At 42.2% G+C, this 72089-nt stretch overlaps 1 protein-coding gene across 2 annotated transcripts; it reads right to left on the bottom strand.

The window, feature by feature from the left end:
* Nucleotides 1-44399: 44399 nt before the first annotated feature.
* LOC137664543 (glycerol-3-phosphate acyltransferase 3) lies at nt 44400-67536 on the bottom strand. Of its 2 annotated transcripts, XM_068402664.1 has the most exons (12): nt 67365-67536; nt 57256-57328; nt 51696-51966; nt 51120-51194; nt 50557-50646; nt 50259-50352; nt 49729-49844; nt 48185-48240; nt 47616-47701; nt 46961-47089; nt 46399-46478; nt 44400-45557 (listed from the first exon to the last, which is right to left on the bottom strand). In XM_068402664.1, the coding sequence occupies exons 1-12, from the start codon at nt 67506-67508 to the stop codon at nt 45431-45433; spliced, it is 1341 nt and encodes a 446-aa protein (XP_068258765.1). In that variant the 5' UTR covers nt 67509-67536; the 3' UTR covers nt 44400-45430. The 2 variants fall into 2 exon arrangements, with proteins under 2 accessions (XP_068258765.1, XP_068258766.1); XM_068402665.1 differs by lacking the exon at nt 57256-57328 and having other exon boundaries at nt 67365-67441.
* Nucleotides 67537-72089: the final 4553 nt, after the last annotated feature.

The following is a 72089-nucleotide window of genomic DNA, read 5'->3' as shown; positions in this document are numbered from 1 at the left end:
CACCAGCAGCAGCACCATTTTAATAACACTGTCCCCACCACAGACTGAAATTCATTACAAATTGATTTTAAGTAGATAGTCTTTTTAGGACTGATGCTGTTTTCTTTCACTGCCAAGACAGGAATAGTCCATTCTAGGTCGTGAATAAAAGAAAAATGTATAGACTTCCGTCAAATTCTCTTTTTTTTCCCCTCTGGCTACAGATATGCTCAAGATCACACTTAATAATAAGAGATCTGAGGTATTTCCCTTTCATCCATGCACACTCTGTTTCCATTCATCAATGAGAACAAAGTCACAAGATTCCATTAGCCAAAGATATCAGCGCATTGATGAGGCTGTGGGAAGCTCTGTTCTTTATTGAAAGTCGGTGAGACTGGCATTTCTGGCTATGGAAAGAGATACATCGTATCCTCTGCATGCTTAAGCATCATTGAAAGTGGATAAAAAATACTATCAAACCAATTTTATTGTTGCAGAAAATAATATCACAGGGAGGAATCAATAAGCCTCACAAGATACATAAGGAGATGATAGAGAGAAAGCAGTCAACTGCAAGAGTTGGGGTTGTTCAGCCTGAGGAGGCTAAACTGGATGTGGGACCTAACAGTCATAAAATACATTGAAATTTTGCTGCAAACAGGAAAGGAACAACTTGTTCTCCACATTCACAGTGGATAAGCCAAGAAAGAATGCCCATAAACTGCGGGGAGAGTAAAAAAACGTTAGATATGAAAAAGCTTTCTAATGGGAAGGATGATGAAGCCCTCCAACAGATTGCCTGGACAGGCTGTGAAGCCTCCAGAAAGGGACATCTTTAAACTCTAACTGAACAGACGTCTGTCAGGAACGACAGAAGTATTGCTGAGCCTGCTTGGGGCAGAGGAATGCGCAAAACTGCTTTCAACAGTCCCTTCTGCCCTGCTTTTCTACAGTTTCTGTGGTTAGTTCAGGAATGCAGCTGGTGTAAAAATCATGGCAGTGAAGGAATTTGCAGGTGCACCCGTGTCCCAGTACTGTGCCTGTTTTGTGTAGAGGAATGACACTACGAATAAAGTCTAGAAAGGTCTAACAACATTAATACTTTATCTTAAAGTTGAGAGAACAGATTTCAAATTTGGATGTCAAATGCTCCCCCCTGGTTTATTTCAAATATTCTACTGAAACTGTATAGCTACTTAGCAAAGACAAGTTCTGCTTACAACCTATGCAGAAAAAGACAAGTGGGGAATGGATACACATCAGGATGGTTGGATATACCCTGGGACACAGGCAGCTAGGTGAAACCCCAGGTCTCTTTTCAGTAGGCCGTGTTCAGAGGAAGAGGACTGCAGAGGGTTGTTTCACCAGAGGGGGGTAACTTGGCTATTTAACCTGTTCTGTGCACAGTATTGCATGTTGCGATACATCTTCATCATGGACGGCTCTATAGGAGCTTCACTGTTTTTTCATTTGGAAATTTGCTTTGCATTCCAAGTCCCAAGGCTGCAGCAGAGCTGTTAGCTCTTGGAAGTGCCAGCAGGGCAAAGGTAAGATTAGTTTTGATTGACGTGCAGCCATTTATAGTTTTCTCACGCAATCACTGCACAACCACTTGCTCAAACGTACGCACGTATTTTCTGGATTGTAAATAGCTCAGTGAAAGGACTGCCTCTATCTCTAGCCTTGTATTTGTACAGCACCTAGCACAACACTGCTGAGAGCATAACTAGCTTCTCCATGATAATCTGTAATAGAAATGTGAAATACCAAGCTAAGTGAAGAAGCAAGCATTTAAAGGAAACCTATGTGACTGCCAGAAGCTGTAATTTCATCGTATATACATTTAGTGCTCTGTACATTTAACTACATTTAATAGTCAATGTTTCCCGAGGCAAATCACTGGCAAAAGAAGTTTGAGGACCCATACGAAGCCCTTTTTAGAGCTGAGTCAAAGAAACAAGTCGGGCAACAAAAGATCTCTACAGGAAACGTTTATTAAAACCTCTTTGGGGAGACTGAAGGGCCCATTTTACGAGGCTTCCAATTCAAGGCTCAGAAGAGAAGCAAATTTTCAAAATGCTAAGTAGGCAGAGCTGTCCATTTGACTATTCGGTTCAAGAAAGTTCAGAGGTTGCTCTTGTGACGCACTAGGCTGAGGCTATCATGGAAATCATGATAAATGTGTTTTCCAATGTACTGACCTGGATGTTAGCATATTTTTTTTGCTGAACATTATGGGGTACTTCGCCTACTACATAATTGATTTTCCAGTAAAGCTTAGACTCCTTTCTGATTCCAATAGAAATCTGCAAACCGTTTTCTTTATTATCATCATCCAGCACTGGGGAGAGGGGGAGCAGATCATGAAAATGCAGAAGCCTTACAGAGTACTAGTTTAGTAGCTCTGAGAACAACCTGTCGAAATCTTTGTGTGCATGTGCACATGCTCATATATTCACACAAACAAGGACATCTGCAAAGCCCTAAAAGTCTTTGAAAGCACAATAATACGTAAACAACTGGATGTGCCCCCAGCACTTATTCAAGTATTCAAAGACATTGGAATGAGACCTGGTAAAAACGCACAGCTGGTACTTCTTTTTTCTGTTCTATGTATGTTAGTTTTCCTCCTTCATCCTCTCACCTTCAGCACAAATATTTTTTCAATTTTCAGAATCCTTCTGCACAAAGCTATTTTGTCATTCCTCCCAAGGTTTTCTCCAAACTGAACCCAAACTATCAAAGCTTCCTAACAGTAAAAAAAAAAAAAAAAAAAAAATTAAAAAAAAAAATCAAGGAACCTTGGTATATTTATTTGCTTTTGAAACACATGAAAGACGTAATTTGGAAAAAGATCTCAGGGTGTGTGATAGAGAAACCTAGTGTGTACAATCCAACATATATAACAGATGCTACATACAATATGCAGTGTATCGCCTGCCTGTAATTATATCATCTACCATATGTAAAGTTTCCCATATAATATATACCATAACTTAGGTCACACTGACACAGAAACTTGATCTCTTCTACTTGATATATTCAGGCTGCAGAATTTCTTATTTCAAGATTGCTTTTGCCCAAGGCACTAATACGTTTATTAACCCTGCAGCCCTTTCAGGGCAGCTGTCTTCTCCAGGCATTCAGAGAGAACTTAAGACTGTCTGCCAAACCAAAGGAAAGGTGCTAGGTGTGACGTCAGCCTGCAAGTTGTTGGATTTCTTTGCAAAGCATCATTGAGAGCCAACTGGCTGCCTTCTGGTCTCACCTATACATTCCTCTACTCGCACAAGCCCACATTATAACTTCTTTGACAGCATGTAGATATGCAAGACTGCCCCTTTCTAGCAAAGGGACACAGTTCTGGACAAGGAAGTAGTCCTCAGTGCTCGATGAAGGCTTGCTTGCCACTGCCAGTAGTACACCGTTAGCATGATGGGAGCCCTATGGCTTACAGATGAAATCCAGCTGTTTTGCACTCTTATTCCTTCAAGATTGGGTCCAAGTACTACAGCACTTAAAATGCAGCCTGGAGGAAGTAAACAAACAGCCACTAACACTAAACTGTCATAGGGGTACACAGCAACAAATCAAAGCACGTTCCCATTTCATCAGCCTGCTCAACCCTCAGGCTGACCCACCTACGCTAACTGATGCTCTTTTCCAGGATAGTCCGAATTAAAACTACCCCCCCAATGTAAAAGCCCACAACCATTTCAACTCCTTTCTCCTTTATAATAATTTACTTTGCAATCATGCTTTCCTCCAAAAGATCACAACGTACATGGGAAAAAACAAGCACATGAATAGCAGTAATACATGGAGAAGGCGGGAAGAATAGACCAAGTGCATCTACGGGCTTGCCAGAGCCCCGTTTCTAAAAAAGGTTCATCATATTCCAGCAGTGATGGCTTTGACTGCTTTAATTCAGCAGTATGTGTCCAGGGGCTAAGGCCGCCTTGTCATTGATACACTTGACTGGCAGGCATGGATCTTCCCTGTCAAAATACCCAAGTGTTTAAATAATGACTAGTGCCACTTGAGTGGAAAAAACTAGGTGAGCTGTCAATACAATGGGTGTCAGAAGCACATTGTAACTCATCCTAATCACAGTAATTGTACACATGGACAGGCAGGGAAGAAAAGGAAATGAATGCCTATCTGCTGGCAACAATGCAACTTCATTTAACCTTAACAGACCAGGCATTGATATCATTTCTTCCTGGCACTCTCTGCGATCCTGATGTCAAAACAGCTTCTCATTTGCAATGTATGACAATTTCCTCACATCTGAAAAGACACTGCTGCAAGTCAATAGACTATAAATTGCACTTGGAAATGGGATCATCTTAACTAAAGCCTGCCTGCTTTCCCCAGGAGGCCCAAGCCCACTCCCCCCTCCTTTTAATAATTTGTATGTTTAGGTGTTCAGTCAATTTACTTTACACTTGTAATGTCTTATAGCCAAGACCATCAATCAGATTCGATGTGACAAAAATATCCTGCTACGATATTACAGGTTATTAAAGGGATGATGGGAGAAGGCTGCATGCATTTACTGGGCCCCTTTTTTCTCATCTCAGGAAACCTGTCACAGACCTAAGCTGGTGATTCATCTTCTCTTCACTATCAACAGGTAGCAGCCAAGAGTGGACTTTGATGAGCTGTTTTCACTACTCTTTTCTCCCCACCCTCTATCTTCCTCTAGCTGTCCCCCCACACACCACCCCCACATCACTTTTTTCCCTGCTTCTGGGAGAATGCATGGCCCAATTGCTGTTGTGAAGTCCAAATGGGTAATTATCTCACAGCTTCCAAAAAGCCAGTGAAGAGTCCAAGGGAAGTTCAGGGTCCATTGAAGGGCTTTCAGGAAGGGGCTCGTCAGAGCCTGGAGCACTGTATTTTTTCAGGGAGCCAGATTCACCCTGCAAAAATTGTGTGTAAAGCTCTAAAACAAATGTGATTAAATGCTACCATTCAGATACTCTTCTCAAAGAATTTAAAAGAAAAAATAAGCTAGGTTATAGATAATATTCTTACACATAACGAAATATATAAATAATTTTACTTATTAGGACTCACACCATTTCCTCTGAGCTTTACAGCCTAGGGCAAAGGGGGAAGGAGCGGAAGGGCAACAGCTCACTCCCTGATTTCCCAGGCTACTAACTGTCTGCACGGAGGGTGTCTATTTATGACACTGCACATCACCACCAGAGCCACATGTCAATCCCAAAATTGGAAAAGAAAGGGCTGAAATAAAGTAATAAGCACAAAGAACAATGTGAGGCCTACATGCTACTCTGGGATTTCTACAAGTGACAGCCTGGGTCAGCAAGGGTCTAAAAGGATGCAGCAGCCAGTGCACAGACACTGAAGAGGGATATGAGATCTCTCTTCCCATGTATAGTTCAGTGGGAGAGTGTCACCCTGACTGCTTGCAGTATTCCAGCAGTGTAACATTTTAAGCCAAGGGTCTTATTCCAATATTGTAACATTTCCTGTCTTCCTTTGGAATAAAGACAATACTATACACCTGACCCATAACACCAGCGCAGCATCTCCATGCTGGCAGATCTGACACACAGAGAATCTCTGGGAAAAACAGATGTTTATTTTCTGCACCACATCTGTCCAGTGGTCATGAATGGGGACAGTGTTGTTCTCACTATAAAATACATGACTGAACTGGTGAAGATCTGCTGAACAACAAGATATGCACAGCCCATCTGACCTGTGTACTGAAGTATGTTTATTATGTACATACAGAAATAACTAAGTTATGGATCGACTCAAACTCCCTCACCTTTCCTCATGCTTTGCCATAGTCTCTTCCTCTTTTAATACCTTCAGGCTCCCATCAACTGATCACACAGAAAAGCTCCATGCTACCAAGAAAGAACAACAGGCTGTATCCAGTGAGTGACCAAACTGAAGAAATCCAAGTGAGACACACTGGTACTAGTCCTCTAGTCTTGTTCAGGACCAAGTTTTTAGCAGGACACTGTTTAAAAGAACTCTGTCATGATGAGATACAATCTGGCTTAGTACCTAGGAAACACACCAGGCAATCAGAGACTACAGTCCTTTTGGGCCTTTCTGGGCACGGTGTCTATTAAACGGTTGCCAGTTTCTGTGAAGGAGCTGACATAGTGATGTCCACGATCCTTAAAATCCTGCATTCCTCTGTCATATAATCTTTAACAAGAAATTCAGGACTGCTTTTGGAACTTAATTATATCTTGTATGTAGTTCAGTTATTGTTCTCTATTTTAATTTAAGTCTCTTCCTTTTAAAATCAATTTATCTGGCTTTTCTTTAGCACTAGCTGCCCTGCAAAAGTGCAGGAATATTCAGGAAACATACACAGCATTAACTCCAAAGACTTTCACTGCACTTCCGACCACTGGTCAAAATGGCATCATTGGCTGGCTGCAAACATTTAATGAGGTGACATGACTGCACTCAGCTGAACCTGTGGCAGGAAATGGTGGATTGTCATGGGCTGGTCTGCTGGCTATTCATGTTTTCAAGAGACAGGTGCCTACCAATAGCAGTCACGCAGTGACATGTAAGAAAACCATGAAGGACGTTTACACCATCATTTCACCATGTTTAATCCTTTCAGTCTCAGATGGCTGTTTTACTATGTGCCCATCACTCAGATTCCTCCACAGACATTGTCCGTGTAAGAAACAGAGCACCGGACTAGACCGTGAGGAGGATATTCTTCCTATCCCCTGCTCTCCTGTCCTGTGTGAAGGTTGAAAACCTGCTAGTCAGCCTGCCCTGAAGTGCAGTTTCCCACCAATAAAAGGCAAGGAAACATTTCTCCTGGACTGTGCAGGGCTGGGAGGACTTTTACATGGTCTAATATGAACTAAGACGATGATCATGTCATTATACAGAAAAGTTAACAGTTACCTTCAAAGAGATGGAACAGTCACAGAGAGGCCATTAAGCAAGTAATGCATGAGTGTGCAAATTACATCTAAAGTTTTATGTGGAATGAGTGAGTAAGGAAAGACTGGAAAAAACCCATCAGTTGCTGGAAAGATCACAGGGCACTGCCAATGGCATAGGGAAGGAGGTGGTAGTGCACTCTTACCTTCAAGAAGGTGCTTGAGTTGCAGGACATCAGCTACATCCTATGTCGTGAGCTGGCCGTACAGGCAGCAGAGCCCCTGTGAGACTTCCACAGGCTGGCAGGTAGGGTGGGGGTCGCAGCACAGGGGTCCTCCAAACCAACAGCTCATGCTGGCTTTTTGCGTGTTATTGGTGACTGATGTCAGCAAGGTTTTATTTCCCAGATGGGAAAAAAAAATAAGAGCAGGACAGGCAACAAGGAAAGAAAAGTGTGTCTATAGCTAAAAAGCGGTGGAGCCACAGGCTCGTGTTCTTTCCTGGATGCCTGTTGGTGCCGATGCTGCTCAGCGTGAGCTCCCTCCTCTCCTCCTGAGGTTAGCTGCTGGCGTGCCAAGGCCCACGGGCCAGATCCAATATGTCCCAGCCACATTGTCAGGACTCAAAGTTCCTGGGAAGAGCTGTGAGAAAAACCACAGAGGGACAGGAAAGGTGAATACATCACAAACAGAGGCAGGACTGTTAAAAGACAGGATCCAAGAGGAAAAACAGCAACACAAAAAAAAGGTGTACAACACTGGAGGAAGAAAGCCCATTGAGACTGGCCAGGGAGGTGGGTGCAGCCAGGACGGGCCTTTCGAGGCCAAGCACTGACAGCAGCCTCCCTTGCCTGCCCAAGGCCCGCCTGGCCAGCAGTGCCCTTCAGGGGCATCTGCCAGCTGGTACGTTTAGCCTTGTGAGCCGATGAAGCGTTTGGGTGGCTACGTGGTGTGGAGGCCCTGCATCAGGGCCATCTTTCCTTCCTACCTGGCAAAGCCACCCCACTAATCCAACAGTGCTTTCATTAGATATATACTTTTTCTTCCATATTCACATCATCATCATTATCCAAAATGATGTTTGTTTTTGTGTTTTTCAAGAGTGCAATTTTAAGCATGGTTGGTTTTAGTATACTGTTTATTAAGAGAAAATGTCACAGCAATTTTGCTTTGCAAGCCATTAAGGAGGATATGCATAAGGCCCAGATCCTCAGCACAAATTAATACAGCCCTCAAACAACTCTGGGCTTTGCAGTTTGCTTTTCCTCAGCGCCAGTCTTTTCTGTAATTCAGGCAGCCCCACAAGAGGGCTGCAGGGCAACAGCCTCATCTGGAAGGCTGAGGAGGAAGGGGATAACATTAGTGAATGCATTTTTTTTTTTTTTTTGAGCAATGATGAATTTAAAACGAGCAAAATAGCATTTCCAAAATTACAGGCAATTTCACTAATTTACTATTATCTAGTGTAGCAGAATTTTGACAGCAATGGCCACGGTGTGAATTACAGTGAGGCGTGTTGTAAGATGCTGTGATCTTTGCATAGCCAGTCCATTTTTTTATATTGAACTTTGAACACACTGTAGCGTCTGTGCCTATGGAGAGATGGCCCAGGAAACAGATAGAATATTAAGTATCCAGTTATATGTCTCCCAAAGGAGGCTGCTGCTAATATTATACATTACAACAACATTGCCTGAATGGTTTATTAATGGTAGCAAAACAGAGTGAATACGACATACAATGATAATAACAATAAATGTTATTTATACGATGTCTACCCGTGACAGCGCTCTAGAGGCCTCAAAAAATACACTTAAAATGCTAGCATTGCAGTATTAAAATGTGCCCACAGCCTCAGCAAATAAAATGGCTTTGGTGTTTAAAATGTAATTTACTTATATGCAGTGCCCTTAGCAGCAAATTTACATTTCAAATGGACAGATAGACATTTCTAAAAATCACTGATGGTTGTGTTTACCCAAGTATTTGGAAGCCAACTTAAGCTGATATAAAAAAATTTTGAGCCCAAGACATCTCCAGGTTTCTTTTAGGACTCAGAGCAGATTACGTGGAAAGAGAGGCTCCTGAAGCAACCAGTTATGTTGAATTAAGTGTGCACACAATTATAACTGCAAGGTAAATATAAATGAACTTGGTTTTTAAACGTACCAAGAGTACAAGGCAGCCAAGATAAGCCAAAATGCCCCTGAAGTCTTTGAACCCCCTTTTAATATTGCTGGATAAACTGTGCTGCATATTTCACAGTCCTTCTTTACTTCCCATGCATTTCCAGCTTTGGAAACACCTTTCTCAGAGCTTATTACGTGTGTTGGGATTTACCTCCTCAAGCAGCCTGCTGCTCCCTGTGCAGATGAGGCTGTGCTGGAGCATGCAGTGGCCGCCTTCTGGCCTCTGAGCCCAGCCTGGCATTCCACAAAGGGTTGGAGCTGGTATGCTATCTCATACCTGCACCACCCCGGTTCTCCGTCCAGTGTCCAAAGCCTCTCCTCAACATCCTGGCTCTAATCTCATGCACATAAAACATGGCAGATTCTCAGGTACTGGCTTCAGTGTCAAAATGAGAAATGTTTAGAAGAGCAGCAAATGCCAAACTGCAAAGCCAAGAATTTCCATGGCTCACATCCCCTCCAGGATTACAGGGTCTTTCTTTTCAATATCTATAACTTCAAAAGCTACCAGCAAAGAATGAATGCTAGAGCTGCCAGAAAGCTCTGCAGACTACCCTGGGGAAAGCAGCTGGGCAGTAGGGGACAGAGACTTTAAATTAATGCATTTATTTATAGTTGGTGATGATAGCTGCGTTAACTGACAAATTCAAACCTGACTCCTCATTCTTAAGCACTGTATCTGATCAAATGGCCAAAATCCCATTTCACCATTGTGCCTGGTATGCAGTTACAGAGGTATCTTCTAGTTCTTTGTTTTACAAAGTGTTGCATAGCCCAGAGATACCTGACCACGTTTTAAAGGTGTATAATAAATAGTAACAAGACTTTGACCAATGCCCTATGTATCTGCTAAAAACCTTTCCATATGCACTTCTGACAGCATCACAGCATAGCTAAAAGGAGCATGAGCTCAGCTTTCTGCCTGAAGACTTCTCTCATTGAACATTCTGAATTAGGAACCAAAACATCCCACATTCCCTCGCCTCATCTTCCCACGCTCAATAAATTTAAAATGGAAAACACTGACTAGGTAAGGAGTGTGTGTGGCAAAACCCAGAGGCACACTGTACTCAGCAAATGCTATTTTACAAAAGTTCATGTAGATATATGTGTGTATGTGCGTGTGTATATACACACGCAAACATAGTTATCCCCATGCAGTTTCCTAAAACTGTTGTCATACCATAGAGAGCACACTTTGGTTCAGATTTACTGTACAAGAGGCACAACTGCAGAAAATACACTAGTTTGACCTTAATGTTACCATTGATAAATAAAGGTTATTAACATTTATATACTTTAAACATACTTAAGTGTATGGTTTTATATTTCTGGAAAAAATAAAAATCTGAGGTCACTTACAGGGAAAAGGTCTTAGACTCCATGGAATAGAATCTGGTAAACAGGCACAACCTGAGGGTAAAAAAAAAAAAAAAAAAAAAAAAAAAAATCAATCAGTAAAATTTCAGTGGATTGCAAGCAGCAGCAGCATTTTAAACTACCAGAAAACTTGGCCCCAAATTCTCCATAGAAGGTATATAAATAATTACAGTAAAACTGTTCTTAGTCCCAGGGCTTCTCTGTGACCACACAAGGACCTTCCACCATCCCTCTCCACATAATAAGCCCGGCCTTTTTCTTTAACTGTGAACAATGACAATTTCTCCATTATCAAAGAGCCCGGGGGAGAAAAATCATCTTGTCTTTGCATAAAACACCACTCGTTTTTATGCTTTATATAAAATAATAATGAATGTGGAAGGATCGCTAAGTTCCAAATCAATCACAGTCTTTTGATGTTATTATTAACTGCACATACTCCATTCTTGTGGTTTATGGTATCATCAGAACCCCTCAATTGATTTATACCCTGGTGATCTATTGTCTCTATTCATTATCCCATATTTAATTAATATATGCCTCAGAAGGAGTTGTCAAAAGACAAAGTTAATTATAGCAGAAAAAAAAAATCTAGTTGAAGTCACATGTCATATTTTAGTTTAGTGACAGCTCCCACAAAAGATCATTTTAGCTGCTTTTGTATTTTTTGTGCTTCTCTGTATAAATACTATTGTATTTTCCCTTCCAAGTAATACAGAATACTTGTCTCTACTATTTACAAGGCACTTTAGACCACAAGAAGGTTTCTTACACAATTCATCTTTTACTAAATATTTGCAATTTTTGAGCCACGCTTAAAAACCTGATCCTGAAGAATGGAGAAATTGGCAACAGATTATTAATCTTATTCATCAGGCTCAAATAGCACTCTTTATGAGGGGAAAGTGAGTATTATACAACCTGTAGGTAAATACATCAGAATTTTTATTCAAAATTATTCCAGCTGTGTGGGTAACCTTTCCTGAGACACTTTCACCGTGTTCAAACAAATGACTTTTTCTGGAGGAATGTTTGCAGAAACAGTACATTTTAAGTTCATGTTGGAAAATATTGATATAAAATGAACATTTTAAATCTTAAGTATAATATTCACTGTGGGAATTTGATTCAAAGCTTTACACTCATCCAATCAGAGGTGCGAGGCTCACATATCCAAAGAAAGCTAGCCTGATTGTCTTGACTTAGGATTATTTAAAATTGTATCTGTCAGAGCCCACTTACAAATAATACTGATTTTAAGACACATTTGCAGAATTTTAGTGAATTATTTTGATTTATGAATATATTGAGAAAGTTCTATCTGTTCCCAGGTATAACTTACTAAAAGAAATAAAAAATATTAGTCTTAGTAAGCTGGGAATGAATGCTGCTATGTACGTAGCACTTGCACTGTTTACATTACATATGCTGACACAAGGAAACTATTAAGCTGATACTTTTCATACTTGCTTAGGATTCTTTTCTCATATATCTGTGTTCATTTTGCTACTGACCTTTTACTCTAGGTCTAATAGTAAAATCTCACAGGGGTGACAAAGCTAGAAATATAAAACATGTCAAAAAATTATCTCAAACTATTCCACCCATTAAAAATGCCCTTATTCCATATGCTTATACCTTCCATTACACAGAATCTTACAGCATATAGCACCTGCCTAGATTCCTTTATAGAAATTGCCTTATGGGACTTCACCAGACAGTTGATGTCCCTTTACTATAAAGATTCCCAGATGGTTTAGAGTGATGATAGCTGTCACTCCCCAAATTTTCTCCACCACCAGCACTGCTGCTTAGAAATCTGTGATTATATAAATGCCATTCCAGGTTACAGGTCTGCAGACCTGTCACAGACCACTTACCACAACCTCATGGATCACAGACTACAATTTGGGAACCAGGGCTTTGAGACTCAACTTCTGGCTGTGCATGTTTATGTAGGGTCCACCAACTGTGTATGAGAGATATCTATGGAATAAATGGTATTGCTGCAAAGCATTCGAGGACACCCCTATTAAGATGCACAACTCTGCTCTTGGTTACAGCACCGTATATATAAAACCACTATAATGTATCTATTTTATTTCCTGAAATCTTTTGTGGGAAATTTTTGTCATCAGTAGATTCTTAAAACAAAGTGCAATTTCAGACTTCAGTTTTTCCCCATCAGATTTGACTACAATGTTTCTGGCTGCCGTTCTGCGATGCTGCCACTTTGGGTAACCCAATCCTTCCCTTGGAGTCCCCAGAGTTTCAAAACTCTTCTGAATGCTGTTTCTGATTGTGAACCTGTAACATTAGTTATCGTGCAGTGGAATGTGAAACTGAAAAATATCTGTCTCTGTGGGCAATAGTAACAATTAGCCCATCAAGCAGGAAAACACATCCTAGCATCCTCGTTGTCCTCTGCAAGATTAACAGTGCTTCATAAGCCACCTGGACACTAGCAGCATGTCCCAAACAGGGACATGGCAATCATAGTTGTTATGCTCTTCTCTAGAAAACAGTACTATTAACGAAGATCTGACATCCCTCAGCCGCTAAAGTTAACATTTTCCAAACTAGGTGGACAAAACTGGATTCCTTGGTCAACATTTTAATATTTGATGTTTTGATCTTGCAAAGCACATACTCATATTCCTTCTTGTGTGGCAGTATACTTCACCTCAAGAGGGCCGCTGCTCCACTTACAAAATTGATCACAGTTTTCAATGCTTTGCTAAATTTCCAAAAACTGATCTAAGGATACCACTGCAGGAGGTCTGTGTGGAACCCGCAGAGCCTCCATCCACCTCCCTTTTGTCACAGTATTCCTAAAGGCATTGTCCTGCACATCCCCCATCACTCACAAATCCCAAGGGAAGCAACTTCTGGAGGAACTACGAATGTCTAAGAGAGCTGCTCATCTTATTCTTTGTAAGTTATCCAGAAAATTGAGTGACATTATTTTGGTTCATTAACCACTTCTAAGCAGACTAACTTTTTACCTATTCATTTACTCTTTGTAGCTATCTAATACAGCTAACACAAGCAAGTTTTAGCAAGCAGTGAAAACATCTATGCCTCACTGCTTATTTAAATTTCTTGAATGTGTGACTTAAAAAATTTGAAATAATGAACACAAATAAAGAACATAAATATGGGTAAATAAATTATTATAGAAAATACTGTTTATATAACTAAAATAATAAAAATAGATATAAATAACAGGTTATTTATATACAAATAAAGAACATAAGAAACAAAGAACATACATAAAAATCAAGATACACCCTATAAGTATCAAAAAAAGGAGGTGCAACATGAACAAATCATTCCAAAGGGGAATATACTTCTGCAATATTTGACCCATTATGATTTCTAAGAGTGAGACTGACCATAGAACACCACAGTTTATAACAATTCAACCTATATAAAAATGTATCGACTTTCAAGTTTCTCTCTTTATTTTTACCCTCGTTCAATACTTTTCTCTTTAATATGCATTCATTCACCAGCTTGGGATTTTCTAATATAGCTGTTCAGGCTGGCTTGTTGGCATATATCAGTGAATAAAGCATTGTGCCCTTTAAATTATATCTCAGCTGGGACAGTATAGCAACCAGAATCAGAGAGCTTGTCTGTCAGGGTGGGAGCAAGCATCTCCCATCACCTTCGCAGAGGCACTCCCTGCTCCAGCAACTGTATATTTAAGGATAGAAGATGATTTTCTTGCGGTACTCATTTCAAGTAACACACGAATACACACTGGCACTCGGATATAGTGATAATGGATATGGGCTGAGGAAAAAAGGAAAACAAACCTGTACAGGATGAAGGGTATTGATATTCTTTCATCAATACAAGGACACTAAAAACACATTTAAAAAAGCTTCATCAGACAGCCTGTGTGCATTCCTGCCACAAATCACCACTGTCCTCATGAATTTACAGAGGAACCTAGTAAGTAAATACCTCTTCTTCACTTGTATAGTAGAAATGGAAGAAAAAAAAAAAAAGGTTGTGAAGTGTCTGCTTGGGAGTATATACAAACTAAATCAAAGGTATTGTTCAAAATTTACAGCAGGTCATCTCTTCTTTTTTCCTATTTCTTTTCAATATCGAATGAAGGGCTGACCAGCAAGGTCAAACTTTCCTTATTAATGAGGCATCGCTAGAGCTTTGTCTCATTAGGGCACTCAGAACTATGCATTTACTGCAATTTGCAGCACTTAATAGAGAAAGGTCAGAGCGGGTTACGTTCAATTTCCACTTGGCAGAGGGAGGAAAAATGGAAGCAATTCATTTGCACAAATTTGAATAATTCTTCTCAGTCTCCTTTTCTTTATCTATGTCTAGATAATTCCTGCATCTTAGCCCACTCACAATCATCCCAAACCTGCCAACAGCCGGCTTTCTATGAAGGCTGTAATGGAGCTGACAGATTCTATGAATCCAGGTGTCAAAATAAATCCATTCAGCTCCCCCCTCCCCTCTCTCACAACAGGGAATAGGAGCTGCCTCTAGTGAGCTCTTAAACTTATCATAAATGTATCAAGATTGCTGTGGGCCATGAAACAGCTGTAGACAATTAATCTTTCCACAATTCTTCGGCATAAGAATTGCTTTCCCCGCAAAGTAACATCTGCCATGCTGAGGTGATTATTCATGGGCAATGGGCGCCACCATAGTTTTATGCATAGAGCCATCAGTGGCAATGAAGCAAAATTTATAGTTTTCCCTGGTTCAGTAAAAATAACATTTCAGCTGCATTAAAATGTCATCCATCAGCATTGTCCCAGAGCACAGGGCCCCATCTCATCCAGAGAAATTAAAAAGTATTCATTTTAATGGTAACTTGCGAAGCTTGCAGTGACATTGCTTTTTTTTTCCCCCCCTCTTTTTTTGTAAGCAATATTGAGGAGGAGGAGGACTGAAGGAAAAGGTTATGTGGTGCAGCGAAGCTGAGGATTAAATGTGCTACTAGGGAGTAATGATATACCAATTACTGGGCTGCTGGTTCTTATTTATTCATAACCCCTGAATGCTTAATCAAAAATCCTTGAATCAAATTGAACAACTAAAGAAGGAAAGTTATTTCACAGAGATAATGTAATTCTTCAACTTTAAAAAAAAAAAAGAGAGACAGAGAGTGCCAAATGGATATAAAGGCAAGATGCAGCTCTTGCCAGAGTGGTAGAGTTAGTTTTCTAAAACATTAGCTTAAACGAGTAGGGAAATTTAAGCCGGAAATGTAGTGGTCGTAATTTACAAGCGAGTTTCTATTCTAACTCCTAGAATAAAGCTGATTAATGTCTGCTTTGGCAGCATGCTTGAGGGAGAGAATTGTGCAAAAACTTACTGTGAGAGTTTAAAGTGCTCTGTGTTGCTCATGTGTCACGGGTAGATTGTAGCCATCGAGCTGTTCAGGTAGCACCTTGCTCTGGCAAGCACCAAGTCAAGGACTGCTTAGGAACCAAGGTGTCAGTCACGTGAGCAAAGGTAACACACCCAGATTTAAGACTATTTAGATACTTACATGGATAAAAGACATTTTTCTTTGGTAAAGAAGTGACTGAAACAAAGAACAGACCACATCTGCACCTTTTGGAACTGGCCTTATACTGTACAGGCTCCACAGCCCAAAGGCAGTGGAGAGCCATGGTGGCTCCAGTTCGCACTTCTGAGCTACTACTAATGCTCCCAATTTATTTTAAGGTGAAAGAAACAGTGTTTAGAGTAGGACATTATGTACGGAAAAGGTTTCAAAATCTCCAAGAGTTGAATCTAAATATGTCTGCATTCAAATTTTCAGGAAAATTGAGCTGACTTAATTTCTAAAGCATGTTAGTTCAACAGTGGTAGCAATCTGCACACACACAGTCTTTTGGAATGAGAACTAGAAGGTATCTTATCTTAACCTTTAAGGACAGACTATTTACAAAGGCACATCGGCAGTGAGATACTACATGAAGCACAGCACCGAAGGAAGAGCTTTCCCACTAGAGCAGACTTGGCTCCAGGCAGCCTGGAGCGTGTGCAGAGCAAGTTTTGTCTTTACCTACTAGGTTTACCTCAAGGTGTCCATAGATTGATTTTACCAATCAATTTTAGGGTCGTACCTTTACCCACTCAGGTTTTTTTTTTTTTCCCCTGTAGCATTTCTGTGGGGACAAGCTTTCCCCGAGGGTTCAAATCCTCTGTGTTTTGTGTTTCTCTCTCTTATGATCCACCTCATTACAACATGAGTGACCAAAACAGAAATTCAGGCTTGGACCAGGACTCTGATCTCAAATCCTTCAGAAAGCTAAGTGATACCAAAATATACACTGTTGAGTCTGGAACAGCTCTAATTTCAATAAAACCACCATAGCAGGTAGATGGACTTTTACTACACTGCCTAATTCTGAAAGCACAGCTTGTTCAAAGAAAAATACCTCCTTCTCTCTTCTGAAAGTCTCTAAAAAAATGCCAAACACACAGTAAGAGAACAAGTTCCCAGTCTAGTGCCTTTATCTGAGAAGGCAATTAATTATGGTCTAAAAGAAAAACTACATTCCCTTAAGTGAGAGGCAGGGCTCTCAGGAGCTGAGTAGTGGTGAGTGACTTCAATGAGAAACAAGCAGGCTTGTGATAAATTGTTATCTAAAATGTTTGGGTTTAGCTTCATTCTTCTGTTTCCTATGCAGTAGGAGGATTGACTCAAGGCCCACATCCAGGATGAAGGAGGCTTGAGTTGATCTCTAATGGATCCTACATTTTTTTACTGTTTGCTGCAGAAAAGAAAAAACTTGTGATGCTATCAGACCTATCCCCAACATGGGAACAGACAAAATCATTTTGATGGTTTGCATAAATTCTTTCAAATCCCACTGCTGATTCATTGGAAAGGACAGGTTCAGCTCTTGGGTCCTGACTGACCTCACTTGAATTATGAGGGGCCTTGCCGGGAAGAAATATTACTGTTGGCAAGATCAGAAAACAGCAACAGTGCCTGCCAGGCCCTCTAGAGACTTCAGCGATCAGCTTAAGTGGCATGCTGAAGGACACGAGACTCAAGAGCAAAGAAAACACTGAAGGGGAATTGCAAGTAACAAACCCTGTATGGATTCAGAGAGAGAAGGTAACAGCTAGCGAGAAATTACCTAAGAAATAAATTTGACTTAAGGAGAAAATACAGATCAACTCATCAGTGTGGAGAGGAAAAGACATCTGATGTTTACTAGATTCCTGTGTTGAGTGAGAAAGATGCAGTTTAAGGAGGCAAAAGAAACCCTTATGAGAAGAAGGCAGAGAATGAAAACAGAGGGAAAAGCTCTGGGAAAGCTGGGGAGGCAAAGTATAAAATTAGAAAAAAAAAATCATGTGAAGGAGAACACAAAGATAAAAAAGTAGCAAAGAAAGTAGGCACATGATACAGTGAACTTCCAGCAGTCAAGGCTCCACTGTCTGCAACCTTACACTCAACTTGTGAAATTCCATCTAGGGAACACTGATCGAGATCCCTCCTGGTTTCCACAAGCCATCTGAACTTTCCTGGATTCAGCCTATGTGCAGAAATAGCAACCTTTGGGTCCTGCTGCAGCTGAGAAAGCACAATAATCCAGAGAAAGGACGCATTTTGCTTTTTCATAGGAATTTTACTTTCATCTGATCTTGGATTGCATTCCTTAATTTTCAAAAATATGGGGTTTGGCTTATGAATATGCAGCTCTTTATGAACAGAAAAAGTCCATATACTGTGGATGGCTAGCTTTAAAAAAATATGAAGAAAAAAAGAAAAAAATGCAAACTCTTCCTCTTCTATTTTTTCAGTCAGAGAGGCCAGGATAAAACAACCCAGAAACTTGAACAAACGAAAGTCTGCTAAATTTCATCTGCCTAACTCTGGGAATGAAAATAAAGCAACCTTTATTTTGTGTGCTATGGAGCTGCCTGGAGGCTTATATAAAATGACTTTAGTTACATGGTAAGAATTAGGTTTCACAAGCACTAAGAACGGACTCAAGATCCATTCAGTACTGCACCTATCTCTGACAGCTACAAGTAACAGACTCCCCAGGAAACTGCATATGATCAAGATGGAGCCTTTGTTCTCCTGAGTGTTATTCCCAGAACCCAGCAATGAATGTTTCAGGGATCTCCTGAGCCCCAACAGTGTAATTCTGCTTTTGATGAATTAACAGTTTCAAGCAGCTCTAGAGAGCTGCCCTTAACTCAATGCTATCCCTACCGCTTCCCACTACTACCCATCTCTGGAGAAGGGCATTAAGATAGATGCTGGCCAGTGCTACTGGCAATGGCCCAGGCAGAAGAGCATCATGTGAAGGGCTCGTGGAGAGGTTGGCCTTCCTTGGTAATAACCCACCTTGAGCTCTCCAGCTTTTCCCAGCAGCATTCAGAGTATTTGCCTTCCCAGGAGGCTGGGTCTCTTGTGCATTCAGATGAGAGACAGAACTCCTCCACATGACTCCTTTGAGTCTCAAGAGGGGAAATTGGCTGAGGTGTTCAAGTAGGTGAACCCTTTTCTGGAAGTTAGCAATACAAGCAAGATTTGGCTTTCAATTTAAAAATGTTTCAACTCAAATGGTGAGCCACAAGGCTTTTAAAATTTGGCTCTTTTTTAAGCTGTACAATTACCCTTCCCAAGAAATGTTAGGACAAGACAATTAACCATGTTATTGATTTTCTAAAATAGCAATCTTACTGTGACTTCATCAGGAAATCTGCTGATGCCGGGCCATAACAGCACTCACTGGCCACACCAAGCCATCTTTTCCAACTGGGAAGGTCTCTCTCACCTTGAAGATGCCTGAGTTTCACCCTGATATAGGCTGAATACTTCGAGGGATTTGTGAAGATCTTTTAACTATCATTTATTATCTAAGGCCCAGAAACCCCAACGGAAGCTCATGCTCATAATACAGATCTGCACAGAATTACCCAATATCCCTGTGCTAACTTGCTCTAACAGAATAAAAATGTGCAGGGAAGCACCAGTCTCATAAGCTGCAGCACATCCTAGCAGCCTGGGTATGTTCCCCGGGTCTCCAGGGAACCTGTACCTGAGTCACTCAGACAGGATGAAATTGAACCTCTGTGTCCTCCCATCTGAGGTCAATCATGCATTGGATTTAACTCACCAGGCTCCACAAAAATAGTACAACTATACTTCATTTTTGCTGGGCAAATGTACCAGTGTAATCAGGGACAGTGTGTCAGCTTCAGCCAGAGGAGTTACCCACGGGCAAAAAAAAATAGGGAAACCCTGGCAGTTAAGTACTGTTAGCCACTTGACAGGTGAGGTGATGAGGAGATTAGAGGCGATCTGCTTAAAGTCATGTGAGACTGCAAACAGCCTGGGAACAGTCCTCAGATCTTCAGTCACACTCACCCATCAAGCACTCCTTCATACTCATCTTTCTTCTTGGTACATGGCAAGATGCACTACCGTCCCGCAATTTCTCAGCAGCAACGCCTGTGTGCACTGAAAGAAGCAATTTAAGGAGAGCTGAGGGTCTTCTGCTAATTTAGCAAACCACTATTTTTCCGTCCTACCAAAGTCACTGCAAGGAGACAATTTGCAGTGAGAAGGAACAACACGTTTCTGCAACGTCAACTCTCAGCCAACAGCACCTATTCATTCACTTTCTAGCAATAACAAAAAATATGAGGTGTTTACATTTGGAGCCAAGGAGAGAGCAAATTAAATCTTTTCTCATATTCTTCCCATAGAGCTAAACACCTTTTTTTTTTAATAGGGTTATTTAATATCACTTTACTTCATTAGTGTTAAAGACATTATTTCATGTTAAATGTTGTGGGTCTTTTAAAATAGGAGACACAGGGAAAAAATAGAGGGTTGCTTTATCAAACACATTAAACTCTATCTCTATCTGACTTTAAAAAATTGTGAAGCACAAATTATCCGGAGCTTAGCACTCAGTGTCTCTTCCTTGGCCTATAAAGTCAACATTTATGGTGTTAAAGTTTAATCAATCCCATAAAATGTTACTCAGAAAGTGACCCTGGTGTTATGGCTGAAGTACATCTCTTACATTAAAAAGCACTTTTGTGGAAGCCAGAGCAGTGTTATTGAAAGAAAGAGCTAATAGGTATCTAGATGAGGTTATGAAAGGGAGGTGGAAGTAAAGGAGAGCGTTGGGAAAGGCAGTGGAAGGAGGAAAGTAAAAGGAGAGGGAGGAGAAAACCCCTTTTTTCCAAGTGGTTCACCACAGAGCTAAATGTAAATACATGAATGTTCAGGTTGGAAGGATAAAAAGCTCTTTTGACAGTTGCTCAAAGTTACTCAGAGTTCTTCATGAATTTCATAGTAAAGCTGGATGCAATTTTCACAGTCAACACAGGAAGATTACAGCAAACAAGACTGATGGTAACATCACTGTAGACATATGACAGGGCATGACTGATTCCTGCAAAGAATAGATTTTTGGATACTGTTAAGATGAGGTTAATTAAACTACAACTTCATCAGAACATTATATTTGCTGGCAAAAAAATAAAGCCAGAAGATCACTAACTATGGTCCATGAACATTCTTTTTGATCATTATCATCCTGACTATTGATTCATTTCCTAACATCCAGCTATCTTCCACTGCAACATGCAAGCACTAGATAGGATATACTAGGCCTTGCCACATATTCTACTTCATATATGTTTTGGGTTAGAACAGCCAGCATCCTTCAATATTTGTATCCCGGTACATGATACGTCTGTTTGGATATTGTCATCAGTGAAGATGAAAGCACATAAATACTTCTGAGGGAGGAAATATGGCTTAAAATCAGAACAATTAAACCTACCAAGAAGTTCAAAACTGCAGAGTGTGCCGCCAGATCTCTGTATTTCACCCAGCAGAATTTAGACTCCACCATTCACCAAAAGACTCATAAAAGTCTGCCAGATTTCAGGTCAAGATTATTAACTATGCTGAACCTTTGGTGCAAAATATCACGTCTTCCAGACCCATGTCTAAGCATATACAAACCACTAACATTATCAGAGGCATTCAGAAACTACTTAAGTTAGTACTTTACCAGAAACAGTCCCCTATGTTAGATGCTATGCAGGAAGAACTAAACAGAGACAGAGTCTGAGGACAACTCAAGTTTTAAGAAGCAGCTGAACAAAAACTATTTTAAGATGGAAAAAAATATTTATCTTTCAAAGGCCTCTCTCTCCAACTTACCTGCCAGTGATTAGCTGTGTATTCCCAAACTCTAAAGAAAACAACATGTTTGCTTACTACCTATGAGAAATTTCAAGTGACTTTTTTCTCAGGGCTATGGATGAGGAGAGCTTCATATTGTAGTGATTATTTCAAGTTAGTTATAGCATGAAGTAAGAATGTCATCTGCAGTATCATAACATAGTATGGTGCTAGAGTTTCAGCCTATTTTGACTCAGGTAGTTAGTACTTGCTATTTTATGAAAAGATTATCCAAGTCTGATCTGGAGTGGATTCCACTACTGCTGTTCCAGAGCATCTTTGACTGCAGTAAGGATTTCCTTGCAGTTCTGAAGAGGAAAACAGGAAAGCTCTCATCTTAAGGAGAGAAAAAAAATACTGTAAGAATCATCACAGCAAAATTCACACAGAAAACAACGCTGGACAGCTCCCTCAGCCTGCCGGGCCCTGCAAGACAGCCTCGTCAGCAGACAGCCTTCCTTCTGTGGCTCTTCTCCTCCAGAATATGTTACAGCATCCAAAAGGAAACATTCTCCAAACTAATTTGAGTACATCTCAAATAACCATATGTTCATTATCAAGTGAATAGTATACAAGGAAGCAGACACCTGCGATGACTCAAATAGAAGTATTGACTCTGAGGGCTTTGCAGATTCGACTGCACGTCAGAAACGAGCACAACCTAAAGAGTAAATTATGACAAGTTATTTACAGTTCCTACATGTTTGCAGTTCTGCACAAGCTAATTTGTAAAGGCTATTATATGCTAGAACTCAGATGAACAAACTTGAATGTACAAAGGCATCAGAAGGTATCATCCAGACTCATACCAAATTATATTAACGCGAATTTCACTTTGAACCTCTCAGTTCACACAATTTGGAATTCCTCCAAGTTTTTACAGTGTTCAGAGCTGAGCTTTGACTAGTTGAATCTTGAAATGTATGGCAATGCAAGAAATATTTTAATAAATGTAATCCTTTAATCAGAAGGGAAATCATAGTAAGAATTCAGTTGTTACTTCTAAGCAGCACTCACAACTCAAACACTGAGGCATTCTGTACAGTGCTTATACCTAACTGTGCCAAAACTTCTCTTTGACATACCTATTCTGACTGCAAGGCAAAGGTGTTGAACAAAATGATGAGAAAACCCACCTTATTAACTCAAAGACCTTGAATTGTTCAGGGGAATTTGCAAACATGTAGAAGTTGACATCAATGGAACACAACTTCTAAAGTCCTGAACTTGCTAATGGGTCCAGATGTCCAGAACAACCCAAGCTGCAAGCACAAAATACCCATTAACTTATTGTATCCATCTTCCAGTCTGATGAGGCAGTTTATATGCTTTTTTACCCCCCAGGCTATCTTTAAACAGCTTTAACCACAGGTTTTCCTCCCTGCTGAGAGACTACTGCAAAGCCACAGCTGCCACCACCAAAGTTTTCCTTCAACATTTTAAGTAAACATTTTGCCCTCCTTTTCATCTTTCTATTCTAAATTTTTATGTCCTATATACAACAAATAATTCTTTCCCCTTTTTTAATTTTTTTCCTGATGAAAAATATTTGTAGACCATGATTTCTTGCTCAAAATGGAGATATTTGTAAGGCAAACAATAAATCGTTCATCCTTCTGCCATGTCTCAGAATAACAAAAATCAAAGTGAAGTTCTATTCAAATAATTTCATATCAAAATAAAGCTCTTTATTATCATCTTGACTAGGAACATATTACTAGTGAACACACATATAATCTCCAATGGGAGGAAGGTCTAGTATTTAACAGAGATGCAATGAATTATGAATAAACAAACATAAGTACGCTTTCACTACAAAATTTAGATACAGATTGAATCTCCCCAGCATGGAGGGAAGGTTGCTATTTCAGTATTCTTCTGACCAGTCTATTCAAATTATGAGCTAAAAAGGGCTTCTTTTTTTTTTGTTCCCTTAAATAACTTATTAGTTAAAAGGATGTGAATTAACTGAGAATGAATGTTCAATTCATATAGTAGAATCGCCATCATCATTATTACAGGAAGCTCTAATCATTACGCAGCCACTAATATAAGACATTCTGCTAGCTTGCCTTTAATGAACATGACTCACATTTCACTTTAATGATTCCTACACCCGTGTCTCCTCTGCGCCTTCTCCTTCTACCCAACCATGGGGGAAGGGTGGCCTACATAGCTTTTTAAAGATGAAAGGCTACCTTTTAAGAAGGGAGTCACTTCCAGTACCTCTATTTTATAGGAGCTCACACTGCAAAACCTTGGAGAAATGTGAAGTCCAGAAAGTACTCAGAGCCATCTCCTTTCAAGGAGTCTCCAACTGGGCCACCCAAAATGGTGGCACATGGAGTGATCTCCTCAAGGGGGCTGAACAGTCTGCAGCATTTCCTGCAGAAGAGTCACCTTCTCATGTTGCTCAGTTAACTATTTTCTACAATAGAATGCAGCAGCTTAAGCAGAGCTCACAGGGAAGGGGCTTGCAGAGGTGGCAATAGAGACGCAAGTACATTGCATTAAGGACACGCAACCCAAAGAGCCTATGGGAATATTCCAAAAAGAAGCTCAGCACCTCACACCTTCCTTTCTCACCCAAATCTAGCCTCGCTGTAAAAATCAGGCATTGAGATACTGAAGCTTCAGATGGCTAAAACAGTCCACGTGGTCCACTTACCTCCACCTCTTAGGGTCTTCAATATCTTCACAGCATCGGCCATTTCTCAAAAAATCCATCTCGATCAATCAGGTCACAGTCAGAAATAACTCTGTGGCAACCATAAACCATTGCTTGAGAAGCATTACTAATAACAGACAGGGATAAGCACAAAGTTAGCTCTTCACATGTCCACTACATAAAGAAACCACCCAACTGCATTCATAGAATGAGGGATAAATAAAACTGCTATTTTGCACAGGACTTCCATTACATTCCTTAAACTTCTGTTGCCTGTAACTATGCAATTGAACTGCAGAATTAATTTCATTACAAAGCCCATCATTTAAACAGAATCCTACTCCTATTAACCTGACTGCTAGAGCCAATTCTATGCCATGCGTTATCACAGCCTTCCCAAAGGATAAGATTTTAATAGTTTGACACAGTCAGGTTCTGTTTTATGGGTGGTGATTACAAGTGTAAATAAATTACTTGTTACACACCAAGAAAATCTCTATTGCACTCCTCAGACAAATAGACTGAAACATTTTACAGCATTCCTGGGAAACAGATAAAGGAAAAGCAGAGACAGCTTTACAGAAGTTCCCTCACATCCATCCCATCCAGGTGTGATGTCTGGCACATAACCACAAAGCGCCCAGCCACTTGAGGCCAGGGCTGAACAATACTACAGCCACTTAAAACACCGGTGTTAGTCTTGGCGGGAACGATGTCATTACTAAAACTGGTTGAAAAGTTTAACATTACAGTTTGCTTCCCTTTATTTGGTAGTCTTTATTTTTTTCTTAACTTTTACACACACAAACTCCTTTCCTCCCATCATTAAATTTAGAGAGGCTAGAAAAGTTAAATCTCACTAACTTTCTAAAATACTTTAATTGTCCAGAACCTGTTTAATATCCAGTCTTACAGGCAGCACCGTATAGAAATGAGGTTTGGTCCACTCCTGACTTAGAGGCTCAAAAATATAACTGTCATTCAAACTCCACAGGGTGCTCCTAGCAATGGACAAGGATGGGGCACAGAGTGCAGTTCTCATGTCAAGAGACTTGACTGCAAGCAGGAGACACATAACATTTTAGAAAGAGCACAAGGAGCAAAAGGGGTCTCTGATCTTGCACTAAAGCAACAAGGAACCTCCTCCTAATTACCTGAGAAAGACAAAAGACTGCCCTTTCCCTACAGTCTTTGGCTACTGCTATACATTACATTTATGCCCATGCTTAGTTCCCCAGTTTCATTCATTATCTGTTTACACAGCACATCCCTTTATGCCCAGTGCTCTTAAGAGATGCAGGACTTCCTTCCATTTCAGTTTTGGAGGACCATAGCTATTATTTCATGCATTCAGCTCTTCTGCAGTCGTTTCCTATTACTCCTTAAAACTACACAACAACCTTTTCTCACTCTTTGGTCTACAACACACAAGAATTTGCGTGATCACAGCTGAACTATTCCTGGAAATACTAAACATCTCGTGCCCTAAAGTCTGTGGTGTAGTTCAGCAGCTCAATCCATCACCACTGAATTTGGCCTAACATGTTTGAATAGTTTTGGAACAGGAATGGAACAACGAAGTCAGCTAAAACAACATTTCTGGTGTGAAATGTTGACCAAAGCTTTTAGTGATCCCAGAACAAAATGGTTTCCTTTTTGGTTTTGATGATAACAAAATTAAGTTCCTCTCCCCAGTACTCACTCATTGTTCTCAGCCTGCTTCACATCTGTTACAACTGAGAATAGAAGCAGACTGCTGATTACCATCGGAAAGACTGTTTTTTAGGTTGACCGGCAGAAGGAAAAAGCAGTTAACCCAGAAGAAAATGTGGTACAAGTTCAGAAGCCTGGAAAACCATCCCAAGGCACCCAGGCATTGCCCACACAAAGTCCCTGAGTCTTTTGGGCCAAATTCAGACATTTCAGGTGATGCTGGATAGCGTCTTTCTCAAGTGGCTGCACAACAAGTGACTGTGAGCCCGTGAGTTAGACTCTGACCCCCACAGGCCTGTTCAAGTTTGCAATTATCCCAAAATGTATTCTTGTCAACAACACACAATTTTCAATACATCACTTGCTTTTCGAGTCAAATTAACACTTCACAGTCAGATTCTGCTTCCTAGACAGCTCTATCCTAACTGAGACTTCGGTGATTTTATTTCAAGAGAGAGCAAGAGCTTTCATTTGTGATTTTAGCTGCAGGGACAGATAGATAATGAACTGCATAGGTTTCTCCAAACAAAATATCACGTCCCCTGAATGCAGCTACCTGACAAAAGACATTAGACTACAGGAGCTGGGACTGTGCTTAAGCTCAGACATGTATTGTTAAATGTGACATGCTCAATTTATCATTAGTTATGAAGTGAAAACGGATGAATACACATTCAATTTAGTTCAGCTGCTTTCTTCATTTATCACACTCTTTCATCATCCATCATTCTTCCCCACCACCCTTTTGATTTGAACAAATAACACACTTTCATAAGTTTAATCTAATTAATCATAATTGTAAGGTAATGTTCCCTTAATGAAGCGTACATTGGGATTTATAAAGTTTGTTGCAATTTTAATAAAATCGGTTCCAGATAAAATCTACAAATGTTTTCAATGGAGCCAAAACTAGGCCTATCTCTCTCCTGCTCATTACTAAGGTTGATGATGATGTATCAGCACAAAGAGTTGATCAAGCATATTGTTCTTTTATAGAACCACTGTTTCAATAAATTGGAAAGCGTTCATCATTTTATGAGACAAGACATGCAGTTTAAAAAGTTAATTGAAGTAGAAACAAATTAGAAAACCAACCTAAAAGATTTTTCACACATATTATTGCTATGAAATATACAATACTCGCTATCTTCTGAGGGCATCTCGCATGCCAAAGACAGTATAAAGAAGAAGTCGCTCCCTAGCAGCAGAAGCGGTGTACATAGCTACTAAGTTTCGTTGCAGATGTCCAACTGCAGTTAACCCAGAAGAGAGCCATTTTCTAGTAACGTCAGTGAACATGTATCTTCACGCATCAGATCAAGTCAAGAAATTTCAGTTCTTCTCAGGACAACTCAGCTTCGTTCACTGAAAGTTTTCGAGTCATTATGACCCCAGATTTCATTTCCCCCCACCACTGCCTATGCTGGAAAAAATTGCTTACGTTGTCTTGCTGTAATTTTCAATGGTTCATAAAACATTTTGGAGCATCTTGGTGGAAAGTGCTGTGGAGATCAATATTACTTATTAATGAGCAATTTTATTTGATCATTATTAACATACATGGACTCTTCATACCCAGATTAACATAACCTCCATTTGCTAACACCATAGCATATTCATTTGTATCTGTTTCCACTCTTATATTAGCAATTATTTCCAAGTTGCAAAACCAGAAACAGCACATTAGAAAATTGACTTATTTTCCCACTGACAGCATTTCCCATCTCTGGGCCACTAATGACAGATGTCTGTCCTTTTCAATATCCAGCTGAAAGCTGTACTTCTTTGCTCCAGGGATTTTTGCCCCAGTCAGTACCCTGCTAATAAAGATTCCTGCGGAAGTATTGACAAGTTCATACTCCACCCATCCACGAACATTTATCCACAATGTAATGTCCGTATTTTCATTTTCAAGTGCAGTTTTACTAGCTTTACTTCAGCCTTTTTCCAAACTAGTGAGAAATTTCAGCAAGAGGAATAATTCTAACCATTATATGCTACTACCACCACCTCCGTCAAGGTGAAGGTTCACCTGGCAAGATGACGGGTGAACAACCCAGAATGCATCTATTCTAGCATCTTATTCTGATGCAAGTCATTATCAGATCCTTTCTCCTTTCATCAGGAAGGAGGAAAGACAATGTAGTTCTACAGCTTGTTCCCCTGGTTTATGTTGAGGAGTTGCAGAGCTTTTTCCTTCCACTTTGTGAAATGAATGTGTGATGGTTTCTGGCAGACTGTTAGACAAAATGTGATTGTGATTCTCCCTGTTGCACACAAGATTAAGGCTGCACAGCTGCCAGTGCTCCCTTTAGACCTGGCAAGTTATTTTACATACCACATAAACAGTGGAGGAAAATAGGGATTTGCTGATTACAAACAAAGACAAGGGCAACACTAACAGGAACTAACTTCATGTCTAACATGGACTTACTGTGGCCAATTGCCTCTTTTAACAGCCACTTATTTCTGTAACTCACCCCTTAAAACACAGGAGTACAGGGCTTAACAATCCACCAAGGACACAGAACACCTAAGCAGTAATGCCAGAAGAGGAACTAACACAACAACAGTAACAAGGCCTTGTAGCTGGAGCTTGCTGCAATAAATTCATTTGTAAAGGAGCAGGTACCCAAGAGAGATACCTGGATCAGCCTCTTTCTAGATAGAGGCTGGTACAGCGACATTATGTGAGAGAAACTCCAGACATTTAACATAGTTCTGCATTCTTCTGGAAAGAGAAAAATTGAGGTCTCAGCTGGCAAGGGAGAAGGATGCAATGGAAGTTCTTCTCTCCAGACAGGGGAATTTTCCACATCTTCCCAGCTGTAGTCCCCTTTCCCAGCTCTTCCCCTTACTCCCATTTTACCCACAACAATTACATGAGCCAGTCAGGTGGCCCTTTCTGTTCTTTGTCGTATGCCCCTTCCCTTTTTTTTTTTTTTTAATTTTTGACTCAGATTGAATATATCTTCTATGGCTAAGTTGCTACAGCAGCTAGTACGGCCAAAGCACTGCTACCAATTAAGTTAAGTACAAAGTATGAGATCAATTAATCATTCATTATCTTTCCAATGCAATAGCTGAAGCTCCAGGGTAGGCAGTCCAATAATCCCTACAACCCCCAAGGTGCTCATCGTCTCCTAAGCTGATCATTCATTATCCAGAGCATATCTCCATAGAAAATTCTTCATTTTTCAAGGCAATCAGTTTAGTAGAAATGACAAGTCTTTGGAGCTCTGGTCCACCTTAAACACATGAAGTTTAAGAGACGTGTAAACACATGTTTGATCTTAAACAGGTTTAAGGCCTCATCCTGCTTTCAGTGAAAGCAAAGAGAAAACTCTTACCAAGCACTTGGAATTCATGCTCATTTCACAATACTGACAAAAGCAGGTAACCCTACAAATGCACTGGTCTGCCCTAAGCACTACCTCTGTCCCAAGGCAGAAATATATAAGAATCCAATCCAAGAGATGCATATGCAGTGAAGAAAGCTGTCTTTGGTAAACTGAATGTAGGCACAAAGTGCCTTCAGGTTTCTGGTGTACAAAAGCTAGAAAGCACACGTGCAAAATATCCCAGCTCCTGCCTTCCTTGCTCTAAAATGACCTGCGACCCTGACACAGAACAAATAGCAAGATGGCAGCACAAATCACAAATCCCAGGATGCACACATGTAAGTTAATTCCCTGCTAGGAAACATTCAAACACAGTGATGCTAATTGTCTTGTGGTATGGTGCACCCATTCACTTTTTTAACGAAAAGGTACTTCACGATGAACCATCTCACCTTTACAGAGGAAGATTCTGCAGGAAAAAAGGTAATGCGATGCATTTCTGCTCCTTCAAATGAGAGGGAGAGACGAGGAGAGACGAGGAGAGACGAGGAGAGACGAGGAGAGACGAGGAGAGACGAGGAGAGACGAGGAGAGACGAGGAGAGACGAGGAGAGACGAGGAGAGACGAGGAGAGACGAGGAGAGACGACTATGGAAATGGCGAAGCCTGTGACCTTAACTTCTCAAAACAGGACCAACCAGAGTAATATAGAGCATTATTTAGAGAAAAGTCACTGCCAAAGACAATAACTTAGACGATGTAATGGGAGTGTTCAGTTCAAAGGAACATGCCAGTCAGCACAGACTTTGATCTATCACCATAAGATCACACAGCTGCCTCCTCCTACTTCCTTTTGCCCCCAAAACCTCTTTTCTTTCAGACTCCAACCTCCAAGGCCTCCCACATAACCTTGTGTCCCAGTCAAAGCACAGTTCCTAACACAGAAGCTGCTGCACAGGCCACCAAACAGTCAGAGGGCCTGAGACCCTTCATGCCAGGGTAAGGCAGGCAGGTGATGGTGTGTGTGTATGCGTAGTCCATAAGCACCACCTATGGTAAAAGATGATTTAACCAAAAAGTGAGGCAGCAAGCAAGGAAACGAGCATTTTCAGTGCTGGGTAGCATAGACAGCTCACAGATCTGCGTGGGCAGTAGGGCTTGGAGAAGGGGTTGTATACACTATCCAGAGATGGCTACTCACCCCAGCGGTATAGAGGAGAGCGTACACAGCCAACTAAGTTCCCTGGAGCCTATGCAGTTATTACCTAGCTGTGACTTTGCCACAGTTTTGGAAACTTTTCAGATGTAGGATGTCATTCAAAGTCCACTTAGAGATCAGTTTAAAGACCCTTGCCTCCAGTCCTTTCCCTCTCTCTGTGGGAGCTCCTTCCATACAGTTGGACTAAGGAGGTTTGTTCACATCTGGGAAGCATAAATGAGCAGGAATGACATTCCCCAAACTGCTAAAGAAATCAGGTCCTACTTTCCTAAATAAGACATCTCCCGTGCAAAAAAAAAAAAAAAAAAAAAAAAAAAAAATCTTTCTTCTTCCAAAGTGAAAAAATACAACAAAACCTCAGAATCTACTTTCTTTCTATCTTTTCATAATTTTTTGAAGGAAACAGATGAGTGGGAAGAAGATTTTTATGTGTATCAAACTGCTTCTCCTCCTGCTTTTCCTTGGAAATGAAAGGGGAAGAAAGGAGAAACCTTGACACCATTGAGTTCTAACACAGTATTTTTGCTAAGATCCTTCCAAATTTAATTCTTTCTTTCCTGCGAAGCACATAAGAAAAGGAACTTTGCAGTTTTTCTACAGCAGTTTCCATAAGATTTCCACCAGCTCTCCTGCAAAGAGGTAGCATTCCCCAAGCAAACTGTATCCCTCAGAACATATTCAAGCTAAGGGTCTAGAGGCACCTTCTCCATCTGAACAACAATACTGCCCATGTGTGCTCAAGACACAATTATTGCAGCAGTGCTGCTTCTCTTCCCGTACAGCAGGCAGCGAGTGGACAGGAGTTAGCCTACATACTTTGGCTTCACTGCCCAGCAGAGGCTGGACCTGCTGGACAGTTGCCCTCAGAGCTAGACTTGGCCCTTTACTCAGAGACGGTGGCCAAGACAACCTCACTCCCTATTATTTTTTCAATAATTTTCTCTTCTGGTTTTCCCACCCCTACAACTCACATACCACAAAGGACTTGAGGCTTCTCAGGGGTTGTGTCCTACTTATTATTGGCAACCATGTCCACTTCAGCGCACTCATTGAGTCAGGAGGCCTCATCCAGTGAAGCTGGTGGAATACCCTTCTATTTAAGAAGTGATTTGTTACAAAGAATGATCTCTTGCATTTGGTTGTTGTTTGTCCAGGGAGTTCCTTTGTCATTTACTTGTGTGGTGCAAGGTATTTACTGAGCTCCACATTCCTGGCAGCAGCACAGAAACTGCTTGGACTCAATTCATTAGCATTTAACATTATATTTGTAATAAGATCCACCACTTAAAAAGCACTAGCAAATGTTGCCACCGTACTATGCTGCAAGCACGAGATAAGAAGAGCAGAAAACGTACTAAACACCATCTTTGTTACATATCTGCCAACACTAACTTCTCTGTATGTGGCCATTATAACCTTGCTTTCAACTCTACTGAAACAGCTCATAAAATCTGCCTCTGCCATACAGCACTGTCTGCTCACACAGCGCTAACCTTTAATTAAATGGATACTTCACAAGAAAAGTACAAGGAAGGACAAGTACCCTTCCAGTTTCAGCAAGACAATAACTCACTCCTCACACATATATCCACTGTTTCAAGTTTATGAGTGTACAACAGCACTCAATCAACACACCCCAGCTCCTGAACTACGCAGGTGTATTTGTTCAACACCCATACTCAACACAAGAAAGCATTTCATTTGGGCAAAAGCTTGACTTAAAAAAATCATAAAAATGTTAATGGCATGTTACCATTCAAATTTTCTTAAGTAAGCAATTATTTTTACTTTTGTTTTCCAACTTTTGGTTAAAAAAAGTGTTTTCTTGGAACAGTTTAAAAGAAAATTGCCAGGGAATGGAGCTGATCAATTAAGACCAGGAGAGAAGAACAGCATTCATATGGATAAGTAGGGAGGAAGTGCAGGGAGAAAAAGAAGTAGTAATGAAGCGACAGAGAAGGAAACGAGTCAAGCATTTTCTGTGAACTGTCTTCTGTAAGTTGGCACCTCATCCCAGCTTTTAAAAGGAGAGACACAGTCTAGAGAGAAAATTCAGCAGTGTCTACTTGAAAGGTAAGAGCAAACTTAGACCCTGACAATTACTAAATAAGAACATAATTAATTATTTCTTCAACTGAATAGTCCTGAATCCTACCACAAATCAATCAGCTCTTCTTGCCTAAGAAGCTCTGACTCTATTTTAGCTCAATGAAAACAAAATCAATGAAGGCCAATTATAGCCCATCTCGTTAGAGTATGCAAATAGTGCACCATATAGACGAAGCTGCTATTGCTTAGGGCACTGCTGAGGAAGACACTCGTCAGGCAAACGCAAACGTGAGCTGGTGCTGGCCCCTAGCTGTGTGTGCTGTAAAACACCAGCTCCTTTCCAATTTATTTGAAGGGGATGCAAAAGTAGCAGAGACCAAATGCGCCCAATAGCAGTTCTTCATCAGCTTCCTACTCAGTACTTTCAGGTGCAGAAAGCCCACCAACGTGTCTCAGATTCAAGGTTAGTTACAAGAAATGCTGCATGCAAAGCTACGGAAAACTGAGCGAGCCTACCTTCCTTTCATCATCGTATGTCAAGAATGCACATTAAGAAGCACATAATTATATTGCAAGGAAAGGATTTCATCCAACTGCCACCTACATCAATTGAACAACTTGCCCTCTCAAATGACAACCGAGACTTCTGAGTCTCTAGAACAGATTTCTGGCTATCAACACAGACAGCAGTATATATCCACCCTGCCACCACTCTAATCTGAGCCTGCTTTTCCCCCCACCAAACCAAAACCAAAACTGTAGTATTTCAAGAAGCTTCATCCTCTTCCCTGTGAAAATTCAAAATGTGAACAAAAAGTTTGCCAAAATTTTCACGCATGCAATGTATGCTCCATAGCTGTCTGGAGACACAAGGCTACTGCACAATGGACTGTTTTGAGTTGGACTTTTTTTCCTGCCAGTGCTCCACAGCTCTGCATACCCCAGCCACACAGGAGGACTGACACAGTGGATGGTGACTGCACACACATTCCTGCAGCGCGCATGCTGCACGCAGTGAGCACGCGCCTGCCAGACTGTGAGTTCCAATTTCCTACACCCGCAAAAATCTGGCCTTCCTGGGTCCTGTTCATCCTGACCAATTTTCCCATAGTTTTACTTGCAACAGACAGGATTATTCCTTTCAGTCACCTGCAGGGACCAAGTTTCCCAGTTCTCTGGCTACAGCCCAAGTACATTTTTGGCCAAAAGCCTCCCACACAGTGGCTTTCTGCCCACATAGTGTGACTTTACCCTTGGCTTTATAGACAACTTTGATGGACAGCTTCATCTGTCCATTGGCTACCTAAAAATTATGATGTAATACTTACTTTACTGCCACACTTGTCAGCGTTGCCAGGACTTGCAGTAAACTACATAACAGCAGCTACAGAAGGACTTACAATGAAGTATGCGACTTTTGCAAGATCAGGGTGCCTCCAATTTTGTTTGTGGTGTTGAAACTCTGATGTCACAGCATAGCCCAGGCTATTGGGTTGTGCGTGTTCAGGGGTTTGGGGTTTCTGTTTGTTATTTTTTTCTTATTGTTATTTTTATGTTACTCATTATAGCTAGGGTTGTTTTTTTTTAAACACCTTGAAAAGGAACATAATTATGCAATATTGGAAGCATAAATATATATGGAAGCAATATATATATTGGAAGCATGGAAGACAAACCATTACTGCTTTTAACACTGAATCTTGACACACATACCTAAGAGATGTGAGAAGCCAAACCTGGGGGTTCAACCGCTCCAAACACAGTTGACCCTCACTCCTTTTGCATATTTGCAGGTAACACTGATTTCTAAGCTAAATCTGGATATTAGCATTTTTGCCATTAAAAAAAATTCTTCCTATTTAAATACTGTACATCTCTAACTTCAAGAACTGGAAGCGTTAGAACTGAAACCTTAAAAGCAAAAAAGTGGAGAAAAAAAATTGTTCATTACTTCATAAGCAGCTATATGCAATAAAAAGCATCCTTTTCAGACAGTTTTGAAAACAATGAGCAAACCCTTGTGCAAAGTAACATGATGCTCAATAGCATAATAGCCTCCTTGAAACAGTATCCTTAAGAGTTTATTTTACCTTTCTGATAAGAGAATAGTGTGAAATAATAACCACTCTTGTTGCAGGACACACACAGAAATGCACACAGCTAGAAGGCTGTCTGAGACACTGCACAGGGGAATTCTGTAAGCTGTAACGAGGTGTGCTGGAATTGTCATCACGTGCCCATGAAAAAACTTCAGGGCTATCAAGGGCATTCTTGAGACAGCATTTCTCCTGTCGTATTCTGGGATGTATTTCTTCTGCTTTCTCTCTGGGTCACAACCAATTCAAATGGCCATTTTCTTAGTGGCTGAGAGTTTTACTCCCTACAGAGTCCATCTTCTTAAAGAACCACAGTGACATATACAAGCAACCTTGTTCTTTATCTAGTTACTGATCTCTCTCTTTTTAAGTCTACAGGAAATGACGCTCCACAAACAGCCAAACACAACAGCAGACAAGATGAGGAAGGCTGCCTTACTGATGGAAAATCCCAATGACAGCAACAAGCCTGCAACAAGCCCAGAGAATTGGTGAGAGTAGCATAACTTGCTGTGAGGAAGGCAGCCCTATGTAGCAGGGGCTAAAATGCAACACCATGCAAGCCTCGACAGTGGGCCCATTTACACAGATTCCATCTTTACCCAATTTCATTTCAGTTAGCTTCATTTGCCTTGCTACATCACCATCTCAAGCAAAGATTAATCCAATTTAAGGTCCCAAATTGTTAAGCCACTTCAACTCTGCAAAGCTGGACAGTACAGGTTTAAGCAAATAATTTTATCTTTTGACAATAAGCCTGTGCTTGGCTGGCTTCCTAAACTGGATTTCTATAACCTGTGTTTACTATGATTTAGCCAGATCAAACTTAAACTCTCTGCGAGATGCTGGTGTGTATTTCCACCAGGAGGAGATAAATGGTCTTATTTGCTCCTACAAAGTAAAGCCCAAAGTGAGAGTAGCAGTATCCCCAAAGCATCACAGTTAGTTCCTGGTGCTGCCATCAGCAATGACTGTAAAACTCCCACACCCCATGCAGAGCCCATCAGAGAAACAAGGTCTGATTTGCTAAAATCCCTATTTCTCTATGTATCTGCTCCTCTACAATATTACTTGCACCTTTGTCATCTTTAAATCATTGGTGCACACAACGGTGAGGTTGGGGTTTTGGGGTTTTTTTGGTTGATTTTTTTTGTTACTCTAAAACCTCAAGAGATTCCAGTGCAAATTAGGAATCTGAATGTCATTGGCATAAACCTTGAAGCCACACAGGAAGCATGTGGATCTGTTTTTACCAAATTACATGCAATCGTTTTCTTCTTTTTCAAGAAAATTTACAATTAATCGTGTCCCCGAAACTTGTCTATCTAAAGAGCTGGAAGAGTTGCTAATGTACCTCAATGGAACCAATGACTTGGGAATTTTCTTTATCTAGGAGTGCTATCAGAACATGAGGTAATGCAGATTTCCAGGAGCTTTTTGCCAAGCAATCAGGCAAGATGTGAAAATGGAGCCTGGTCACTTTACACCACGCACATGACGGTACTTATGTCAAAGGCATATTCATTTTCCATGAGACATGAAGAATTCAAAGCGGTAAAACTTATCTACACAGTTCATGGTCCGAGATTTTGCCAACGGATTCTGGCAGTATTTTGGGTTCATAACCATGCCAGGCTCTGTGAAATAGATAGAGATCAAAAAGTAGAACTTGAAACATACATATATATATATATATATATATATATAAAATGCCAGACACTCACTACCAATGTCCCGCTGAAAGATGCAGTATCTGAAGAGAACCTAAAATGAGGACTATATGCAGTTTAAAAGGATGTGAAATTCATTTGACAGAAATGTAGTTATGCCAGAGGCTAATTATTGTATAAAAATGATAACAGTAATTTAAAGAAAGTAACAGCATGCCTTAATTTTGGCAATTGGAGATGGCACCTGTAGCGGTGATTAAATAAGACAGGCTGGTTAGTACTCGCTAGTGAGCACACACATGCATCTAACCTTAATCTTTTCTCTACACTTTGTAGTAACATGACAGTGATGCCACTCTGGGTAAAAGTTAACTCTCAGTCTTAGTCCTTAGTACAAACCTTGGCTCTTTGGCCAAACCACTCCAGCCCTCTCAGTGTGCTTTGAAAACCTCCACAAATACAGCAGCAAACACCCTGTTCACATAACCTAAGGACCAGAAATCAATATGTCTATGGAAAATGAAAATCCTAGCCCTGAGATAGCACTGATTATCAACTCCCTATGAGTATTCTTAAAGAGATAAATGAGTGCATGTGATTTCAAGGGAGTAGCGAGATGCCAGATAAACACTGCTGCCATCCTCAAGGTTTATTTTGAGCTCCTTTGAAACACAGTAAATCCTGTACTGATTGAAGTGGGAGCACAAGTGAATCCCGACCAAAACACATTCAAAACTGTGAGGACAACATCTCAATCTCAAACACAAGCAAAAGTTTTGCCCCTTTGGTGCATGAAGAGGTGGTCATTAGACTGCCCAGCACAGCTCCAAAAGATACCGAGACGAGTACAAACTAAGGATGCAGTCTGGCTTCAGCACTACTTTTCTGAGCAGCATTATTTCAAAAGCCGTAACTGCACTCCCACCCCAGTCATGTCTTCTTTTTAATTCATGTGTTATCTCTAGTTTCACAGAACTAGTCCAAGCCTGTGCTACTTCTGAACTTACTAAGACTGAAGACTTACATTTGGGCACTACCTTTCTCAAGGTATCAGGGACAATTTCCAAAGATCTTTTGGCACCTGAAGATTAAGATACAAGGTTTTTAGGCATTCCAAGACAGCATCTAACACCCACCAGGCACTTAGGAACCCTAGACGCCTAAGTACCCTCCCTCACTCCCCAACCCCTCCCCAAAAGCCCAGAAAAAATGTTTAACTTTTACCCTAAGCCAGCCCAGCTAAACAAACAGATGGGTTTGGGACTTCAGTTGATCACTGGTTTCTTCATATAGCTAACTTGGGGATTGACTACCTCCTAAACAAGATTATTCTTCTCCTTCCTGAACACGTTTCATCATTATTATTGTTGAGCAAGACAAGGAAGAAATTTCTGCTGCTGACAAGAGACCACGCTTCTGAATTCCCATCCCTTCCCCTAAGCACGAATGCAGCATTAGGAGTCAAGTACACAAGTGGAAGTTTGATTGCAATTGCTGGAAAGGATTAATCCCTGCCCAGGCAGACAACTTCTGCAGTCCAGTAATTAAGTGGAACCATTGCACAAGATGAAGCATGAGGAAGAAAATTAGAGTATGATGTGCAAGCATTGTTTTGTGCTAGAGCTGTCCCCACATGGGTTTGCACTCCATCACGCCCACTTTATGCAATGCTGTCCAGCATCTGGACTAATCCATTATCCCAGGATGAAGTGAGGAGAACACATAGCCAATCTCATCATTCTTCTATGTAACTAATTGCAGAAGAGTGACTTGCTATTGTCTGGGAATGAAGGTAGAGAGACAGAGCCCACAGGCAAGCAATATGAGAAAATCAAAACTGAAAGTACATGCAGACATCATTCTTAGGTGACAAAACTTGTGCCTTCCTTTTGGGAAAAAAAAAATCAGGCATGAAATTGCACAACCAGAGAACATTTAAAAAAATATTCTAGGTTACAACACACATGAGAAAAAATATGGAAAGGTGGAAAGTCCTGATGAGCAAAGCACGCATAAAAACCTGCCACTGTTCAGCAAAGTTCTGACTCATGTCAACAAGTCACTTCGGAGGCATAAAGTCTTGGTATGTCTAGCCTAACACCAACACAGAGCCTCAAACTGTAGGTGGCAGCGCTCTGGTAAGAATCCCCTTTACTTGAAAACTCCAAGAGCATCAAGGAAGACTTATTTATAAAAGGCATGAGTCCCCTGCCCCCATCCTAGCTCAGCACCAGTTCATTCCAAAAGCCCTCTTCACTACTCAAAGCAAGAACATTTCCACTATTTTGTAGAAAGATAATGTTATAAGTTACCCCCCAGCCAATTCATTGCACAAGGACGTAACTTGGGGAAAAAAAACAAACAAACAAACAACAAACCACAAAATCCAATAAACCTTCATGCAGTCATCAGCTGAAAGACAGAACTGCTTCGCAGGGAAGTCTCTTTCCTGCAACATACTCAGCACGTGGCTGGAATTAAGGCAACAGCCTCAAGGTTCCAAAGCAAATTTCCTTTAGATTTCTGTGCAACTTGCTTTTACATGAGACAACTCTGGAATTATCAGGACTTAAAAGCTTAAGTACTAAGATAGGACATGTATTCAAGGTAGAGCTAAAAACCTCACTCCTGAGATCCATTCTTATTTTAAACTGACATGACTCCAGTAAAATGAACCAAGTTAGACTGGTGGAATAGTGTCAAGGCACTACATGGCAGGGCAATTCAGAGAAGTTAAGGGTTATTAATCTCTCATGCTTTCTCTGAAATTCAGGTCTCTACAAAGTTAGGTCTCCAAGACATGCTGTGCACACAGAATGTCATCTGATGTGTGAAAAAAAGTTGGATACAGTCCAGCCCATGAGTTGTACACTAGAATGGCATAAGGACACAACAGAGTTACTACCACTGATTCCAGCACACTGGAAACATCCTGGAATTTGGTGGGGCCAGGTCCAGGCCAGGTAGCCCTTCCCACCACAGAGATGCAGCAACTGCAGTCTGGCTACCTCTATCTGAGTTTCCACGCCTGGTGCCATGCCTGGCTTGCAGTGGAGAGGTAGGAAGCTGGCAAGATTTCTCTGTGCCTCCTCAGCATGTTGCAGGGCAGTTCCACTGAAGCTCAGATACAGGCAACTTCATACCCTGCTGCCCCAAAGGTGATCCCATCACCAGTTTGCAACTTGCAAAGCTGAGTCAAGCATTTGCCCATCCCATACTATTTAACAGAATTATCAGTCTTATCCATGGAACTATCATATCTTGTGTCTGTGTTGTACTTAAAAACAATATCATTTTTCTTATTAGCCAAAGGGTAAGAAGAGGTCACACAAACTGTTATAGAGCCTAAAAGCCAGATATTAATTTTGAAAGACTGTAATAGCTTTGTGATCTGTGCAAAAAAAAAAAAAAAAAATCATCATTCCAGATGATGTCTTACATGTACTGGCTTCTCCGTAAAATGAATTTACCTTTTCATTATTATTTACTGACTGTGGTTGTATTTCATTTGTATGGATTTTATCCAGCGCATCAGGGTAAAAACAGCCTCAGAAAATCTAATAAAAAGATGGAGACAGTGACCAATCATTGGAGTCTGTATCTTGACTCTTGAGGTCATATTTCTGCCTTTTTTATTATGTTCATTTCAGGGAAACAAAAAAACAACTTTCTGGATGGGAACAAATCAGAGCTGGTAATGGCAAGGCCATATTCTTCAGGAACAGCAGTGCCAAAAAGCACAGCTGTGACAAAACCAACAGTTTACCCTCACTGTCAGGCTTGAACAGCTAGTTTCTCATCCAAATCAATATTAAAAATCCCCAAGACTTTTTAGCAGCTTCCTAGTCCAACTGCATCTGCTCACACATGGCTGAGTTGAGATCTGTGTTTTGCAGCACATCCTGGCCTACATCCATGCTCCAAGTGGTGTCCCTCAGGGGTCTGTATTGGGACTGGTGCTGTTTACTATCTTCATCAATGACACAGTGTGATTGAGTGCACCCTCAGCAAATTTGCAGATGACACCAAGCTGAGTGGTGCAGTTGACATGCCTGAGGGAGAGAATGCCATCCAGAGGGACCTGGACAAGCTTGAAAAGTGGGCCCATGTGAACTTCATGAGGTTCAACAAGGCTAAGTGCAAGATCCTGCACCTGGGTCGGGGCAATCCCCAGTATCAATACAGGCTGAGGGATGAAGGGATTGAGAGCAGCCCTGTGGAGAAGGACTTGGGGGCACTGGTGGATGAAAAGCTGGACATGAGCTGGCAACGTGTGCTCACAGCCCAGAAAGCCAACCGTATCCTGGGCTGCATGAAAAGAAGTGCGGCCAGCAGGGCGAGGGAGGTGATTCTGCCCTTCTACTCCACTGTCATGAGACTGACCCCACCTGGAGTACTGCATCCAGCTCTGGAGTCCTCAATACAGGAAAGACATGGATCTGTTGGAGCAGGTCTATAGGAGAGCCACGAAAATGATCATAAAAGAGGTGTTCCGCCCCTGTGAGGACAGGCTGAGAAAGTTGAGGTTGTTCCACCTGAAGAAGAGAAGGCTCCAGGGAGACCTTATTGCAGCCTTAAGGGGGGCTTGTAAGAAAGATGGGACAGACTTCTTAGTAGGGCCTGTTGTGATAGGAGAAGGGGTAATGGTTTTAAACCAAAAGGTAGATGTAGACTAGACAGAAGGCAGTTTTTACAATGAAGGGGGTGAAAAACTGGAATGGTTGCCCAGAGAGGTGGTAGATGCCCCATCCCTGGAAACATTCAAGGTCAGGTGGGATGGGGCTTAGAGCAACCTTATCTAGTTGAAGATATCCCTACTCATTGCAGAAGGGTTGGAAGAGATGATCTTTAAAGGTCCCTTCCAACCCAAACCATTCTATGACTCTATGAAAACACCATTATACAACTTCAATTAGAGCTTGCAGTCTAAGTTGAGGCACAATTGCATATAAAATCAGGCTTCCTTAGTGCTAGTACTGATAAATTTTTTTAATCCAACAGCTACTTAATGTCCAACATTCACAAAAAAAACCAGTAACTTGGAATCTTCTAGGGCATTAGTACTAGTACCTTGGACAAGTCTGAAGTAGCTGAAGTCTGCTTTCATCTCAGTTATGTCTCTTTAGGTGTTCTTTGGCTCCTTCCTTAAATACCTCAATACTGCTTAAAATCCTTTCCATTCCTCAAGCGAGAATTCGCAGACTGGTTAATACCTGCACTGTCCAATTCTTGAGAAGTACTAGGCAAAACAAAGAAGAGCAGGAATACATCACATTTGCCAGCCTGGTGCTTAAAGTCTTCTACAAGCTATATCAAATAAATATCAGGGGCAGGGGTGGGGCGGGGGGGGCAGAACAGACCTAACTCTTAACTAGAAACCTCTATCAATCTATTTAGTAGCAGAGAGGACAAGGACATTTTAAAAGTACCTTAAAACTCAGAGTAAAACAATTTAGATTTTGGCCCAGGAGCTTCCAGAGCCAATACTGAGTTTTTCATAACAAGTTTCCAAGGACTCTGGATTTGAGTATTTTCATTAGTCTACTTCATGTCAACCATGAGTTTTCTATAACAACAGCCTGCATATGTTTAACAGGCAGAGCAACTTAAGAGGATACAAACAGAACCCTTGGCTATACCCGCTGTGCTCAACATAGAAACAGCATGTAGATTTCAGCAATGGGAAAAAAATCAGTGACATTTGAATTGGATTCCATCACCATCTTTAAAACCTACTACCTGTTTTTTTTGCCCAAAGTCAGTAAGGAACACACAAGTTTTATCAAAGCTTGAAAGGGGCCACCTCTTCTCTAAACTCAAAGGTCTTCCTCTAAATCCAAACAAAAATAATATGTACTTAGGTCCTTAGACAAGAATCAATGCTCTATGTGGCCAGCACTAGGAAATAAGTTCAACTGCTGCATGGATTTCTTGAGCTGTCTCTACTGATCCAACCCAATCAGCTGCAACATTTCCCAGATCTGTCAGGGAAAAAGGAAAAAATTGTACAAAAGCTTTCCAAAGGCAGTAGAAACAAGAGAGCAGCTTAACTGGCATTGAGCAAGTGTTACCTTCTATTCACTGTCCTTCTGCTATTAGCCATTGTGGTATGCATTGTTGCCCTATAAAAAAAATTTCTCCAAAGTTAATAGACTTATTTCCAAACCACTCAATGAATGTGCATCTCATGTCTGTAACAAATTTCAAATATGGTCCAGAACAATCTATTAGTAGTCACCGCTGCTCACACAGCCTCCCTGAACACATTTTTCAGAGATATATGAGAAGTCTAGGGATACAACACCAAAAACCTATCAAGTCTTGCTAGGAATGGAGTCAAAGAACAAGATGACATTTTGCTTAGTAAATATGCATAAGCAAGAATCCTCATCAGCTGATTCATTTACCTACATCTTCTCCACTCATGCAGCAATTAAGAACTGAGTGAGCAATGCCTCTTTTTATGACCATACAGATATATACTTCACTCATGCGGTCCTTAGTGCCACTCATACAGCTCATCTACATTTTTTCTTGATAAATTCTCTACAAAATAAGGTGGATCTTGTTTAACAATGAGTTCAGTAGAGGCTATTTGTAAATCTGTTGAAGCCACAGATTCTAAAAAAGTCACAAAACTCCACTTGGCTTGCCAGACAACATTTCCTTACCATGTCATTGTATTACCTTATTGTCATCATCCTTTGACTCAGCAGGGCTTTTTGCCTTAAAATCCAGTTTTGCCCTAAGCAAGAAGCAAACTGCTGTCTTTGGCACTTTCCCCAAAGCTCACAATCCTGTTGCTGTAGACATGTGCACCTAACAGGGCACCTCCGTGAGCACTGTAAAGATTTCAAAAACCACTGCAGTTCAATTAATGATGATCAACTCCAAAAGCAAGAAGCAAGCAGAGGGACATCAGCCCATAAACTGACTGTGAAGATTCTCTTAGGAATCATGTATTTAAGCCTTCACCAAAACAATTCTTGTTCCAACTACAGAGGAATACATCACAATCTATACCTTAGAAGAAATATTCTATACATGTACTCACACATCAATATTTATACAAAACAGATTTTTAGACGTTACCTAAATTGTATTTTATGTGTGTATGCATGTGCACACATCCAGGCGTGCTTTTAAAAAGCTATGTCGTCCTTACAAAGTTTCCTACCATGAGGGCAACCCAGGAAAGCTCAAGCTCACAGCTAATATCCATAAATTATGACAAACATATTCAATTAGCCCAAAGCTTACATGACCAGTTCATCTTAATAGCAATAATATAACTTGGTTCAAAGTTGAACTAGGTTCACATTAAGTGAAAAACCTTTGCTGTGTCTCACTTGTCTTACCACTCTAACCCTTTCAATATAAACAATTTTGTTCTTAAAGGCCTGCCATGCTAAACCTGGAAGCATTTGTCTAAGAGCCCCTTCCCAATGTTTTCTTTCAAGGTCACATACCTCTAATGGGCTTCACAACCAGATTTCCAAGACAAAGTACAATATGCTGCATGCCTATATAATATTCAATGAATAAAAGTATTTGTCCTTGTGTAAGTGCATGGACTGAGGGATAATGGAAAGCAGATCAGGAACACTTTTTTGGGAGACTACGTTCTAACAGATTTTTAAACTTGATTATCAGCTGTGGAACAGTAATTTTTTTTCAACATTAAACTGAAACTCTCTGCTACAGGAAAAGACTACTTACAAATGAACTCACGGTATGTTACAAATTTAGAAGCTCGTCATTCCTTAGAGTCTGAGGAGGGGGCAAAAGAAAAAAAGGAAAAAAGGAAAAAACTCAGGTTAGAAATCAGGTAAGAGCTCAACTACAACTGGTCCTTTATGTCACAGTGACTGAAATTTCCATGACCCTAATTTTAAGTTTCCAGGAAGTATAACTGTTTTATTTACACACATTTAGAGAAGAGTATAAAAGCCACACAAGACACATTAGAAATATAGAATTTATTTCTCTTTACATTCAGACAGCAATATATTGCAGATTTGAACATGCCACACCTTGTATCATAGTGACTTATGGATCCTATGTTCATAGTTGTGACAGCTATTCCTAGCGCAGATCAACACAAAACATGTTTCTGGAGTGGCTCTCTTGAGATCTTTAAACCATTAGCAGCAACTTTTGCAGAAGGGTAGTCTTGAAAACCCACTTCATAAAAATTCGTCTGTCATAGCCTACATTATCCAACTGCTTACTGTATCTTCCCTTTACAGCTCCCGATCTCAAGAAAGCAATTTCAACAGTAGCAGTGGATAGGGAGATTGAGGACTTGCCCCTTTCTTCCCTCCGGTAGCAGTTCTCAATAAAGGCAATACCATGTTATAAGGCCACCAAATTCCTCATGGTCCATGAACTGTGCTTTCGGTAGGGCAGTTCCTTTCCCATCCTTTAAGGTCTGCAGCCCTTGCCTCCCTTCCCTCCTTGCACATCCAGGTGCAAGTTAACCAAAAGAGTCAATCTTTACACTTCTGACAATATCCCAAAACATTATTTAAGTCATCTACAACTAAAAGTCTGTGAGCAACAGGAAAAAACGACAAAATTTTGTTATGTTTAAAGCTTCAAAGTACCATGAACAAGAGGTTATCTTCACAACCAGTGTCCTGACAGCATCTGTTCAGTGTACTTTCCTTCATCCTTACAAACTCAGAAAAACTGTGGTGCTTTCTTCCTTTTGCTTCTTAATTCTCCACACATTCAGCTCAAGAATATCAGGAGCTACACTGCATCATCACATGAAGATGGGGAGAGACAGGGAAGTGAGAAGAGTGAAAAGGGAGAGAGAGATACAGAGACACTGCCCTTTGCAGGCTCTGCACCAGCCATACAAAGAATATGCATACACTTGATGAGGGATTTTGTTGCTTCAGTTTTTGGTTTGTTTTTTTTTTTTAATTAAAAAACATAATTCCTGCTAAGGCTGGTTGTGCAAAATTAGTTTTCAAGAACCACCATTCAGTCTGACTCTGTTCCTGCAGACAGACCTCCTATTGATCCATTTCTCACTAGCATTTTGCTGTAGTTTTTCTGCTGTTCTTCTTTGAAAGTATCTTTGACTTTTGCTCGTTTCAGACCACCATCCCTGGAACAGAGCAAGAGAGAAAAGTAACCCATCACGATTGTTACCACTATTGTAATCAAACTATATATTGTATTAACTTAGTTAACTCTAGAGTCTTAACCTAAAAGATGGTTAAGGTAGCTTTTCTTCAAAACTTCTAGAACATCCAAATTTAAGCATGTTTATTAAAACATTTACCTTAAGCCATAACGCTTATGCAGTCCAAAGTTTGAGTTTAGCCTGTTAAAGCAGCTTACTTGTGTTGGTAACAGGCTGCATCTACCGCAGAAATCTTTGCCAATCTGGATGCTAATTCCCTAGACTGTAGAGGCAGTCAGTCTTGAGCCAGTTGTCTCTAGTCTTACATCATTCAGAAGGCCAGCTGGGCCTCATAGTTGAATCCATTTGCCTGTTCTCTTCATCAGAATCTTGCTCTCAAGTTTGTTTCATGCAGTCCTATGAAATCTAGGCATTATGCTGCTACTTACCGAAGTAGGACATAAGAAAGTCTGAGCAGAAAGCCTCAAGCCCTGTGTTTTATTTTTTGTTGTTCGTCAGTTTTGCCAAGTAACTTCAATTCTGCTCCTTCATCTCAGCATGAGAAACAACTGTTAAGGGACCCTTGCAAAAGCATCAAGCCTTTAGGTGAAGCTCACTGCACAGAAGCTACATGCTCCAAAGACTTTACGCATCTCTTACTTTTACTTTCATATACATGCATGTGAAGTTACTCCCTTGTTTTCTCATGAGTTGAATAAAGTTATGGTGAATCTTATCTGTCACAAAGCTAAGGGAAGAAGCACCTGTCAGTCAAACTAACAACAGATAGTCCATGAAGTCTAACAAGGATGGCATCACTCACCAGGGAAGTTCAGTCAGTCCTCCTTGGTGAGCAATGGCTGACCTCACTCTGTTGGCAAAGTGAACAGCATCTTCGCCTTCCTTCAAGGTCATAAATTCAACATAATCAAAGCAGAGAGAAGTGAATTGAAACAGACTTCCATAACACTTTTCATCTGCTGCCTCATCAAATTAGCTCACTGCCAAATGATCCGTCCTTTATCATTCTAACACAATGTTCCAATGTGATGATAATTTAGCTCATTTTTCCCCTAAAGTGTTGAAATTAGGGGAAAATTTTGCTCCAACAGGATGGAACATCAACAGCGTTGCTACTGTGAATAGCACTATATTTACTGCTATCCTTTGCATATTTGATGCACTGCTGATGGTACAAAGGTGCACCAGGAAAAGCTAAGTCAAATCATACAAAGTCAACACTAACAGTGTTTATAAGTCCAGTATAAAATTCTGATTTGAAGACATGGGGTGAGTAGGGATTTGGGGGGAAGAGAGTAAAAAGAGGCACTTGCAGACACAGTCAAGTTCTTAAATAGTGATCAGTCAACCAGATGCTAGATTACCTTTCTAACCATTGGTGGCATGTACCACACGTTGCAAACAATGGCCCAGCTGGTCATTATTCGCAGCAGATAGCTCACGATGTTATATTTGCTGCTGTTCCAGAACGCGTCTCCAAACTGAGGATCATACTGTAAGGGATCACAAAAAATAAATCATAAAACCATTTCCCACAGACCACCACAGCTTGTCTCAGATCTGAGGTGGATGATTTCAGCCACATGCCAGAGTACGAGAAAATTCACAAGTTTGCTTAGAATGAGGCTTCAGAAAAATCAGCCTGTGCTTATTAGTGCTGCTTGCGATGACACGACAGATCCAGCAGCAGATGTCACCCATTTGCCCAAACAGCCAAAAGAGCCAAGTCTGCTGCGAGCTGCATGCTTCTCTTCCCTTCGGCACTGGGAAGGAGTAGCTGGATCTCCCTTCCTTCCAGCTTTCTGGAGGAAGAAGCTGACCCTACCAGGTCCTACCAGCCAGGCTCCATAGGCTGAAGGACTTCACTTTCTCATTTCAGCCACTTACACTCTAGAAGTCATCCACGGCACGTAGTCAATTGCCAGAGCTACTGTGCAGCTGTACCGAGACAGCTTCCTACCACCCCAACAAAAACAGATCCCAAACTTTCAAATTCAGCAGCCAGCTATTTCCACTTACTTTGATTGCAACAGGATAGATTGTTCCTCCTATTTCAAAGCTCCCCTTCTTGAACATCATCACAGATGTATTGTTTATGCAGGTGCCTGTCCAGAAAAGAAACTAAAGTCATTACTTCACACAGCCTACCACATTTCAGTAGCAAGACTACATCAACACACAGGTCTTACACTCACTGAGGAGCAAATGCAGGCCCTTTATGGGCAACTTAAGCATCTCTCCCATCTGCTTTCACTCTTTCTCTCATGACTGACACCTTGAGTGAAGCCAGAACATGTGAGAGACAAAAAGCATGAGGTAGAAGTTAGATCTGTAGGACAGTGAATTGATATCCACAGTGCAAAAGAAAATCTTCCCATTCTTCTGCCTACAGCTCCTGCCAGGAGACCCAACAGCCAGGGACAGTATTGTGTTGTCTTCATGTAATCTCATGTTAAAGATGAAAAACAGGAATACCCTAATAAAATCTAAGCCAGAGGTGAAGATACATTTGAGCACCAGAAGCCATGAAAAGAGAACAGGGATGACATTTACACTGAATGGAGATAAGGAGCAGTTCAGCTTCTTACCTTCTGGAAAAATTAAGATCGGGAGTTTGCTTTTATCTGCCACATGTTCCCTGAGTCTGTGGAAGCAGAAGAAAAGCTTAAAAAAACAGCTCCTTTCCACTTTTCTTTCTCCAGACAGGTGCATAGAAAATATATTTACATATAAGACATTTATTTGAAACCAAAGCCTTTTACTGGACACTAATTTATACTTGCTTTTCTGTTTCAGACAAACCTGAAGCTTTGCGCAAGCCATCCCTTAGGCCCCTGGTGCATTACACTGAGGCAACACCCTGTTTTCTTTCCTCCATATTATTTTAATAATGATTGTCAGGGAAGCCAACAGTCCAATTAACTGATCAACTCAACCTGGAAGAAATTGCCTACATAAGAAAAAAGTCTTGTGCAGTGGTCGTCCATCCAGGGGCTGCTTACTTAACAGCAGATTTCTTAAAAAGAGGACTCCTAAATGCCTACAGCTCACACTACTTGAGTAACACTTGGATGACTTGGCAAAGCTGTCCTGCTGCACAGAGGCAAATGAGGTGAAGAAGTTATTCTGTCAAAATTAACCTCAAAGTTCTTTAAAAATGAGGAGGAATTTCTATCACTGTACTGTAGTGTTCATGGGTATGCCTTTGGTGACAATCTGCAGAAAATTGCCTTTGTAAGCAGCTCAGACATAACTAGACACATTTTTGCCCCTCACCCAAACAAGCAAAGCTTGTTATTTCTAGTGGCTCACAATATCAAATGAAGTTGAGACAGTTCATGTCACAGAAAGCCCATTTTTTCATCAGTATTTCTCTTCAACAGAAAGTCCCAGAACTTGAAGTATCTTCACATCCTTTCAAAATGTATATAATAATGTCATCAGACATTAGTTAATTATGCTGATGACTACCCAAATGAGATGTTTTGTGACAGTCTGCTGCAATCCAGACCTTACCAGAACCTTTGGTCTGAACCGTTTCACCCTGTATGAACTTTTCAAGCCTTCCTTGGTGACCTAGGAACCTGACATTTTGACTGCAGTCTGCTGTACCAAAGCCCACACAAGCAAGCATATTCAGGTCATTCTGAATGATCCAGTTTGCTGCATACCAGCCCTCCAACTCACTCCAAGAACTGCTGTTGAGCCACTACTATACTGATTGCTTCCACTCCTACCTACATCTACTGATTTGCAATACCCTGCATCACATCATTCCAGCCTACAGTAATGTGGAATTACAGACAACTCGTATCCCTGTGATTAGCATTTATAAGCAGCAGTCACCATTTGGAGTGAGACAACTAGATATGGCTCCTGCTAAAAGAAGATGCTTTCGCAAGTCAGTCTTTTACCCTCTTGAGATCCCAAGGTTCCAAGTTCCCTGTTTCCCCACTGCAACCTCATCAGCTGCTTGGGCTTCTGTCTTTCCAAAGCTTTAATTCCTCTCATCTAGGTCTTTGATTGTTCAATGACTCTTCAGGGATTACATACCCGGGCATGGCCTCTCAGGCACTAGTAGGTACCGGAGCTACACTAGCACCGCAATCCCCTGCTCCAACCCACACCTCACCTTTTTGTCACTAGATGGCGATCTTTGATTTCCGAGCGTTCAAACCAGACGTGAGGACATGCCTTGACTGTGGCTCTCTGAATAACTCCCATTAGTCCACCGTGAACCTGGCCAACCTGCAAGCCCAATAAGGCACATCAGCATATGAGACACCTGAAAAACAGAACTTCCTCTTCTGCATCCCCCTCAAAAAAAAAACCCAAACACACTGGAGACTGCAAACCAGGATTGGGCAGTACCCACAAAAACTATTAAAATGCATTCACTCGAAAGGATCTAAATGCGTGCATGGAAGCATATCAAGTATTTCACCAGATGAAGAGTTAGCATCAACACTGCCAGGACAACTTTGCCAGCATGTAACTTGTAGACCAGCTTCAACACAATTTATACTTTTCCCCACTGACTAGTGCCCACGTTAACATCTCTACTGTGAAAGTTAAGTACTGAACTCCACAACCAATACTCTGCAGTCTTTCCCTCTCCTGGTCTCCCTCCCTTTGCTGTGGCCATCATGGATCTTCTCATACCATTGCATAGCATCCATCGTTTGTCAAAATGATCGCGTCTATTGGTGATGTGTGGTTGGCAACACAAATTCCTCCTTTCTGAGGTTTGTTTTCCCTGCAATTACATAATTTTTTGTTAGACTACTAGTGCACTAAGCACCACATTACACACACAACAGGTTCTATAAAGCTGTCAGGTGAGTCAGCATCTAGTGCGACATTAACCTGCAGGTCAGGAAAAAGCTGCCCATTTCAAATGGGATACTCACACACACAGAAGTATACACACGCTTTGCTATCATAATGTCAGCTCACTCACTTGTTGTGGTAATGGATAGTACCAGACAGAGCTCTGACAAGGATGCGGGAGCACGTGAGGTGGACCACTTCACTCAGATAGTTTTTCACACTGAAAGAAATCACAGGCATCTGGAGCATCCTGGAAAGCAGCTAGACACACACACAATATTCTCCAGACTACTCAACACAACTCAGGGAGGAAATTTTACTGGTACTCTGGAGCAGAGAGGGATATTCCCAGCTCTACCATTCACTTGCTACAGCAGCTCAGCCAAGACACATCATACCCTTGGTCTCGCTTACCTAGGCAAGGCTGTCATCACCTCACTGGGTACTTTTTATCCCAGCACCATTATCTCCCCTAAAACACTCCCTTCGAGTCTCTCATGACAGCAAGAGGAGCCCATCAGAAATCACCAACCTCAGCCCAAGTTCAAAATGCCACTAAAAGCAAGGCCACAAGTTTGTGGGTGGACTATCAGCAGTCTATCACTTGTAAAATCTATCCAGTCCTAATCTTGAGTTGTTTGCACTGATGCAACTTGGCAAGTTCATCTCTCACACACCACACACAGTACCTACCTGCTGTTTGGCAGCTGTCCTACCATTGTTGTCCCCACAATCATTGAGGTAATCCCAATGGCAGCGAGGGTAAAGCTACAGACAAAACAGACATTAAATCAAAACAAGTAGTTTTGCTCACTTTAATATCACTTTCCCCTTTAAAATGGAAAGTGATTGCAGGAATTCAATTATTCCTCAGATACTTGACATAGTCAGTTTTCTAACTCAGTGATTTTCTGACACATTGCTCAAAATCATGGTATAGCAAAGGCAGTAGATTCAGATACCCCAATGCACATAATGTCAGGGAGTTTTAGAGCTTACCCAACTCACACTTATGTTGCCAACACACATGACACCACGGAAGCATTCACAGTAAAGATTACCACTAGCCCTAATCTACTCTACACAGTAAATAGCAAGATAACAGTGTTCTGAACAGCTTCTTAACCATTCAAAGGAGAGTTTGAATGGGTTGATCATCTGTATCTGCTAATGCTGCTTTTGGGTTAAAAAAGCTGAGATGTTTCCCAAGAACACACACATTTACGTGTTCCCATACTGACAAAAATCCCTCAGCACCCATGACCTTACCGTAGCGGCAGCAGGAAGCAGTACCGCACTATAACCCCAATGACCCACACAACAGTCAGCCTCAGGCTGATGTAGTGGAAGTTGACATTAGTCCTTGTGAGGAGATTCCAGGAGACCAGCTCTTCAGAAGAAAACCTTTGGGTGACTTCATCTTCCACAATGGCCTCAAACCCTTTTCTGCAGAAGTAGAATATGTCAGAGAATTCGAAGTCCACTCGATGCAGACGCGCAATTTCTTTCTCCATAGGCGTTTCATCTCTTTCAATGATACCTTGTGAAGGAAAGGATAACCATATGAGAGTAACAGTCATCCTCTAAATCACCCACTGCTCTGCATTACTCAAGGAGACACATTTACTGCCAGAGCCCCTCCTGTGATAGCAAGATCAGATGGGTAGTTCAACACAGCACAATCTTCAGTAGGCCAGTTCTACCTCCCCTTCCTCCCCATAAGCATCTTGAGCAGCAACTATATCAAGTTCTGTTGCCTACTGAAGGTGAAGCAAGAAGGCAAACCCATTCCCACCACCTGACAAGCCCTCAACTCAGCAACTTTATCCAAGACCATCTTATGCTTCCAGAGGAAACCAAGTGAGACCTTGGCCTTTCCATTCCCTGCTCCTAGTGCTCTGTGTATTTAAGGGCGTTCAGTCTCCCCCACAGAGGCTTCCCTGTTCCCTAGGCCCAACTCTTGTTAGACTTTTGGGCGTCCCACAGCCACATTCAGCTGAGACATGCTCTATTGATACCTGCCAAAGTCCCAGACCGCAAGAGCTACCTGACATCTGTGCATGGACCAGCTCTGAACCAAACGCACCTCCCTCCCTTCATAGCACAAGTCTCTTCTACAAGCACATACAGGACCACACCATTTTTTAATTTTAGCTTAAATCAAACAAAGAAAAACCCTCAAAAAAACTACAAAGTCAAAGTTGTGCCTAGAGGTGCCTTGATATAATTTAGTTGGGCACTAACAGCTGTGTTTCAGTTGAACTCTGCCCACATAATGCCTTGCAATAGAAAAGAAACATGGAGAGTTCAGAACTGCAGTACAAATAGCAAGTATCCCCTCTCCTTGCCCCTTTTCTTTTTTTATACTTATGGTCCGATAAGCACCAATTTCTCACTAGAGCTTTCAAAGTCAAGGACAAATTGTGTAAGCTAAATATAAAGATCAAGTAGCTGCTTTCTGGTAAGCAAGCCTGCCTCCAGAAATTGATGACTGAAGAAATCTAGAGTAACATTTAACCAGAACAACCATCCCCTGAGACACTCAGCTAGGATTACAGAGGTCCAAGTTCAGGTTGCCACTCTGTCAGACACCCTCTGACAAATTGCATAATCTCTGTGCTTCCATGTTGAGATAAAAAAATGGGAAAGGAGGAAGCACCCAATTGTTTCAAGCTACTAGGCACTTTCCCACAACTACACATCCCACCATGTGGAAATCTGCATCCCAAGGAAGTCTGGCCAACAGAAAAACTCTGTGAATGTATTTGCTGTGCAAATCACATGCAACATTTATATTACAAGTGACACAGAAAGTCTTTGTATTGCACTGTAGCATACATATGGGATAACAGAAGAAGTTCCAAGATACAAGTCCCACAAATCACTTGAGCAAACACTAAAGAACAACACTGAAGAAAGATGTCACACTGCAACAAAACCTATTAGCACCTTCAGCTCTGAAACTTGGCAGCCGCTACTTGCAATTCCACCAGCAGACTGTCTCAGCGCATTATTCTACCACTAACCTACAAATATAAATCCTTAACATGGCACACCCAAACATCCACATGCCCTTCGAGATCTAAATTATACAAAGGTGCATCACATCAAACATTTAGCAGGATGGACTACACTTATATCATGTTTTAAACCCGAACCAGAGCTCTAGTTTGTGGTTCAATTTTTCTCTCAGTCAGTGCCTTAAACCTCTAAGCTGTGAAACACCCAGGGTTGTTGGCAAGTCAGCCCAGCCTGTCTGCTCCATGCTGCTGCTGGGGTGGGAGACAGGTCATAGCCAGGCAACTGGCCAGGGCAACTCTCCAGCACCCATCACACAAGTACCACTCTTCTCTCCAGTTTCCAGGAGAACTGGGAACACTTCCTCCTTATCCAGCCCCTGGTTCAGCATCAGCCAAGCAGTTGGCTCCCCTGGCTCCTACTTCTTGGCTGAAACCAGCCCAGGGTTCAAGTTTAACACACTGCTGGCATAGCTGAGATAGCATGGCTGTAATGTCTTGCCTTACCAGCCTGCACTGTCATTGTCACACAACACCCCCAGGCACAAGCTGTCCTGCAGCTTTGAGACAAGCTACTCCAAGCCAAGAACTCAGCAGCACCTGAAGGTATTATGAACAGAATTAAAACACATGCTGCTCAGGTGATATACTTAGCCTTCCTGTAATCAGAAGTAACATTTAATGGCCTTTAAACCCCTTGGCCATGGGCAGAGCTGAGTTTGCCAAAGACAGCTAAAAGGCAGCATTAAGCAGGAGTACAGCAAGCATCACCCTCAACCAAAAAAAGCCATAGCCACTGCTTTACTCAGTGTCACAGTACAAGCCCCAAGCCTTTGAGTTTACGTAGTCTAGTCAGCTAATTATACCAGGCTCAAGTTTGACACTATCCACTTATAGTCACATTATTTGCAAAAGCTTTTCTTTTAGTGCATGTCATTTTCAAAACTCTGATTTTTGTGTTTTTTAAACCCACCAACTTGAAGAGGACTGCCTTTTGACACAGCCAACACCCACACCAACAGCTAAGAGCTCGTTATTAAGCTGCAATGAGATAGACATCTAGCCTCCAAGTATCTGCTCAGCCAAGAGGTACCGTTGGGCCCAGCACATGCACACACTGCCCTCTAACACAGAGGTACCCTGAAGTGACAGCACCAGGTAATTCCGCACACAGCAACTACACCAGCCAACTTTTTTCTTGGGACCATTTCTTATCACACCACCAATGCAGGGCACTGGCTGCCACTTCTGCCAACAGATGTGAAATACACTAGATTTGGTACTGCAGAGAAAGGTGGTGTCTCCTCAGTCATGCTCTCTCTTATCTTTCATATTGAGGGACACTGGATTTTAAGGTCTCTGGGGCTGACCATTTTTGCTCTGCCTGGGAACAGGAAAACTTACCCCTGCACATGCATCTGCAATGCTCCCTCTGATCCTGACCCACCTCCTTGGGAGGACTGGATGATCAGGGAAGATGGACAAGGTGCTACACATGCTCCATCAGCACTTAACACGCATATGCATACCCACACAGACACTTACCTTTACCCTGGTTTAATCAGCTACTCCATAATTCATTATCACCAGGAATTTCTCCGCCCTCGGTAAATATTGTGTAATGCAATTGGGTCTTTCTGCCTGCTCATGTTCTGGCACCTCAGGGGATGCCAACTTATATGCTGTACTATTAGACCTACACCTGCCCTGGCCCTCAAGTACCTTCATCCACATACAGGAACCCAGACTCCTAATCACAAGCCACTTAGTCCTATGCTTAAAAAGCTCCCAAGAGCAATATACAAAGCACAGCTTGGCACTGCAGACTCCACATCTCCCATGCTCCCCGTACCTTCTCAAGCAAGGAATAGTTAGACTCCAGCTTACTGCAGTAAGAGCCACCTACAGTGGGGAAAGGTTTTAATTTTAATTTCAAATATAAAAAGGACATTAAAAAGTATACTTCAGGCCACCACTGTGATTGTGTATCCCCATCCATAAGACGGCTTGAACACAGACTGCATGCAATCACCTATAGGAATTACCTCAGGCCATTTTTACTAACTATGACTAACGCTCCAGACAGTGGAGTGAACTCAGATTACTCCAGGTTCTGAACTACAGCACATATTAGCACTATACATCCCTCAGTCACACATACAGTGGAAACAGGTACTTCTAGATTTATGGAAAGATAGCTCATAGAACATAATCTACTAGCCAGGTCCTCTCTCCCTTTACCTTTCTTTTCTAGAGAAGAAAAAACTATGTGCCAGAATGATCAGACATCTAGGAAGACAAGAGCTCCTACTGTGCGGCTAAAGCAGCACAGCTGGATCTCTTGCCCTTTCACTAATCCATGACATGATGAGATACTATCACACTTACAGGAAGGAAAAGGGTATCTTGCTGGATCACTGACAACCTGTGACACACAGATAGCACGACACTGACATTATTTGGAAGGATCACCCACCTTGCCTTCCCCTCACTCCCAAAGAAACCCCACAACTTTCAGGACACTGGTGAGTGATATGGGACATACTTTTTCTCAGCCACTTTAAAGTCAGCAATTAAATAAGAAAAATTTTAACCTATTTTAGGAGCTGCTGTGCAGTACCTCAGTTTATTAGTACAAGTGCCAACTGATAGTTGGATCTGCTACCATCATAGGCTGTTTCATGCCTGGCCTGCAGAGTACAACACCAGTGTTTATAGTACTGATAAGGATACTCCTTTGGAGACGAAACGCACACAACCAGTTCAGCAGTTCAGTCCCCATTACTGTATCATGTTCGCATGAGCTAATTTGTAGAATCGGGTAACAACTGACTTGTCTACAAACTGGCAAGCTGGTCCTGTTTCCAGCTGTGCTGCCTAATGAGGGAGCACACAAAAATGCTGACACAGCTGTCAAAACCAAGCAAATCAATAGCAATACGGAGGCAGTCAGGAACTAGTAGAAAACCAAGCGCTGGCTGCAATGCCTTGTTCAGTCTTCTATTTCCTGGGCAAACTCAGACTGCTCTGACTGTGCTTACAGCTATGAAGTCTTACAGCCAACTCTGACCTAGTACAGCCTACCATGACACACACAGAGTATGGGTTAAGATACAGTAAAAGAACTAATTTCAAAATTAGGCTAAAGGAAGAAATATGAAGCAACTCTTGAGCCATCTTTCTACAGAGAATGAGTGTAAGAAGTTCGTCTGGCAAACACTGAGGTAACTCCAGGGGGCAAAACGTGAACAGCAGCAGACTAAAGAAGGGAACAAGTGTAACACCACACACTTCCATCCAGCAGTCCTACAACATAAAAAGCACTGAGCTTGGGAAAGAAAAGCATTGTCCACTTAACATTCAGATCTCCTCAGAGATTACTGATACTCTGATGCTGTTAGGACTGAGATAGCTGGCCAGCAGCCCTGCAAGCAGTGACCTAAAGATAGATTTCAAGACAAAAAAATCAAGCTCATATTGTAGCTCAAAAATCTCCCTCAACCATGGACAGTTTCCATCTTAAGCTCTACTTCGTTTTGTTAATCTTAACGTTATTTCATACCCTTCCCTTCCTCATCCCCTGATTTTTTAACCATTCAGTACAAGCCAGTAAAAGAAGCATTTCATTCTGCAGGGACAGTTCCTGTGCCAGTAGCATTGCAAAACAATTACAGGTAACAGTTAGCTTGTAACCACCCCACCTCTTCTCCAGTTCTCTCATGCACACATCTAACACCTCAATTTGAAAAGGACTCATTTCTCCTACTTTAGAACATTAGTCTCCTCAATTTGACTTTACCCCAAGCTCTCACCATTAGCAGCAGGAGTCTTTAGCATCTGTGGCTGTGGCTTTTTGACACCTTTTTCTAACCGTATAGTGGCCCACTGTTGAAGAAAAAGAAAACATTAATTTCACAAATGTAGCATTCACTTAAAAAGTCACCTAAAAGGCAGCAGTTAATCAAAGACACGTTGTGATTTTCAAAGAGTATCTTCACCAGATAACCACCACCCATCTTCCTTGATGTGTCCACAAATCCATACACAGTTCCTTTGAAGAAACACTGCTTCAGGGTATTTAATGATAATAAAAACAAACCACTCAGTGCTAGTCAGTATTTCCCAACTCTGCTTGCCACTCTTTGGAAAGCCAGCTTGGTGCTTTACAGATGTTTCAGTTCCAGTTCAGATACACAGTCACCAAGAGCCTGATAGGCCTCCCTCAGCCTTGCTACTTGCACACCAGTCATCAAGTTGTGGTCATATGGGGAGCTCCAGGATCTGAGCTAGACAACAGCCCCTGAGCACACAGCAAGTGTTCACAGAGCCGACAGGCACATCACAACTCGGCTTGTCTTCTTTCAGAATAGTTTCACAATACTGAAGCAAAAAAGTCCTAACTAGGTTAAGTCAAACTGAGGCCTGTACACAGCTAACTCCACTAAAAACCAAACCAGCATTTGCAGTCATGGGAAGTCTCATTTAAATTCAGTCTCAGTCCAGAGAGTATTGCACCCAAGATTTCTCCAAGCTGAACAAAACTGAAATCTCCCTTGACTCTGCAACTGCTCATTTTTGGCATTTTAGAGCTCTGAGCAGCAGAGAAACAGGCCAAATCACCAGCTCTAGTGTACAGCTGCAGAGAGTCCCTTCCCCTGCCCTTGGGAAGGGCTGCCAGCTCACTGGGGTTAACTTGCTCTTTTCTAGGGAGTGGGCTGGGAGATTTCAATGAGATTGAAAAAGGTGATAAAGTAAGCTCTGCTCTTCAACAAGTATCAAAGCTTCCCAGCAGAACCACACTGGCATCAGGAGACTTCCTCTCATTTCCAGCCATGATGGGGCTGGAGCCAGTTTAACCTGTTCTTGGGCCAAAAGGCTTTCTTGACCTTCAGCTGACTCAGTTCCACACAGTGCTTTTAAATAGCCCTTCTACCTCCTACGTCAGGCTTCATCTTTATTGGGTTAACAATTACAACCCATTCGCCACTCCAAAGCCTGCCTGTGATGACAGAGCAGCCCTTCTTCCTTTCCCTACGTGGCAGCTTTGTGAAGGGATGGAAAGCTCAGCCAGAGGGTTGACTTTGTGACTCCCCGTTATGCGCATTTATTCCTCCCCCACGAGACTTAATCCTATTTCCAGGAATACTGTTATAATAGGCATTTCCAAGACAGAGAGGTGACCTGGCAGAAACGAGCTCATATTAAAAGATCATGATATTACCCTGTTCAAACCTTAACAACATAAGCAGTATCAAAGGCATACTTTGTTTTAGCAGCATACAGATGGTCCTTGCTGGTCTGCACAGAAAATACCCAGACCAATGCTAAACCATGCAGTTTCCACCTCTCCCCTCCAACATAGCTGTGGGGCATTTGGAGATGCAATTCCCTTTTGAAGGGTCAGTATCCTGACTCACAGCATTATCTCCACCACATAACTTCCCAGGAATAGCCAGAACAACCTACCCTGCCAATATATTAACTTGTTTTCTCAGTTCTGGTGCTGCTAAGGCAATAGCCATACCAGGAACTAATTTTACCTGTAGGAGTAACTCAGTACTTCCCAGCTACACAGTATCCTCAGCAGTGCTATGGCCATAAAAGTTCTGGGGAACACCAAAATGAAACATTGTTCAAGGAAGAAACTATACACAATACCTCCATTGCTACAATTCTTCTACTAAATGGATTTGGGGGTACAGGAGGACCAGCAAATACATTGACACAATCATTCTCTGACCAGACTTGAACCACTGTATTCAACGAATTAAAATCTCTGTAAGCAGGTAAGTCACTTATTACATAGAACAGTAAGAACATACTTGGTTAATATTCTCAGCCATATACACTACCTGAGAAAATAAGATTTCATCTTCCAAATCATCTCAAACAGGTAATCAAAACCTAGCACTGCCACCTTTTGCTTCTCAAAACCTCAGAATAGTTTCTGTTTGGTGCTCAGAAAGAGTATGCAACAGTCCCTTCACAATGCTCTTGGTACAGAAATCCTGCAGTTATTAGTTCATACTAGACAGTGTCAAAAAGTTTGAGCCTCAGCACAAGCCATGAGGACACAGGCTATTGAGACATGCCTTTGTAATGCTCAAAAGCTTGCAACATCCTACTGTACTGCGGTATCTTTTGACATTTTGCTATGCAAAGGAAGCAGTGGACTCTGCACAAAACAGACAGAAATTGCAGGGTCATGTTACCCAAGTAAGTTTCTACTGCTTAAATGCATTTATCTACCCTATTCAGAAAAGTACATTCCTGCTTCCAAAGTAGTCTGACCTTTGGTCCACAGGTTCATCTAACTCCAGAAAGCTGCAGTACCCCACCCAGGGGATGGAGGGGACAGAGACAAAGACTCGAGAGGATAGTTCCCTTTGCCCTCTAACCATGCCTTCCCAAGAGATGGGAGCACTGCCACAAGCTTGACACCAGAGTGGCATCTTGTACAGAACATTGCACAGAACATTCCAGAGGACAGCTGACTTGTGCTCCACAAGTCATTAGTCAAGGTAAGTTTTACTTTTGGTGCCAGATCTCCCAGGGGATTTAAACATGCTTCATAAAACCACCAAGGATGAGATCAGCTCCCCCTCTTGCTCCCCTTTTGGTCAGGAGCCTTTGGGCATTCATAAGGGCCCACATCTACCAGATGCTACAAGCAGTTTTAAGTCCTGTATGTCAGCTTTCTTCTTGCCTCGATCCATCGTATTTCCAAATACTATGCACGTTCCTGCAACCAAGCAGCAAAACATTTTTACTTTACTATACTTACTCTAACCCTTCCGCTTATTCTCAGGCACCTGAAATAAAGGCATTATTAAAGCCAAAATTTGAACTTTGATCAAGTGAAAAGCTTGTTTATATCCAGTTTGGAAAACAAAAGAGATACCACATGCAGCAATGTGAGTAATTTCCCTTCCTTCCTGCTAGCTAGGGATTTGCACCATCCGTTGCCATTTCAGCTGGTTCCTGTGCTAAAGAACAACTTCATGCTACAAAGACCTATCACAATGTAAGCTGATCCATCCCACAGAGGGAAAAATAACGTGTTTGTGTATTAGAGATCAAAAAGCATGAAACGATTATAAGCCATAGCCTCCATTCTACTCAGGAGATGAGCAAAAAGCAGACTGGCTGGTCTTTTCGGATTTATCACTTACCAGTAATACTGACACAAATCTAAGCAGCTTCTCCCAGCTTGTGAGTTGGTGCTGAACAGGCAGTCTCAAGTACCCTGGTGCAGACCTAAGTCTTTAGCAGGGATTCCTAAAGCAGTTTTGGGGAATGAGTATAAAACACCGAGCTCCTGAATAGATCAAAAATAGTTCTGCAGTTAGGCCTACCCACTGAACTAACACGTAAAGTTAGAAAGCAGCATGATCACAGAAACTACACAAACACTGCCACAGGTCTGATTTTGAAATTTTGGTGTTCCAGCTACTCAGGACAAAGTAACTTGGATGCTTTAATCACACAAGGCACAGTCTAAAGATACCACACTTCACTAGGCAAGGAAAACACATCAACATTTCCCTGAGAAGGTTTCCCTCCCCATCCTCATAGGAAAGGCTTCTAATTTATCAGCACCTTGAAAAAAAACCAAAACACACAGCAAGTCAAAACACTTATCTCCAGGTAAGATAGTTGCCAGATAGGCAACTATCTCCAAAGCCAAGCTTGACATGTTTTTTCATGAAAGCACATCTAGACATACTTTGTTAGGTTCAATCACAGGTCAAGTTATTAGGAATGCTTCAGAGACTTCCCCTATTTCCCTAACAGATGGAGCTTTGCCTTTCACCCCATTTATCACCTTTACATCACCTCTGGCTTAATAGCAATGCTTGACAGTCATTCAGAAGAGGAGAGAATTACTGATGATGACTGAAATCTGCAGTCATATGGAGTCAGATCACCAGTGCTCCCATATTTAAAGGCACTGCCAGGTCATGTTCAGAGCAAAAGTTCACACGCTAGGTTAGGTGAGTGCTCCTCCTTGGAGGCTCTCCAAACCCCAGTCACAACAGAAAGACTTCATAGCACTTCCCACACAATGCTACATTGTTTAACGCAGCAAAATCTGCATGCCAATTATTGGGTTGTTTTGTGTGAGGAGGTGAGGAAAACACCACTATCAAGAGGAGCAACCATTTCTGAGCGAGGGGAAGAGGTCCTCTGTGGTCTCCCATGTCATCTTTTCCTCATTCTGATGGGACACCCTTGTTCCTGCCTCCAAGCAGCTTTCCAAATTTTTCTGCATATGAGTTGTATAGCAACTCCTTCCTGGTGGACAGGTATCCAAAGAACAACAGAGTCCAGCTTTACAGGAAAACACCAAGGGCATCAGCAACAGAAATGCCAAGCAGCTTGTTTTACACCAGCTTCACAAACTGTTACTTTCAGGCAAGCTCTGAATACAGCTGCTGTTATTTCTTTAACAGTATTTGCTTGTCACCAGTATCTGAAATCCCACTGTCCACACGCTGTGGAATTGAGAGCAGTTTCAGATCAGAGTTGTTGACCAGGAAGATGCTGCATTAATCAGTGATGCAACCCCAGCAGAGGGTAACCCCCAGCTCTGCCAAGCTTACTTATGTGCAAGGAGCCTTGATTATTAAATCTGTGGAAAACATACATAACAGCCTTCATAGGGCTGGGATCTAGTTTAATACAGCCCAGGGACTTACTTCAAGACTACGCAGCAGATTTGCTAAAATACTATTCTGAAAGTCAGTCCAAGCCCTGTAAACAAGGGTGCGTCATTCACATCAGGCATATCTCCAAAACACGCTTCTTGTCAACATCTGAGCTGGCAGCCTTCAGAGTTACTCTCTCACTTCAGAGCTCTCCGTTTTTCCTCTGCGCAGCAGTCCTTGACAGAGGAGGAGACACAGAGAGGCCTTCATTGACACTGTGCAATGACATTAGTCAGCAAAGCTTGCTTCAGAGGCCAGCGAGGTAAAGAGGAACCAGTCAAAAACCCACAATGATTCACCTATTTATTAGCTTACACATTCTCATTTTCCCTTCCCCACCCTTATACCCAGAACCACATGCAATCCTGGTGGTGGTTCATGGGAAGAAGCTGAAGCTGCAGCCTGGTGTACTTGGGACAGGACGTAACAGCCCATCCCACCTACCCTGCACAGCCACGACCTACAGTTTCACCACTGCCACCGAAAGGTCCTTTTTCCCCCCTCAGGTATATTATTCTCAAGTTTAGGGCCATTCACATTGCCAGGGTCATCTGCAACGCAAGTACATTTCAATTAGAAATCGCTTCTGTTACAAGGAGCTGCTATTAAACCCAGATGGATCAGTTACAGAACATGAAAAACACCTACGACTTCAATCATCTGTTGTGCATTACAGCACAACCAGCAAAACCAACCACCCAAGAAGAGTTTCTCTGCTAACTGCAAGCCCCACAATCAAAGAGCCTCAAGAGATCGGGGCAGGGGGGCGGTGCATTCAAAGGGCTTGCAGCCATCAATAAACCATTAGCCCAAAAATACACAACAACATGATGTTAGTTTATAGCCAGGCTGTTTCTTAACACAAGTGTGACCTAATACCTCCACTTCCCTCAGGCTGGCTTGTTTCTTAGTATTTCACAAGTAACACGTACCACACGGTTTAAAAATACAAGAAATTTCTTCCCATTAAAAAGAGCAAGCAGGGTAGTTTGTACAAGTGTTGCTGAGAAGTCAACCCTACTGTCTCAGGGAGCTAGCCACATCCAAAAAAAATCAGTAGACTGGGGAAAAAAACCCAACAGAGTATTGGAATTAGTTCTTAACAAGGTGAGCTGCAATCTGTCAAGCAGAGATCATCTCTCAGGGGGGCTCATCACTACTGCCAAATATATAGGCACACAGTCTAAACCAGTCCTCCAGATTTTCTACAAATTGATGGAAATAGATTCCTCTGTGGTAGTGGCTGCTCTGTGGGCCTTAAAGACGAATCACTTTCTGAAAGGCTGGATTTCTCCACTGCTTGGCAAGAGAGCTCCAACGGCATGCTTGCAGGGGCCATATCAGCCCCAACTCAGAGCAGAACTTATAAAAGAGGCAACAGACTAAGACAGAGGAAAAATGAGACCAAGAGGTAAGGACGCAGTAAATTTAAAATTGGAAGCTATGCGATGATGTTTAAAAAAAAACAGGGAGAAATGCAGCATGCTGTGATAATCACAAGAGGCAGTCCCCAGCATTTCAGCAACAGGAAAGATTTCTGTGGCAAGTGATTTCACAAGCATACGCATGGCAGGTGACTAGCCCAGACTAGCTCCTTGTAGGAGCAAAGACCTGCTGGAGATGCTTTTGTAGCAGTAATCCAACATTTTAAAAAAAACATGCTAACATGGTGCCAGAGATCCTTCTATTAACACTGAAAGGGAAGCCACAGGCAGAAGCGAGCAGTTTCCTAAAAGTTTGCTTCGTTTGGCAAGTCAATTCAGAAGCAAGTTAATGTCCTTCAAGGAATACCCATGTGGTGGGGGAAGCACGTTTTCTAATAGCAAGTAATCTGCCTGCTGTACTGCATTCCTCTGGTATTAGCATAGCTGGTCATGCTTTTCTGCTCTTTTTCCCCTTATCACATTGGAAAAAAATATAATCAGAGAGGAAAAAATACACTTAAACACCCCATATAAAGCTGGTCATCCCTGGTGCAGTACTTAAGGGTCAAATGCAACACACAACGCAACCCAACAGAAGAACATCGTCAACACTGCTGTGTGTACATGCTGCATTCTGCGTAGAAGCATGTGCTTGAGGAGGCAGCCCAGCCTAGAGAAAAAGCTATTGTGCACCAACCGATCTCCCTTGTCAGTAATATCAGATAGTCAAAAGTACAAGAACACTTTGTTCCTAGAAGGAGCTCTTCCCCTCCCTTTTCTTTGACCAAGCTTGCAGCACTGGGAACAAGCTTCTGCCCTCCTGAAACAAGCAGGAACAGATTTATTTTTATTGGCAGGAAAAAACTCAAGCACAAGTCCAGTATCATCCTCAATTTGCACCATACCACAGCCTAGACAAAAACTGAACACTACAGACTCATTTTTATATGCCTTTTTTCATCTGACATGACAGTGGACCAGCAGACATACCACAGTGAACTGTGTACTCTCCATCTACCTACCATAGCCCTACCTGGGCTAAGTTGACAGACTTGGACCCTCACAACAGATTAGCTTTAATAAAGCACATGTTGTTACCTAAGAATATATGCTGTGTAGGAAACAGACTGCATAGTCACTGTGTCCTCCCACTACACCAACATGTGGGATATACACAGGCAAAGCCAGAGAACAACTTGGTATTCAGCTGGGGTGCACAAACAGCCACCACTTTGAAGACAGTTCCCGCAGTCTAGCCCATCAAAGAGGCAACGAAGGCAGCAGCAGCAGCACCATCCTAAGTGCTCTGCAGGCCCACGAGCCCACCATCCTGCAAAGAGACAAGGGAAGACCACCTGGGAGATCCAGGGCTGGAAGCCAAAGAGGAAGCTATTAAGTTAACCACTGTGCTGAAAAAGGTCTCAGCCATCAGAGACTGCAGCATCCTATGACTCACCATAGTCACTAAACAAACTGCTGCTTCTCAGGAGAAAGCCTGCATACTCCATTCAACAGTCCAGGAAGTTTCAGACACCTGGGCAACTGTACAAGGCTAGCAGCTATGTATTTAACACTTTCCATTGTTAACATGATTTTTGGCAGGGAAAAGTCAGGTGAAACAACACGTAACTTCAGGGCTGCTTGGAACTGGCTGGCAGACTATCAGCCTGTCTCTGTCAGGCTGCTAACCAAGACAAGACTTGTGAGCCAAGGAACAGGAGACATTTCACAACAAAACACTTTGATTCAGGGATTCTCCCCACGCAGGTATTCTGATGGCATAAAGAATCCACAGGCAAAGCAAGGCCAAGTTGAGATAAGTGGATTACCTAGGTGGATTGAGCTTCCTCACTCTCCTGCAGCAACTACAACATACCAGACCCTTCTCCTCAGAAGACTTCCCAGTTTGTCATTGGCTTTTCATTTTTTAATATATTTTAAATATATAATATTTAAGTACAATATAATCATGTATTAGTATCATATATTTTAATATAATGAATGGCATGTAATTCCAGAAAGTATTTCATGCAAAAGTAATGGCAACTCTCAAGATAAGTAATTATTTCCTCCCTCAGGCATCAGAAGAACTCTTACAAGTCATCACCATCATCAGTTGCTGGCATCATATGCCATCAGTTGCTTCTCCATACTTCTGCCCAAAACATTTTGAGTCACCTCTCATCGCAACATTTGATGACGCTAAAAGATAATGATGAATGATCTAAGAATAAAGAATGTAAACTGTGGTTAATCACAGGTGACGGCAAGTCATCCAAACAAGACTATCTTACTAGGCCATCTGGATTGCTCTCAGGCCAGTGTGACCTTCACCTCCTCAGCCTCTGCTATCCAAAAATTTTTTTGCAGTAATAACTGCGTCTCCTACCCTTAACAGTTATCCTCATACCATTCAGGGCCCCAGAAAGTACTTCAAGCAGGTTCATTCTCACCAAAAGCCTTAAAACATTTTAACTTAAGATGCATTTAACAGACGCCATTTTTATTAGGTGGCTGGTGGGTTTTTTTAGCCAAGCACCAAGGATCTTGAAGGCATTGAATTACATGAGCAAGGTTTGACTGAAAACCTCATAGAACAAGACGAAATTAGACAAAACCTACTTTCCATAGTCACGTATCGATGTATATTGCATTGTCACAGACTGTGCCTTGCGCCATTTTACTTTTTCTCCTTACAACTGTTTTGTTGGTTTGGGTTTCCCTCCTCCTTGGAAAAAGCATAATAAAGATTTAAATCAGATCATTACCACCAGCCATTTTAAAACACTCTTCCTCACCCACCACTATGTGCTTCAGAGGGAGTGTTTTTACACACATATGAACTACAGCACATCCAGAAAGCAGTTCCTTCGCAAGAAAGTCGCTTTCCCAGAGAATCTGGGGGAAGATGGCGGCTGAGGTGCTGGACACGTGTGACTCAGATGACAGTCCATGTCTCTGAGCATCAGCACTCCTGGCACTTGCCGTCCCAGGCACGGGGCATGCTGCCAGATATTTATACCCTCCAAGAGCATAACCTGGCACTGTTCCTCTCAGGTGGCAAATAGCTGACACCAAGCAGAGACAACCGCGCCCAGGACATGGTACAGCTTTAGGTAACAAGATTTCACGTTCCTGCGGGTTCAAGGAGCACAGGCCAGCATCTGCACAACCACTAAATTCATACACATTTAGGTTTCTGCCAAAGGGCTTGAACTCCAAAACTAAAAATGGTCACAGATGCCGCCAGACAGGACATACCCTACCCCCTCTCCTCCACAGCCGCCGCTCCCCAAGGCGCGTCGGGGGGACCGACGCTTCTCTGGGCTCCCCAGCCCTGGGCTGGGCCCCACGGGCTGGAAGGGCCGTCCCCATCGCCTACACACCTGCCCGCGCGGCCCTCCCGCCCGCGCCGGGGCACGGCACTGCCCAGGGCGCGGCTGGGGGCGGCGGCGGAGCAGTTACGCTTCCTCCGACCGGAGGGAGCCGTGCCCGGGGAGCGGAACCCGCCAAGTCTCCTCAGGACGAGGCACAAATGTGCCGGCGGCACGGGGCGGAGGGGCGCCGCCGGAGAGCAGCAGCGCGGGCCGGGGGAAGGGGAGACAGGCCCAGCCCCCGCGGCGTGCCCCCCGCCTCACGCCAGACCCGGGGGACATCTTAACGGGGGCGCCATCTTGGAGCCCCCCGGGGCGGCGGGACAGGACCCGCGGGCCGCCCCCACTCCCCGCGCGGCGCGACTCGTCGTGTGAGGGAGGGCGCCGGGCTGAGGGGACGGCGGCCCCCGCCTACCTCCAGCGTCTTGACCAGGACCCACATGTAGGCCTCGGAGATGCCCAGCGAGACGCCCAGCGCCGAGGGCAGCACGATGAGGGCGAACACCAGCGCTAGCCACACCGCGGCCACCCGCGCCAGCGCCGCTCCCACGTCCTCCATCGCGGCCAGCACCCGAGCACGCCACCGACGCCGCCCCCACTAAGAGGGCGGGCGCCGCCACCCGCCGCCCTAAAGCCGCGCAGCCGCCCCCCGGCCCGCCCCCGGCCCGCCCCGCTCCGCCCGCCCGGGGCCGGGCAAGGGCAGCGGCGGGGGTGACAGAAGGGGCCCGCTGCTGCGTGAAGTTTAAGGGGGCTTGTAGGCGTTTCTACAGCGAGTGTCTTCTTGTAAAGGGGAACAGAGGGTGCTCCTTACCGAACACATCCTTTTGGAAGCACAGGGCTAGGGAGATGGGGCTTTGCTTTGAGAGGTGATGCCTGGGGGACGGAGAGCAGCTAAAAACGGGCCACGTCTGCCCTAAAAACTCCTTGTGTAGGAAAAAGGGCTCCAATGGAGCTGGGTGGGAGGGTGGCAGTACTGCTACAGCGTACCGTTGTGCTTCATGGCGGTTGCATGAGCAGAAAGCCACAGGAAGCCCGAAAACAGCAGCTTGGGAAGTAAAAGAGGAAAGGAAAATTGGGAAAAGCTCCTGGATCTGTGAATAGTAAAGTAGATAAGGACAGCTAAAAGAGCGAAAAGGGACACGGTCTGCACTTCAGCCAGCAGCATGCGTGGTCTGTCTGTGTTGTGTCTCATGCCTTGAGCTGGGAAGAGGGATTCACTGAGGGACTGGCGCTGAGGGTACCCGACCGAGCACTTGGCACACGCCAAGAGAAACAAAACTGTGGAAAACGGCTAAAGGAGGGTATATCTGCCCGGGCCTACACACTGCAGTCATATAGCACTTGGCATGACACAATCTATACCAAGAAAGCAGTGTTAGCAGAAAGAGGCTGAAGTAGATATCAGCCTTGCTGAAGCATCCTGGGGGAAAGGAAGAACATTTTCCTCCAGGAAAAAGGCCTTCAACCTGATGTCCACATGCATCTTTCATAGGCATCATCTTTTTCCTAAAAAAGGAAATTTCCCTCTCCATATTCGAGATGTCATAAATCTAAGAGCCAAGTGCTTAGGATCCAAGGAAAAACCTGAATTAGACTCCAAGGTCTTAAGAACTAATTCCAGGAGGGTCATGTGGACAAGGGCGTTGGGTTCTTGCTCTTATTTTTGGCTCTGGCACTGCGTCATCTTGGTCAACTCTTCGCTGCTCTCAGCGTCTCACCTCTCCTCCCACTCTTTCCTTCATCTAGTTAGATAATTTCTCTGAGGCAGAGACAAGATGATCTGTGATGAAGCCTCTGGGCACAACCACCACAGAAACAATCACGCAGCTAGATCTGAGATTGCCAACCAGCACTTTAGTGTTTTCATCCCTCTGAGTGTTTAGTTGTGATCATGCCCTAAAGGCCCAGTTAGGACTGAAGGCAGTAGCCTGTCAGTGCCATACACACATGTCTCCATTTAGCCTGCATCCAAGGCTAAACAATAACCAGCTGTTCTATCACCCAATGACCCCTCCCCAGCCAAGACAGGGAATTGGGAAAAGGAAGGAGACTCGTAGGTTGCAACGGAAACAGATTTAATAAAATAAGAAAGCCAATATTGATACTAATGCTAATATGAAATACAGAATTATACTCAGCCCAGATAGTGGTCGTGAGCTGCGCACTCCCAGCTGTGAACGCTAGATGTCAATCACTGCGAGCACCACAGCTCCAGCGAAAGCGTGACAGTCACAACGAACAATGAACGGGAGAGCAGGCCTTGGGAGCAGACTGACGAGCGAGACCCTCCAGGGATGGCGACCATTGAGAAGAGAGGGCCATCCCCAGCAAACTTTCCAATTTATAGTGAACATGACATTTATGGTATAAGAATACTGCCGTTGGCCAGCCTGGGTCAGCTGCCCGGGTTTTCGCTCCTCCTAGCTTAAGCACCTGGCTAACTTGAAACTGCGAACAACCTATGGCTGGCCACAAACTAAAACAAAGTGTCTTACCAACTTTGTTCCCACCATATCAGGTGCTGCACTCTTCTCAAAAAAGGCAGCTTTTCTGAACAGAAAATTGATTCTATGATTCTACCCCAGCAAAACCAGGACAGCACATTAATGCAAGAGTCCCTACTCCAAAGAGCTGTACTACAAGTGGTTTTCAAACATTACAGGGGTGTGTGGATCCAAGTCAATTAAGAGTGCCCAAAGACTGGAACAGAAATAAATCAAAAGAACATTACTTTCCAAACCAGGTGATATTCACAACACATACAGCTGTGGGTAGCTTTAAAATAATTTTGTATTTTGTCTGTTGCTTCACAAGCAGAAAGTGATACATGACATTTAGTACTTGCTCATGAATTGTCATCTAGGGCACAAATGGCAAAGGCCAAAGGCTTGGTTGGTCGGTTTGTTTTTACCTGGCATTAAGGAGCAGAAGTCTCCACCCAAAGGACAGATGTAGCCCAGGTAGAAACAGTGGATGCTCTCTAGCTCTTGAGGAAAAGAATACAGTGTTCACAGTAACATGTTGTACAGATTTCATCTCCATTACATTTCAATATCTTCATTTAGACAGTAACACCTAAAATTGCCATCTGAAGCAAGAATTGCAATACAGATATTCCTGTGCAAGGCAAAGCTTTTTGTGTTTGTTGACAAAACCTGGAAAACTGAAAATAAAGAACTTGTTTGACTTAGTCCATGTGCTTGTTAACCTCTGCTTTAGTAAAATGCAAAAAAAGTCTTGACTCAGCACGGTGTATGTAGATTTGGTGGCATATGCCAAATTCCTGAGTCTCAGAGGGCTGAAATCCATCACTGTCCCTGAATCATCAAAAGAAAATTCTGGAGACCTCTACGTGTAACATTCACACATGGAATTAAGACACCACTTTTCTGCTACAATAGCCTGGCTATTGGACCTACTGCCTCTGTGTGCAGGCTCCATGAACAAGCGGCAGTAAATGAGCAGTCTCTACCAACATGTGTGTTTTAGAGCAGGGGAAGGCGACTGGTTTGATCCCTACTGTCATTACACACCAGTGAGAAAAAAACGCTGGCAAAAAGGTATTTTGACAGGAGGCAGTTTCAGGCACAAACAGCCATTCTGTATAAGCTGAAGAGAAGCAGGACAGAAGCAAGTCTCACAAATAAACAGAAACGCGTATTTTATGGCATCCAGGTTTTCCCTCCATGCTTACATGAATAATTCACAAAGCCATTAATGTTAAATTGGAAAAAAATCAATTCTGTTCTTGAGTTGCTTGAAGAACCATCTTCTCTGCCTGGGACAGCAGGAAGGAAACACGCCTGCTAACCTGACAGCCTCCTCTTAGTGACAGAGCTGCTGGCAAAGTCTTATCACGAACGTGCTGAAGTTCATCCTTCGCACGTATTTTGCACTCCCGTCAAAGAATAGCTGGCTGCTAACTCCAAAAACTGTTGACTTATTTAAAAAAAAAACAAACAGCTTGCTCTCTTTGCCAAGTGGCCTTTGTCTTTTAAAAGGATATAGCTGTTATAAACCACTGATCACCTATATACTGATACATTAGTTTCAAATTAATTCCGTCATTACATTTTATTTGTTTGTTCTGTAGCCTGTGAGAAGATAAAATTTCTCTGCCTTACTTTCGCCAGTGACCCTGTTTTCCTAAGAGAGGAGGACTTTTTTCTTTCAAGCACTAGGGCCATACCTTCAGCATGGGTAAGACAGCATGATTCCACTGAAGACATGGAAAGAGTGCTAGTTCTAACAATTTTCCATGCTTTATTTTTGAAGGCCTGTTTTATGTACAAAGGCTACATGTAGTCACGCTTTCTAGTGGAGTATTTTCCAGTAAAAAGTGCAAACCGTGAGAAAGAAGCATCCCATGAGAATGTATCAGAATTGATAAACTTGGAAGAAAACATTTTCATATATCCTTATTTTTCACTTTATTTCACAAAATACAGTACATACCAAAAAAGCTTCAGTTGAAATTATATGCTTCAAGTTTATCTAAACCAGGTGCTTCGGATGGATCCAGTAAGTGTGGTTTGTTTTTTAATTTTGTGAGAAGTTACCATGATTCTTAATTTTTCTTCTATAAACACTAGTAATGTATTTTTATGTCTGTAGTAAGAATATATTTACATTTATTGCCTTAATATGCATGGCTATGTAATGTAATGCATTATTTTAACAGGGGGGTGGATTGAATCAAAGACTGAGAAAAAGCACGTGTAAAATTCTCATCAGTCTTACCACACTGCTTTTCTGAACAATTTATTTTTATGTTCCTTTGGCTATGCTTATTTTATCTCGCTTAATTATCAGAGCCTATCAAGTTTTGGCGGTGTGGAGCATGGCTGCAAACTTGGTTTTCAGGATGAGGGAAATCTTCTTATACCGACTTGAGAACAGAGCCTGGATGGTGTCACCTCATGTGTCAGTCACTCTCCCTTTGCTAAGTTATTGCACGCGCTATTGGCTTCTGGTAGGTCAGATCTAATAAAAAGTAGCTTTTCATTTGTCTCCTGTCACTGAAGCCGGGCAGCTTCAGCATATCAAGCAGTTTCATCTCATGTAAATATCTGTATTTTATTGGAAATAAATAGGGTCAGGGTAGTTATCCTAGTACTCCCTTTTATCTTCTGCTGTAGAG

This window comes from Nyctibius grandis, chromosome 6 (genome assembly GCF_013368605.1).
Source record: "Nyctibius grandis isolate bNycGra1 chromosome 6, bNycGra1.pri, whole genome shotgun sequence".
In the NCBI taxonomy this organism is placed as follows: Eukaryota; Metazoa; Chordata; class Aves; order Nyctibiiformes; family Nyctibiidae; genus Nyctibius; species Nyctibius grandis.
The sequence above is the reverse complement of the archived record's forward strand: the minus strand, read 5'-3'. Positions and strand labels throughout refer to the sequence as shown.

What these genes read in the sequence shown, in the direction of transcription:
- LOC137664543 (XM_068402664.1), bottom strand. Translation starts at nt 67,508, where the DNA reads ATGGAGGACGTGGGAGCGGCGCTGGCGCGGGTGGCCGCGGTGTGGCTA. An exon ending in ACTATCCATTACCACAACAA is followed by an intron (nt 50,353 to 50,556) that starts GTGAGTGAGCTG and finishes ATGTAATTGCAG; the next exon opens with GGAAAACAAACCTCAGAAAG. An exon ending in TGCCACCAATGGTTAGAAAG is followed by an intron (nt 46,479 to 46,960) that starts GTAATCTAGCAT and finishes ATGACCTTGAAG; the next exon opens with GAAGGCGAAGATGCTGTTCA.